Source organism: Lytechinus pictus, chromosome 15 (assembly GCF_037042905.1).
Source record: "Lytechinus pictus isolate F3 Inbred chromosome 15, Lp3.0, whole genome shotgun sequence".
In the NCBI taxonomy this organism is placed as follows: domain Eukaryota; kingdom Metazoa; phylum Echinodermata; class Echinoidea; order Temnopleuroida; family Toxopneustidae; genus Lytechinus; species Lytechinus pictus.
In genome coordinates this window covers 4,690,261-4,762,349 of record NC_087259.1, presented here as the reverse complement: position 1 = coordinate 4,762,349, position 72,089 = coordinate 4,690,261, and the positions used below count along the sequence as shown (strand labels likewise).

Sequence of the window (72,089 nt, the reverse complement as noted above, 5' to 3'; positions counted from 1 at the left end):
TTATGATTTCATTTAATAACATAAGAAAAAGAAAAGTGGGGATGTGACATCATCAGCCAACTTAATGAGTATTCATGATGATGTGCATATAACTGTTTTCACAAAATACTGCTGAATTTTAAAATGAATAACATTGTTATTTGTCATCGGATTTTGAGCATTTTTCTCTGTGAATTATACTCTATTTAGTTAGATATAATGATTTTCAGCTTGGAGTACCCTGTTAACGTAAGTCCTCTCGAAGTTTATTTTAACGACAAAATAGGGAAACCAAAAACACAACACCATAACCAGCATATAGGCAAACCAAGCTTCCTGTATACTTCCAGGCTTACATAGGTCACTTACAAGAGAAAATATGATTTTGCATTTATTTACTTTCAACTACCATACCCATGAATAGTCTGATAATTTATGCAGTCTGTGGTGCCAACTCATTCCAGGAAAATTTAAAAATGTCATGTTTGAATTTATTCAACCATTTCCATGTTTATTCATAATAAATAGAAAATAGAATATTTCAAATGATTTAACAGGACAAACATCTTTTTCATTTCATTGTTGTCCTGGAAATAGCAACCGCCATCACCATCATCAAATCACCATCACTATAGTAATCACCATTATCACAGACATCAATGTTATCATCACCAACCATCCTTACCATCCTCATTGTCATAATCATTGTCATAGCAACTACTATCATCAGGGGTGTGAGTGGTCACAAATAAAAAGATCTGAAAAAAGCTGAAGAGTGTTGAAAAGTCTGAAATAGAAAAAGCTCCCATACTTTTTGTACAGAGGAAGGCCAAAAATAAGCTGAAATTAAGCTGAAAATCAAAACAAAAGAATCTGAAATCAGATAAAAATCTGAACTCTCACACCCCTGTATCATCCCAACTTTCATTATCATCGTATCATTTCCACCATCATCACTATCAGAACGTTTCTCTCCGAAGTACAAGCCTCTTACACAATTTTCTTCTCACTTTTTCGGTATATAATACTTAAATTTATAAAATTCGTGATATTTGATCATAAATCATAAAGAGAAAATCAAAATCATAAACATAAGAAATTTGGTGTTATGGTAAATTGTATCGGATAAATGAGTAAAGTCCAATTGGAAGATGGAATGGTAACTGGGTTTCATGACATTTGCTCCGGGGACAAGTGCTCCGCTCTAAACTCCACACATTAATGGAAAGACCGACTTCGACCCGGGGCTTAGGGAGCTTGTCAAAAGTCCATGCACCGTTCTATACCGTCTTTACTGCATCCGGGTTTTCGCTTCGGCTTTCCTGCCCAACGTTCCCTTCTCTTCAAAGGAACGGCCGCCATCAAAGGCCCATTGATGCCACCGTTCTTTTGTTCGTCTTTCCTGCAAGTCTTAATTTCTGTCGAAAAACCGGAGAATCTATTCTAAATAGCTCCCTCTACGACCAAAACAAAGGCGTGCCTTCATATTTATTGTCGGATCGGAGAGTTCGGGTCACTGTTCTGAACTATGGTTCGCATCTATAATGGAAGTTCGGGTGCATTCATAAAGCCACAGTAGCTTAATCCAAAATCACGCACGTGTCATAAATCGTTACTGATCTTTCGAATTTGCTGCAATAACCATGAAAACCTCCTTTTTCGCATTGGAAGAGGGTCAATTCATGATGTTTTAGGTGGGAAAATAAGATTTCACACATTTTCGTTTCGTAGGCCCAAGCCATTCGTACAATTCACGTCAACTTGGAATATTTATTATTACTCGCATCTGAAACAAGTGTCGGGAGCCCCCCCCCCAAAAAAAAAAATAAAATAAAATAAAGCGAAGGAAATGGAAAGATGAAATGAATATGACCGGAACAGCTTGGCACTATAAAGCATAGATAGATCAAAGATTTATTAGAAACTGTTAAAAATAGTTTGTTCAATTTTTGGACGGGCAACCATTTCCCCAGGATAACATAATTATTGTCTCTTAATTTTCTTTATCTCCTTGTTTTAAAGAAGCGGGACCAAAAGAGAAGATGAAACGAGGAAGAAGAAAACTAAGGATAGGGAGAGAAAAGGAAGGGGAAACAGAGAGAAAATAAGAAAAAAACATTGGGATGGAGGAAGAGGAAGGGTGAAAAAAATATGGAGGAAAAACAGTTGAAAGAGAACAAAAATTGGAAATTTGAGAGGGGAAGAAATTTAGGATCGAATCAACGGGAGAGGGGGGGGCAAATTGGAATATGGAAATGGATAGAGACAGAAAATAAGGGGAAAGAAGAAGAGAGATCTGGTTGGCGATGGGGGGGGGGGAGAAATAAAGGGGGAAAAGGGAAAGAGTGAAAGGGGAACAGAGGGGAAGACATGCAGTGGCGGAGGCTGGATCCGCCCCTGATTTAGATTTACATTTTATTCACCCCATCGATCCCCTCTCGGGGTATGAGAGTACATATAAACAAATTATAACAGACTAAAGTATGTAACTTCATTTAATTGGTTTAACGTATTAAACGTAATGTTCGGAATTGAAGATGAATACCAAATGTGGTCACGATCTGAAAATTAGTTCGATCAGAATCCAATGAAATTTACCAACGGAGTGTTTGTTTGTATAAATGAAAAATATTTGCCAAATAGCCCTGTGAAAGAAAATCGTGCTGAGAAATGAGCGATATAAGCACGGAATTCCATCAAGTGTCAGGTATTTTTCGAGGAAATATTATAATACACTGTCCCACGTATGCTTTTATGTTTTAGTCATCATCAGAATTATCGATATTGAGCGGCGATTTCATTATTCTACAAAAATAAGTGTATATTAATGTACTAGATCTAGATTTATGATTAATATTTCGTATCGAAAACGTCATGTAATCATATTTGAAATTGCGTCTGATACTTTTTGCTGTACATGGTCTATGACCTCTCATAATTATCAATATCGTCATCACCGCTGTTACAATCGCAATCATCTTCATTTCTCTATTATAAGTATTATCTTCATAAACATTTCTATTATTTCATTATAATTTTATCTTCATAAATCGGTGAGGTGGGAGAAGGAGGAGGAGAAGAAGAATTACCAAGGAGAAGCAGACGTACATGTAGAATGGGGGAGCAGTAAAAAGGGATGAGAATAATAATGAGAGATGAGGAAGAATACGAAGAGGAAAAAGGAAGATAAAGAAAAAGCTTATCAGTATATTACATCATCTGATCAAGTTTTTATTCTCATCTCGATCGTTCTCTGCATGGGTAGTGTTTAATTTATTGTTCTAATTGTCATGTTAAAACTCTTCGATTAACTTTGGTAAATAATACGTAATTTTGTCTTTTGAATTTTGTCGAGTATTAACAAGCATTTTAAAATGTTTACAAAAGTGCAGTGGTCATCGGATTTTTTTCTTCAGATGTCATGAATCAAGCACCATTTCTCGATGATGTTCTATTTTAGAAATAACCTTTTGAGCACCAAACGAAGTATGTTGCAATGTTATTCAGACCTACATCTTGAAGTCTGTCCCGATAGATGGTTTCCAATTCAAAATACACAGACATTTTGATCGGTCGCCAAATCGCTGGAAAAAAAAGAATGTGTGAAAAGGGCTAAATTTTCCAATAAAACACATTTGATTTCATACCTATCACATCACAATCACTTTAGGGCTATGCTCATATAATCAAGGAGATATCATCTCCTTGATATTATATAGTACTCAGGAATGGAATGGTGACATGAACTTTTCTGACCGGGATTTACCAATATAATTATAAACTTAAAAGCTTTAAATTATCATCAAGAAGGAATATAAGCGGACACAATTCAGTTAAAAAAATTAGAATAAACTAAATGGGAGGCTTACAAGTTGCACAAATTGTGTGTGATTTTTATTTCATCTAAAAGTATGTTTCTAGGTATTATTCATTGAATGTGTGACTTTCGTAACTTTCAGTATTTTTATTTGTCATAATCACCAAGGCTACCACTACCACATTCACCATCACCGCCACCACCACCATCATCATCATCATCAGTTTTGATTATCATCACTATCATCAGCAGCATCATTATCGTCAACAGCAAATCATCTATGTCATTATCATAGTTATTGAAATTAGGATCATTTTTTGTAAGGAAATATTGAAAGGGAATGAAAGAAAGGTTGTAGCGGGAAGGGAAGGGGGGGTTGAATTTGTTCTAAAGTAAAATCAATGTGAGTAGAATTAACTCTATGTTTGTATCTATATTGCAGTGATGGTAAAAATCAGTACAATACTAGGATGCCATGATGTTCAATAATTTAAACTTCAAATTTCAATACTTCACGGGTGAAGATATGGGGCCGTAAGCTTCAGGGTGATTATGTAGAATTATATTAACATTAGATCATTACTCTAAAATAGATGAAAGATAATTATTATTTATCATCTATATCAGGTTGTACACAACTGGCCTACAGCAAAAGCAAATAGGGCCATGATATAGTCTTCTCCAGCAAGAGAATTTAACATTATTGACCTTTCAGGATTACTTGGCATTGATACTCATCGAACTGTTCTTAGTCATTGCCCAGGCCTATGATCATGAAAAAGCAAGATCACTCACCCGTGTAGAGAATCATTGACAATGGCACGCTCAACGGGTTCGCCACAGACAACAATGAATGGGAGAGGCGCTCAGAGAATAGTTCCCCATATCCGCTGTCGTGATTATTGTCATAATTTCAATAGATAAACCTATTTCAAAAGACCGTTGGCCCGTCCGATGGGGAATCTTTTGTACTATAGTGTAATAAAGTACGTGTATACAGTAACTACCGTCCCGACTTCTTTCTTTCACCATCATCGAGTAGCGATTAGCGTGTAAAATCGCATAAATTATCTCACAAAACGGATCTAATGTTCATGATTACCAGCATCACCATTATCATTACTATTACCTTTCATATATTCTTAATTATATAAAATATAAAATTGATATTGGAGAACGATTGGAAATAGATACTGAATGAATGATGATGATAACAGTGATGATGATATAATGATAATTATAACTTTGAAGTGATATTAACGGACATGATAATACGAATAATAATATCAGTGATAATGTTGATGATTAAATGATAACAAACGAAGATGATTGGTATATTTTGCGGCAATGAACCATGTATAACTTGACACGCGTTTTTCCTTTATCATGTTTGTTATAAAAGGTTTTCATATCATGATCCTGAAATACATAGATTATATTTAGATTAAAAAGAATGAGAATGGATGGCCTTCATCTAATTTTGGAAAAGATTTTGCGGGTTGTCAAGTCCGACGCAGTATCAAACATGCTTGCATATCGAGGTCGATGCGATTTTTATATCGACATCATCCCCCAGAGTCTATCAAGTTATGAATTTGTGTGCATTTTCGCAAAATTGACATTTGTAATACGAGATTATTCTAATGTTAGAGTACTGTAACATCCGAACTGCATGCCATCCCGGCTACGTACGTTTTGAATACATCGGCTATTTCGATTTCTGGATGCATGATACCATGCAGTTAAAGCGGTGTACGCCTGAATCATATTGATTGTATTAACTTTATTATAACGTCGACAAACAGAATTCATCAGATTCATCATCTTTATCATTACACCAATGACATGGACTTATGCACATATAGGCCTACGTCTTTTGCTTGATTGAACACTGACCCTCTCCCCCTCCCCTCCCCCATTAGAGCGAAAACAATGAAATTGCGCTCTCTCATTAAAGGGGAATCCAACCCAAATAAAAAATTGTTTTTATAAGGAAAAGAAAAATCAGACAAGTTGATAGGTGGAAGTTTCAACAATATTGGACAAACAACAAGAAAGTTATGAATTTTTAAAAGTTGTAAATATTGGTAATCACTATACCCATGGAGACTTCAAATTGGCCGCATATGGGATGTCATAGTGATGTAAGGCAAGGACTACTCTTCCATGTACTCCAATGCATATTATGGCTAAAATGTCATTTTTCCCAAAAGTTTTATTTTAAATTATATTTGTCTTTCATGAGGACATAAAACAATATACTACCTGGGTTATATTTAGATTTCTGCCCCAGGGGAATGGGTACTTAGGAGAAAACCACAAATCCCTGATAATAAAGTACATGGCCTATGGGAAAGTTGTCCTTGCCCCTTGTCATAATTTACTTACCCAATTGCCAATTTGAAATCTACATAGTATTAGTGATCTCAATTTTAAAACAGCTATAATTTTCTTATTGCTTGTCCGATTTCTTTCAAACTTTAACCATTCTCTTTAATTTATTTTTCTCCTTCCCAACACAACATTGTATGGCCAGGGCTGGATTCCCCTTTAATATTGATTTCGATACGGAGATCGGGAAACGCACGCCACTAATTTACATTATTTGTATACCACTTAGAACAAAACATTTATCTAAACGCTAAGGAAAAAATATAGAGAGAGAAGGAATTTCACCAAAAAATAAAGTAGTTGTACAGTTCACAGTAGGCTGTAAACGATTGAGGGGCTTCACATCCGGAGGGAAAGCTATATTTAACAAAAAAGGTTTTAACACGGATTTAAATTTCTCTCTTGAATCTGCTTGTTTAATACTTTTTGGTAGATTGTTCCAGAGTTGGATCCAGGGGTGGGGCAAGGGGTCCGCCCTCCCTCCTCCCCCTATTGGCGGAGCAAAAAAAGGGGGAAAGAAAGACCAAAAAAGGAAAAAGAGGGGAGAAAAAATGGTAAACATGAGAGGAGGAAAACGAGTGAATAAATAAGATGAGGGGAAGACTTCGAAAACAATAAAAAAAAATCTTTCATGTCATTATATAAAATTTTCGCTCGTGCTTTGCGCTCGCATTACCTTTTAGGTGATTTACATATATGAAACTTTAAATATCAAATTTTGAAGTCAATATACATAACATATTTCAGCTCGGAAATTGAACTTTCATTTTAAAAAAGTGTTCTGTAAAAATATCTTTTTTATTGTCTGAATATAAACATTTTCTGCTTGCGCTGCGCGCTCACTAAATTTGATTTCCAGGTACCTATTATTTTCCTGTATTCCATATACTTATAAAAATATCCCTATTCATGTCAGATTGTAAAAACGTATCAGCTAGCGCTGCATGCTTGCATTTTGATTGGTGAGTTATAAAAATTTAAATATTAATTCTATAACAAACTACTTAAAATCTCCATTTTATGACAGTTTATCAACAATTTTCGGCTGGCGATATGCGCGCACATTGATTGTTAAAAATATATTAACTCATGCATCTTATTCATTATTACAAAAGCGCTTTAAATTGTTCCTTTTTCAGAATGGAATATCGACAAGTTTCATCTAGCGCATTGATAGGAAGAGAAATAGGAAGACAGTCATAATTTTCATACGATAGAATAATGTTCTTAGAATGTCCCGGTCCTACGTGTATGTCAAACTCAAAGTAATAATAATGAAACATATCAGCTCCTTTTTAACTGTGATCCATATCCACTCACAATTTTCCTACAAATCTAGAATTTTCCGCTTCCGCTTCGCGCTCGCATCAATTGCTTTGTTATATATTCAACTTTTTCATGATTACAAAAATTGCTTAGAATTTCAATTCTTCGGGTAGAAAGGTCAAAATTTTCAGCTCGCGCTTCGCGCTCGCGTTATTTGACTGTTGAAATATGTAACGTCTTCATGGCTAACTGCAATCAGCCGCGAACATATCTTTTTTTATCAGAATGATCAAAGCGTATATTAAATTTACTCATCTCGTTTAGGATCACAAGCATTGCCAGAATGCCATTTTAGGACAAAATACATGGAATAATAATTTAAACAATAGCTCGAGCTTCGCGCTCGCACTATTTAAATAAGGCTTATGAGATTATTTTACATTCATTTAAACAAACAAAAATCATATTTGAGCGGCTGATCGGGGGTATGTGGTTAAAAAGACACCCCCCCCCCCCCTTTGGCGAAGGCTGGTTCCGCCCCTGCAAGTGTACTCACTTTTTGAGAGTCACAGCAAATATTTGTAATATGAATATGTTGTTCAAACACAAGTAAAGACCTTAATTTTTTAACGTCACGTTTTAAACAGGTCAAAATGCCCTATTTTAGTGACAACTTTTTTGTCTAAAAAGTTTTCAAGGGAAAATGTGCCCCCACCTGAAAATCTGCCACTGATTGAATACATATAAATCATTCAATTATAGACACGTGTAGTTCAGAATAATGCATACATCCGAATGATTAATACATATATATATAATAAGCTTAACGTTTTTACTTCTACTATTTTGATCCTGTTCAAAAACACAATTCGAATTAACTTCATCGCAGTGGTGCCAACCGGTGCCAACACTGAACACTTCAATGTTCTTGCTCGTAAATAAATACTGTTTTCCCGAAAGCACGAATCCAATTAATGCTTATTTAACCACATGTCTATCCCGGCTTTTGTATGAAAAAAAAAAGAGATCAGGCTCAGTGGGATTGAAAAGAAAAATCTTACCAGCGCCTGAACAAATCACGCTTGCATTATTTAGTCTGATACATACCCTCTCGATGACTTTGAAATATTATGGTTGTTATTAAATCGAGTATTATACATCTGTTCTATGAAACTCGATTTTGAAAACATTTATTATAAAGATACTTATGAACAAATCATATTTGGTTTACATATTATAAAGCGCCTTCTCATATTTCAAGTTTACCTTATAAACGTACACTGTAAGTATTTTCAAACGAAATCTATGAAAAGGATGGAAGTTAGACTTTCATTTTGATGCCAAATAGTCTCATTAATTGGGATTAGTTGCAAACACGGTGTTCGATTAAAAGACACATCGGGGACACATCAAAGTATTAAGACAGTCACCCGCGCTGACAAAGTGGTAATCTCCCATTGAAATACCCCCACCAATCAAGGGGTCTTCCTTCTATTGAAATCCGCCACCAGTCAGACCACCTCTATGTTCAACAATAGGGTAATCTCCCCAATCAAGAATGGGGTAATTTAAATCTACCTTGACAATGGGGTAAGCCGAGCTCTCCCATTAAATACAGCTAGCAATGCACTGGCCCAGGTCATTTTCAACGTCCGGCTTTCGGGGAATCAAAATGAGCATCAAATGGGTAGTTTTCTTGTTCTCGTTTTGTCCCCATACTAGAGCCTTGATTTTGGTTCTTTTCGTAATGTGTATTTTAATATGGTTTCCATTATACATCTCAGCATTTCGACATTTAATGTAGTTTAATACTTGTCTTTATAAAGAGCAATTTTACATAAAACCTGTTTGGCGCAGCAAATTATAACATAACGTTCCACTGATATTTTATCAACACATTTTTAATTAACCATGTAACTTCCCTCCTTATATGTCTACTCTTAATGTTAACATTCGAGTTATATTATTTGCCTATCATCTCTCCGTGCATTTTAATAATCAAATATATTTGGAAAAGGGGTGTTTACCAGGCGAAAGTGAAGGTCCTCACTTGTGCATGAACGACATATCCTCATTAAAATACATGCTGTGAGTTTCAAAGGGGGGCACACTTGTGTAAAAATGGCATATTTACATTAGCAATTGATAATGGCTCTCAAAGGGGGAGGGCGCAAGGGCCGGATGCCACCCCCCCCCCCCCCGGTATCACTACTGTACCCTCCAGGTGCAGAATATAGACCCACTGACTTCTTTTAGTATTATTATTATTATTATTATTACTTATTATTTGTACTGCGCTTTTCCCATTAGGCCCAAAGCGCTTACAATAGTAGAGGTCACAGAATAGACCACAACACTTTTGAGAGGCCAACTATTGTTCAAAATAAATACGGCGCCTATTAGATTGTATTGTGTTAATTCGGCAGGATCTGCGCCAGCATACACTCCATCCTTCTTGATCTAGTATGCCTAATACCTCGGTCACATTTGTTCTCCGGCGGCCGTACGGCGAGTCGAAAACAGTCGTTTCAACAGTTTTTGTACCATCTAAATATAGGTGGTTTGAATAAAAATGAATAAAACGGCTGTTTTCGACTCGCCGTACGGCCGCCGGAGAGCAAATGTGACCGAGGCATTACCATTTCCTGAACGTTTATTGATTTTTTTTTTTTGTAAAAGTATTTAAATTTGCAAGCTATACAGAATACAGCTATACGATTAAGAGGTGAAGTACAAAGTTGGAATGGAAACTAGGCCAAAGAGGCTTTCGTATTACAAACTTTACGTCGGTAAATTATGTTTACCTTAGACACTGGGAATCTAATTTGCAATAATTTGACACACACATATTGCAGTTAAATTCAGATATTTGATAGGAAGAAGAAATCAACGGCAATATGCGCTACTGTATAAGTCAAACGTGAAGGTTAAAAAAATAAGTATAGAAAAGGTTTAGAAAAATTCAAAGGAAGAAATGAAGTTGGATGAAAAAAAAGAAGCCATTAAAATTAAGTTGACAAAATTAAATATTGTGAGTAGAACTGAAAAATTGAAAGAAATAATTAAGCCTTCCCCAACCGCCGAACGGTTTTGAAGGGGATCACCATGCATAAAATCATGGTACTTTTTACGTTTTGTACGCTATTTGGAGGAAAAAGAGTGTGGAGGCTTCAGCCCAGACCCCCTTCGGTTCTGTGTCTGCTGGATGGTAATCAAGAACACTTGGTCACTTAGTACTCTAGATCACAGGGGAAATTGATAAGAGAATAAAGACGGATCCCAGGTAAAAAGATAATATAGGTTTTCATGTCCAATTTCATGTCAGAGTCACTTAAATGTGTTAATTTGCATTTTAATTCACGCGATATTTTTTCCCCGGAGACATCGGTCATTCAAAGTTTAGAATGGGATTCATTAAAATACGCTATAATTCCTTTATAAACATTCAACTCAATTCATGGTCAAGACTACCTCAAATTTGATAATTTTTATACTAAATTGTTAAGTGCTTTTGATTTCGTTTGAAAGTAAAGATGTTTGAAATGGTCTTACAAAGTAACGAAAATACTTTTTCTTTTTACTTGTTCTAAATTTCGGGCAATGAAATTCAAGAATTGTGCATTTAATCAACAATGACCGATATAACTGCTTGAGCATCCAATTTAATTTTTAAAAGTTCAAATTAATGATATTTTATTCGTTTGTTTTGCACGACATCTGTATTATGTGTGAATATATAAGTTTCTAGCATGTTAATGTTTAAACATAATGTATGATAAGAGTAAAATTGTTGTGCACTTTGGCTAAATAAGATATAGGCCTATGTTTAGCTCAAATATGAATTTCAACGATGCCCTTGTCCATTTTCCCACAAAAACGCTTGCATTTTATGAGTTTATTATTTTTTTGTCACAGTATAGCGTTTCAATGTAGATATTTAAATGCCATCATTTTGGGACCCAGGTATGATTTATATTGCATCTTTTGCAAAGGGTTTTGCATTTCGTTTACAAAGAAGTTAAGGACAATTCCATATTTTTTCCTTTTCACCCGACAATGCTGACTGTGTGGGCTCAGTGTGATGAAAAAAAATCTTACCCGCGCCTGAACATTTACTTTTAGAAAGTCGGTGTCTTAACGGTATATTCTTCAAAATAAAACAACTCGTTCTATTTAAAAAAATCAAATCTAAATCTAATTGAACTTTGTCACTACTGAAACCTGAAACGAAAAACTATAAAAAGAAATTGTGAAAGCGTAACTTTGGAAAATGTACCCCCAATGGACTAGGCACACCGATACAAGGACACAATGATATTCAGATCAGTGACTAGAGATCGGGCGTTCAATAGTTTGCCTAAAACGCCGATATCGTGAACATAGAGGGCGCTAATGCAAAAACATATTATCGGAGAGCCAACCGAAGCATGTCAGAAGAAAAGATAAAAGCGAACGCTTCCGTTTTCGCTGCAAAAGGGCACGCTGGCGTCTTGAATGGCAAGAGCACTGACCCGTAGGAAAGAAAAATGGACAATGGCACGCTCAGCGGGTTCGCCGTAGAATATAAAGGTAAAGACGCACGCACACTTATGACAACACGCCTTAAAGGGATGGTCCGGGCTGAAAATATTTATATATAAATAAACAGAGGAAAATTCACAGAGCAAAATGCTGAAAATATCATCAAAATCAGATAACAAATAACAAAGTTATTGAATTTTAAAGTTTATCAATATTTTGTGAAAACAGTTACATGCACATCGTCATAAATATTCATTAGGTGGGCTGATGATGTCACATCCCCACTTTCCTCTTTCGTATGTTATTACATGAAATGATAAATGTTTCATTTTTTCATACATGTGTAAATGATGTGTCTCCATTATGATGAAATAAGTTGCGGCAATAAATAGCTAATGCACTTAATCAGTTGTCAATCCAATTGTTTTAGTTCTTGATAGAACAAATTTGAATAAACCTAATTTCATATAATAAAATACAAAAGAACAAGTGGGGATATGACATCATCAGCCCACCTAATGAATATTCATAAAGACATGCCTAGAACTGTTTCACCGGAATAATGCAAAACTTTACCATTCAATAACTTCGTTATTTGTTATCCGATTTCGATCAAATTTTCAGCAATTTGCTTTGTGAATTTTACTCTATTTATTGAGAAATAAATATCTCCAGCCTGGATCATCCCTTTAACACTATACCCTACCCTAAACCTAACATAAAACCCTATTGCAACCCTTACCCTACATCTTTAGCACGGAGCAATCATCGCAGGAGCAAATATTGTGTCACTGGTAACTGGTCTAAATCGCGGAGGCGCGATAGCTCAGTCGGTAGAGCGGGGATTCGTATTCTGATGACCCGGGTTCGATTCCCACTTGGTGCGCTAGTGCCCTTTGGTAAGGCATTAATCCTCAGTACCAGGTCCTTCGGAGAGGACATTAAACCGTCGGTCCTCTGGTTGCTTGCTTACAAGCATTCATGCTTTAGCAATCAGGTAAAAAAAAAATCACCACTAAATCAGATGATTATCAGACAAAAGGGTCAAAGAAAAAAATGGGATTACACCATGACGCATTGGGAAATTCGGACTGTCCGCTACAAGCGATATCTGGCGTAAATTGTGAAACTACCGAACTCTTGGTGAATGAATGAGACGAGAAGAGAAAATATACAAATATCATTGTTTTAATTCATTTTCATCATAGCTAAGTATCTTCGTACAGTACTATAAAAAAAAAACAAGGATCAATTCAACAATTCAATAAAGTGACATCGCATTAACAAAATGATTGTATAAGTAAACATTCAATAAGTTGATAGATATTTTGCATTCACGATAAAACTTATTCATTTCAATAAATTTTATAAATTTGGCAAGCTGTAATGGAAAAAAATGCAGGAACTCATTCATGAATTCATAAAAAGCTCAGTTAAGATTAGACATGATTTTTAAGGCAAAGCAAAGAAGAGAGAAAACATTGAGAAAAAAAACTTTTGACTTACAAACAAATATCATCCATTTGATACCATGAGTTTACCTCTAAGAATAATTGTGAATCAATTCACAAATGTGATAAAAACAGTCTAATTATTTTATTACTTTTATGCAGATTTTAAGCACAAATTATGCTTAAATTTGCAAATACATTGAGGGGGGACAAAAAGTGAATTCCTGTGGCTGTGGTTTGAGAGTTAAATGAGCTCAGTACATTTGAATAAATGGTGGACTAAAACCATTGCAACAAAAATTGACAAAGGACAAAAGCGTCTGTTCACCACTGGAACTTCCAGCACTTGATGAACACAAGCGTCTGGAACCTGTTTCAATCTATATATATGCTATACATCGTCTCCAATATTCGGTCCAGTGATAAAAAAACAAAAAGGTACAGACTACAGGGGTGTGAGTGGTCACAAATAAAAAGCTGAAGAGTGTTGAAAAAGTCTGAAATAGAAAGAGCTCCCATACTTTTTGTACAGAGGAAGGCCAAAAATAAGCTGAAAAAAAGAAATCTGAAATCAGATAAAAAAATCTGAACCCTCACACCCCTGAGACTACCACAGGAGTAAACTTTGGAAATGATCAACTGGCTTGAGAAAGTCCACAGGAGTGGACGAAAGCTCGCCCCAAATAATCATTGTGGTTGGTTGAAGCTTAAAAATCATTTAATTTATCATCCCCAACTGATGAAAGTTTTCTGTATGCTACATAGGCAAAATTAAATTTACATAGACCATAAGACAATACTGCCAAACCATGGTTTCAAAACACCCTTTGTGACTTTATACCATTGTTTTGTCATTCAAGCCAGTACAATGATAAATTTAACACTGAAAGCGATAAACATCTCAAAAGTACAGTAGAGTCTGCATATATGTGTCTATCTTTGACAAGGTGAATAATCACTGAGGTTGTACCAAATTTTCAGAACAGATTATGCAAAGCAAGTGTTATTTACCAGAGCTATTTAACACTTCTTCCAAGTTGAATATTTATGTCTGAAAGAGATTCCTCTCCAGCGAATTGACCTCTAATCACTTCACTTCACTCTCTTCAGCAGTATACTCTATTTATACCATGGGGGTGTTTTCACAAAGAGTTGAAGGGTGCACATATCATTTAGCACACAATCTCATTGATTGATACACAGTAGTGAACGTTCCATACACGTAATCTGACAGTGTGGAGGTACGTTATTTACTGCACGAAACTGAAATTTAGGTGCAACTTGAATTTATGTTAGGAGTCCAATTGGTTTGCGCCAGTTAGCGCCCATGCAAAACGGCTGTGGCGCCTAGTGTCACCAATAAGGTGCCTAGTGGCGTGCAGTGGCTCAAACTTCCAAACTGGCTCTGGCCCAGTGGATTCCTAGCATTACATCTTTGTCTAGTGTAACAAAAAAACTCTTTGTTGAAAATAGCAATTTTTTTCTCTGTTTTCTCTTTACTTTGAACAAAATATGAAGTCTATATGAAGCTAAAGATAATAAGACATTTTATGAAGCCCCATGAAAGATTGTAAAAATAAAGGATTTATTTGCCATAGTACAGTGCAATGCAAAATTCTTTGCTAAATAATCACATAATATTTCTCATAATAATTGAATGATTAAATCCATCATAACAATTGCGAACCATCTGAGTAAATATAATATTAGAAAAAAATAGAGAAAGTCTAGGAGTTCATTTGAAAGACTTGAAGATTGTACGAACTAAGCAATCAAACATACTATTATTCAAACATAGCATGAATTATATGTTTGACAAATTTTCTCCTTTCGGGGGGGGGGGGGGGGGCTCGGGTATTAATATTTGACCATTTACGGGTCCATGGTAATTTATACGGTCAAATTTAAACTAAAAATAAATTATTTTTCATATGAAATTTATCAATTTTGATGCAAAATATGATCATGCAGTGCGAGCTTGGTCTGTTAACTGTCCCGTATACATACAACATACGCCCTGCAAACACGAGTGGTTTCACTTGTTTGGCGCGAGTGCCATGGACAAAGTCATATGGATCCAAATTGCACAATGAATGGATCCAAGACTGCACGGTTGATGGCGTCATTGTAAATGGGTTGAATGATCGATACCAAACAACCAATCAAATGACAAGGATCTATCTAGGGGTCAAATAACAATAATTATACCTCCCCCCAATTTATGTTCTTCCCTTTATCCAAAGACTGAGCACTTTACAATTATAATGCAGCATAATTCACATGGCATTAAGCATATCAGCTGTTTCTCACTCCAATTTGTATTTATTTTTTATTTCATTTTTTTTATAATTTTTTTATTTATTTATTTATTTTTTTTTTTTTTTTTTGGGGGGGGGGGGGGTGGAATCGGCTCCTGCCAGCTCCCCATTTCTCCCAGCTAGGAGCATGTTGCTGAGAGATTTAAGTTTAAGCACAACTTAAAAGATCAAATGCAAGTTAGAATTTCAGGGTGTGTTTGACTTTTGGAGATTGGTTAGATTGTAACTTTTCCTGCAACTGGCACTTGTGGGGTAAAGCATGAATTTCATTAATATTATTATTATTATCATTTGTTTGGCGTCACCTGTGCCTGGGAGGCGAAAAGCGAACTGAATCACTATGACCCGCAGGTCTCTCCTCCCGATATAACTGATTGGGGGAGTGCAGGTGGACCACTACACCGGGGTTTCCCCCTACTCTTATACGAATAGTGCAGTGGGTTCTTAACGTGCAAAGGTGATGACTCTCCTCTACACGGGGCCTCCATTTAACGTCCTATCCGAGGGACGGAGTGTTTTCCATTGTAACATAGCCTGCATCTATTAATATAAAGTATGTTCTACTTAGTGGACATGATCAAATTATCTTTGGTTACTTGATAGTACTTTGCCCAATTAGGCAATTAAAAAACAAATTTAGCATGAATGTCATCAAAGTATAACACGTTCTGTTTAGTGGACATGATCAAATTATCTTTGGTTACTTGATAATACTTTGCCCAATCAGGCAATTAAAAAACAAATTTAACATGAATGTCATCAAAGTATAGCACGTTCTACTTGGTCCTCATGATTGACTTATCTTTGGTCACATGACAGTACTTGTCCCAATCAGGCAATCACAAAACAAAATTTCTTCAATGATAAAAAAAAAATCTTAAGAAACATCTGCCTATAATTTCCACCAAATCAAAAGATAAAATCATAAAATGCATTAAGAAATACTGTATGACCAAGGAGGTTTCAAATGAGATGGAGTAACAGCAAATAAAATCTCTTTGAACAAGGTTAAAAGCCGCCAGCAGAAAGTATGTCAGGCATGCACTTTGCTCAACATCTCTTGCAATTGTGTAGACAAATGATTCCCGCATGACTCCGCAGCTATAGGTCATACATAAAGGGAAATATGCTTTTGTGATGATAATTACTTTTTCGCCGCATCTTGGTCTGGTTATATGTGTAGTACATAATTCGGGGGTATGCAAAAATAAACTATGCAATATGTCCTGAAATATGACTCAAATTTGCTCAACTGGGCATGTGCGGGCACTCATCTGGTATATACAGTAATGAACAACAATATTCTACAGACCACATTTGAAATTTTCATTCGCCGCAAACGATCGGAAAAGTGTTAAAATCTGGTTTCAGTAAAAGGTCAAAATCTTTCTTTTTTCACTAATTACAGGTTAATTGATATAATCTGGGCAAATATCTCGTCGTAATAGTGCTTGGTTATTGATGTTTTGTCATGCATTCAAATTTCAGTTTGTTTATTAATATGAAAGATGGAAAATTTATACAAATGGATATTCGTAAAATTTCACCCCTCTGCTTTCTTCACTGAAACTTGCGGCTTCGAAGGCGGACATCAAAAGGTCCTTATTGCCGTTCTTTAGAAATGAACAGCTGCTTGAATAAATTTGTTGCCTGTTGGAACTCCAGTCATAGAATCTTCTTGGTATGACATCAACTTTTAAAAAAGTAGACCCTGTATTCCAAAAAGCATTATACAATTTTTTTAAATTCTTGGCTTTGTCTCACATATCCTGTCATCGAGGACCAGATTATAAGCTACTGTTATAAGCTACTGAAGCCATGCCATTTGATTGGTTGGGAGTGGATCAGTCATCAATTTGGCATCTGTTATTGATAACACGTGTTTATGTGAGACCTGGGGCCCGTCTTACAAAGAGTTGCGATTGACAAAGAGTCGCTATTGATCCGATCAATCGCAACTATGGAAAGCCAGCAGAGTCAACATATTATTAAATGCATGTTTGTTCCCAAAAAAATTCTAGACATGAATGTTTATCCATAAATTCATTGATTTCTTGACAATTTGGTGTGTTCTCCTTTGTTTACAAAGGATATTTTGCAATTTTCCTGTACAAATTATGACACTGATGGATTTCCATAGAGTTACGATTGATTGGATCAATCGTAGCTCTTTGTAAGACGGGGCCCTGACCTTACTTAGTCCTGGGTATACAGCTGCGGAAAAGGCATCTCAGGTGTGGGTTGTAACCTGTGAGAAAAAAAGGGGAAGGGGCAAGGAAATTACGGGAAATTATCATATCCATGCATCAATAAGACAATATGAATTCTGTTTGCAAGTAATCAAAGAAATTTAATATGCTTTTTTTTTCAGATTAATCTATTTCTTTATTAAACATTGTACCAAATATTCATGCCAAAATAATGTGTTGTCCCATACACTTGTATTCATGTGCTGAGCAACTACATTTTAAGGGGGATTTAGTGAATTCTTATCTTACACACGACACCCCTATGTTCAACCAATGCACATTAGACAATCGTCTAAAACAGTATCTTTTACCTAAATATAACATGGTCAGAAAAAATATGTTTCCTTTATGTACTAAAAGGTTTAAAACCTTTTTACTTTACAAAAATTCACTTAAAAACATCAAATTTACTGTTTCCAAACTTGATGAATTGTACTGAAATTAAAAACAAAATCTTACCAGTTTTCTTTGCTCCATTCCGTCTTCTCCGACTCTGCAACATGGAATGTGTATATATGACGGGATCTATCGGACGTATTCTTGGAACTCTTGTGTACAACTTTGGCATCGATGATAATCAGGGAACCTGCACAAAAATAGAGAATATAAAGCAATGATTTCTGAAAGCTATTTAGAAATTACTCAAGGGTTTAGGCATGGCTGGGGACTCGCTCTTCTTGTGTTAAACTAAATTCCCCAATATGGTCCAGCCTTAGGAAAATGGATGTGAATTTCCTACAACCCTAATCCAATTTTGATAGATAAGAATCTCATTCAATCTGATTTGGCAATGTAGATAATAATAGCTGGATTTATAAAGCGCTTTTTGCCTGAGGATACAAAGCGCTGCTATTATTACCCCGGCTTTAGCTCGAGCTACCATCACCGGCACTCAGTGCATGCAAGGAATTACTCCTGCCGGGTACCCATTCACCTCACCTAGGTCGAGTGCAGCACAATGTGGATAAATTTCTTGCTGAAGGAAAACACGCCATGGCTGGGATTCGAACCCATGACCCTGTGTTTCAAAGGCGAGAGTCAGAACCACTAGACCACGACGCACCCACATAAATCAAAGCAAAGTTTCATCAACATTTGTTGTGTGACAAGACATCAGATCTGACGACATTCCTGAATTTTGATTGGCCGACATTTCATCCAAAGTTGCCATAGTAACTGTGCTACTCAGCCGATTAAAATCAATTCATACAAGAGTAATGCCTCTGGCAGTTTTGCCTGCATTACCCGATTCAATATAGCAACAGTGCAGACTTTAAAAACAAGCAAGATGAATAAATATTCACAAAAAACGACATTAACATGATAATAAAGTACTAGGTTCATTGAGCCAAAAGACCTTCACCATGATCATGTGACCTAAGACTCGTGCAAGATCAGTGATACTTGATTACCCCTATGCCTAAGTTTCATGAGCTAGATCCATAAACATTCCAAGTAATGATAATATTTCAACAAATACCCCCAACATGGTCAAAGTTCAGCGACCCTATGACCTTTGACCTTAATCACATGACCTGAAACTCATGCAAAACGATCAGTGATACTTGATTACTCTTATGTCCAAGTTTCATGAACTAGATCCAAAAACTTTTAAAGTTATTTACCTTGAAATTTACCTTAGAAGTAGGCATAAAGTTGTACACAACTTTTTTGCCCCTCTGTATCCAAACGTTGGTACCTAAAACTTATTTGGCGCTGAGTTAATGTTAATGTTAATGAGTTATGATGGCAACACAACAAATACCCCCAACATGGCCAAAGTTTGTTGACCCTATGTGACCTTCAACCACGTTCATGTGACCTAAGACTCGTGCAAGAAGATCAGTGATACTTGATTACCCTTATATTTCTAAGTTTCATGAACTAGATCCATATACTTTCAAAGTTATGATGACATTTCAAAAACTCAACCTTGGTTAAGATTTCCGTGTTGATTCCCCTAACATGGTCTATGTTCGTTGACCCTAAATGACCTTCGACCTTGGTCATTTAACCTGAAACTCAGGGAGGGATTCTCAGTGATACTTGATTAAACTTATGTCAAAAGCGTCATGAACTAGAACCATATACTTTCAAAGTTAGTTTCCCTTATGGGAAAGGGGTCACCTAAGAGAGAGGGAGCAGTGAAATCAGGAACCATGAACCATCTTTATCAATCTTGATAGGAATAGTGAATGGAATCTCTGTAAGTTACCCTTGTTATGGTAGGGATCACCTTAGACAGAGGGGGCAGCACCATAAGTAACCAAAAACCATCTCTACCTGCTTTGACAGGAACTGGAATGAAATCCTCATCGGGTACCCTCATGGGATAAGGTTCACCTTGGAAAACTGTGGCACCGCCATCTGCATCCATAACCATCCTTGTTTTTATGTCTCCTGTGGGGGGAAAAGAAAGAAGTCGTTTGTTTGAAAACTTTAATAAGTTTTGATTAATTTTGAATGAAAAGTCACAATATCTCTCAAAAGAGATAGGTGGAGTGATCATATAATATGTCATAGAAATTCTTGTGGAATCCCCCATATATATAAAAAAGTATATATAAATGCTCACATTACCTATCTTTTCTTTACAAATCCCAAAAGATAATAACTTGTTTCATTATTCCTGGCCCACTGAGACACAGCTTGTAAGAGGTTAAAAAATAATTATCATTATCATCGTCACCATCATCATCATTGTGACCTATTGTCATCGTAATCATCATCATCGTCATCTTCATTGTCATTATGAGCATCATCATCGTAATCATCATCTTCGTCGTCATCACCATCATCGTATTCGCCATCATCAGCATCATCATCACTCATCATCATCATCATCATCAACATCCTCATTATTATAAGGATTGCTTACGTGAATGGGAGCCCGGGATGAAGTAGAGGCAACCATTATCTATCTCCGCATTTTCTAACGCTATCCAGTAACCAATCAGTTTGAGGGGATCGGTGTGGAGGAATATACCATCCTGATGGGCCGTGACTGGAAGAAAGTAAAGAAGAGCAGTTTAGAAGAAAGACCATGATGCTAAATGCAGAACTGACAAAGAATTGATTGTTGCTGGTGTTCCTCAAGGTGCCAAAATAGGGCCAATATTGTTCCACATCATGACTGATGGGGCTTACTATATATACCTGCTCAAATATCTAATATGAACCCCACAAATATTAAAGAACTAAAAAAGGACCCATATCACCCACCAGTTACTTTCCTGAAATAAGTGGTAGGATAATGGAAAATCATCAGATTTTCTAAAGTATTCCAAATATAGAATATTACCATTAAATTGAACTCAAAATATAGAGATTACAAGGGCAAACATGATGTTGATGACCTTGATACGGATAAAGGTAAAGACCAAGGCAGAGTAGTGATGGAAAACCCTGGACTTCTGTCATACTTTGCTTGAGCTATTTTGCATAAATTCCCAAATCCCTAACACGGTCCTTGTACCAAAAAATGATGCAAATGCGGCCACAAACCCTGTCCGTGGACCGCACCTGAAGTGTGGAAATAGTATAAAGAGTTGTATTACCTTCTCCTCCAAAGTGTGGGGGTTTGAAGATATACATGCTCTGAACAATGACAGGCTTCTTGAAGTCAAGATTTCTTGCTATATCCTGTAGAGATGAGATGCATATATAATATTTGATAAGTAAAATTATATAATTATGTAAGTATCACACAAGCTTTAAATGATTATCATGCCTATGGTTTTCTGTCAGGATATTAAATTTACTTTATAAAAGTCACAAAATTATACCTGATGAGATTTATCATTCATGACATGGATGTGTTCACATAATTCTTTTCAATCAGAATCCAAAATGGTATCATTTAACACCCTCCACAACTGTCGGCACTCGGCAGATGAGCCTGTCATGGGGCAACTTCACACCTATCTTACCAAGAAAAATGCTTGGCACTTTTTTCACTACTGTTCTCCTTCACGGTACAATGCAAATGTGAACAGAAAAGTACAAGCGCTTGTAAAATTCCTATAGGAAAATTAGGAAGTAACTTCCTTAATTAGATACAAGAACATTTATCCAAGAGATATGAAAACATCTTTTTGCATGCTAATAAAGTATAAGAACTTCACATAGTTTGCGTAAATGTGAATGCAAAGTGTTTGTGGGGCCTGATAGAGTTCTCATAAACATCACAACAATTTTCTTGACGAGAGAGGTATGAAAGCATTTATATTACCTGTACTTTCTTGGAACAGGATACCCTCTTGAATGGAGGTGAGAGTTCATGAAGGGCATGACCTACTTTATTGAGGCTGCGATGTTTGTCAACAAGCAAATTTCCTTTGCAAATGAAAATAGCAAAAAAGGAAGTTATGTAAACGGAGGGAAAGGTTTTCATGGTGAATATACATGTAGGCCTACTACCCTTTGTATTGGCTAAATTTTGTAAAAATCTTTACATCTTTCTGATTTTTCCTTCATAATACCGTAGTTTAAAGTAAATGCAAATTTTCCTAAGACTAAATGATAGTGTGCATGACTTCTAACCATATCATATTCATTCCTATATGAAAAGATGACCCAAGTTTGTAGCTCATCTGCAGAATGATCCTGAAGTTATTGTGAGAAACATGGGCGGCAGAGCAGAGAAATTTCCTTTGTTCACGAGGGGGGTACATCTATTGTTGCGTCCCCCGAAACACAAAAGATAATCCTGTGCTCCACTGTCATGGTGAGAAAATTGAAATAAATATGTAATAATCAAATATGTGTATTTCTTCATTTCTAGCAGAGAACTAGAATTAAGAAGGGTATTTCCTTATTTGAGTCCCTTTCTGGGATTTTTTTTTGGCCATGAAAAACAAATGGAAAATTAAATTAAACCAGAATTGATTTTCCATCAAGACACGGGTGTGTATAAAAGTATATTTCAAATATAAATGTGCTTTTCATCTCAGACTAGAACTGGTTTAGTCTATAAATAATAACAAAATATTTACTTAAAAATTCAGCATCAATGACATCACAGTCCACAGTGCATATTTTTAAAAAGTAATTCGAATGTACAGGGCTAATACTCAGACATTTTTTAATATGAAATTCTAATTTACCAATCACAAAAGAGCAAATCCTTGGCTTTTCATCAAATGACACCTTACTTCCAACACACTACATGACTTGAGTATATAATCTAGAAGACAACAGGGACTCGTCTTACAAAGAGTTACGATTGATCTGATCAACCACAACCATGGGAGGCCAGCAACGTCAACATATAAAATGCATAGTGTGTTGTTCAAAACATTTTCAAGACATGCTGGAGATTCTTAACATTCATTGTTTTCTTAAAAATTTAGTGTGCTTCTCTTTGTTTACAAAGGACATTGTGCTAAGTTCCTGTAGAAAAAATTATGACATTGATGGATTTCCATACAGTTGACGTTGATCGGATCAATCGTAACTCTTTGTAAGACGGGCCCAGATGTAATTTTGTACGGTCTATTTTTTCACAAGTTTTGGCAAGACTGAGGAACTCTCACTGATACCTTAGCTGAGTGATTTAATTGTCAAGAAGCTTTCAATGGCCTTTCTGCTGGCTATGTTAATGAACTCAATTCTTATATGTCGTTTTTCCTGAAAGCTAGGGGCAGTGGCGGATTCGGGGGGGGGGGGGGGGGGGGTTCACGGGCCGGATGTGCCCTCCCTTGGGAGTCATAGTCAATAATTCTCAATGTAAATATGCCGTTCTTACACAAGTGTGCCCCCCTTTGGAAAGTTACAGCATCATTTTTAATGGGAATATTTCGTTCGTACACAAGTGAGTACTTTTTTCTTTTGCTTGTCAAATTTTCCTCGGCAAAATGTGCCCCCCCCCCCTTTGGGACTGAAAAATCCTGGATCCACCCCTGACTAGGGGGAAAGGAAATCTGTACCTGTTGTCTTCCATATTAATTTGATTCAGTCATGTGTGATGATAGATAGCAAGTTATCAATAAAAAGATGATATTGATAATTATTTTCCTATCTCTTAGAAAATATAAATTGGTAATGGTAATTCTTTTAATATAAGTTAGGCTAAGCCTTATAAATTCAACAAATCTAACCTTCATTGTCCAATGCCTCTTTCTCAAAGAAAAAGCGGATCTTGTCTCCACTGTTTATGAAATATTTATTCCGGGCCTAGAAAATAAACATTTCAATACTCATTCATTTTACACCAAAAGACAAGGAAAATGAAAGCAAATATATAAAATTGGAGCCAGGCCCCATTGCATAAAAGGAAAGACATGTATAATGATTTCTTTACCATCAAATGGTAGCTACCAAACAATTAGCTTGTCTACCTTAATATCTGAATACAAGGGGGGAAAAATTTGAAAGAACTTCCTTGAAAGAAAATGAATAATATAATGTTTTATTGTTATCTCAGGTATAACCATGGAAGTTTTAATAATTAACAAGTGGAGCGCCTCTGGCAGTCTCACCTGCATCACGCGATTCAATATAGCAGCAGTGCTGACTTTGAAAACTACTACATGTATAACATAATTATTCACAAAAAACAATTCATATTTGATACAATACTATGTTCATTGACAATAAATGACATTTGACCTTGATCATGTGACCTAAGACTTGTCAGTGATACTTGATTACCCCTATCCATATTTTATAAACTAGATCTATAAACTTAAAGTTATGATGGTAATTCAACAAATACCCCCTACATGGCCAAAGTTCATTGACCTTTGACCTTGGTCATGTGACCTTAAACTCGCACAGGATGTTCAGTGATACTTGATTACTCTTATGTCCAAGTTATATGAATCAGATCCATAAACATTCAGAGTTATGATGGTAATTCAACAAATACCCCCAACTTGGTCAAAGTTCATTGACCCTAAATGACCTTTGACCTAGGTCATGTGACTCGAAACTCCAACAGGATGTCCAGTAATACTTGATTACCCTTATGGCCAAGTTTCATCAACTAGGTCCATATACTTACGAAGTTATGACGAAATTTCAAAAAAACTTAACCTTGGGTTTTAAAAGATTTTGATGTTGATTCCCCCAACATGGTCTAAGTTCATTGACCCTAAATTACCTTTGACCTTGGTCATGTGACCTGAAACTCAGGCAGGATATTCAGTAATACTTGATTAAGCTTATGTCTAAGTTTCATGAACTAGGTCCATATACTTTCTAAGTTATGCTGTCATTTCAAAAACTTAACCTTCGGTTAAGATTTGTTGACGCCGCCGCCGCAGTCGGAAAAGCGGCGCCTATAGTCTCACTCTGCTATGCAGGTGAGACAAAAATAAATACAATACATTGTACATTTATAACATAAGGTAACTTATACAATTATAGTTCATAAAGTTTAACAATTATCAATACTGTACTAGAGTAGATATTTCTAAATTTATTCATTTAAAATGAAGAAAATGTCTACCTGAGTATTTTCAGATGTGTCAAATGTACACTTGGCATGTTGCTTTGGGTCCATTTTCTGGACGATGTCATGACATTCTGACTTGAGTGACTCTACCTCTTCCTTTGTAAGAAAATTCTCCACCACAAGAAAGCCATCTTTTTCAAACTGTATAACACAAAAGTGAGAAAACACAGAATATTCTTTGTTATTATTTGAAAATAGTAGCTCCATCATTGTGAGAAAAAAAAATATAACAGGGTGCTACATAACTTTTTAGAAGCAGTTGCCCGGTTGGGCAAGTAGATTTTTTAATAGTTGAAATATACTTGCCCAAAAATCTATTTCACTTGCCCGAAAAAATCATTGAAGTTTTACCTCTCCAAAAGAACAAAAGAAATTGTTTGCGTTTTTTAAACCATCGACCTTTTCTCTCTTTTGACATGAGCTGATCTACTTTGTTATTGCATTTCTTTTTCCAAAGTGATTTTATCTTGCCTGCCATGTCCAAAATTAGGGTCAATATATCATATCGACCATAATTTTGGTCATTCTACTGTGACAATTTTGCTTGCCCAATTCGGGCAAGTAGTTTTGGTCTTTACTTCAAAACACTTGTCGACTCTATTACTTGCTCCGGGCAATCGGGCAAGTGCTTATGTAGCACCCTGCATAACAAAAAAAAACCAAACACCTTATTTGTATAACTGGTGCCAGTGCAGTGACACAGAACAACCTTCTTGTCGCATATGCATGCCCAAATAAGATGGCATAAATTTCAAGAATTTTGCAAACATGCCAAAACAATTAGATTTTGCAAACATGCCAATAACACTGTTATGCCTACGGCATGTAGATTCTTCTATCTAACATCAAGTTAGATCAAGAAGTCAAAATTTTGGATGCAGTAACATAGTAATCTACTAAGACTAAGTTTTTGCTATCATGTGCGTTGTCAAAATTATAAGCTTGGTGTTTGAGAAATCCTACCGTACGAGACGAGGTCATATTTTTCAAAGGATGTAGAATACAGACATCGATAACCAATCCGTTCAACCTCGCCAGTCATCAATAAGCGCGGTATAGTGAGTGATTGCATTACCGACCGGCCTTGCACATGTATTACCGAACGCGCGCATCGTACGCGTCAGAAAATAATTTCATTCACTCAAAACTTTGCAACATCCTTCTAAATAACCCTGTAAGTAAGAGCTCTGATCGGATCGGATGATCGGGGACACATACTAATCCCTATGATCGGTATCGGTCGAAAATATCGGCAGTAAATATCGGATTTTGCTATTTGTTTATCAAGCACAATAAACAGACCCATATTGTCCTTAGCTGACCCCATGCATGCCAAGCACTACTCACATATCGTATTCATCCCCTGGGAGTCTGTGTCTCACTGTCAAGCGAGGCAGTGATTTACGATTGTTCTACGCCGACATGACCCAGCTGGTTGGTATCACTACCAGCGTTAGAATGGACCCCCGCCCTCACAGCGCGCCCATATAATGTTGTAAATTCTTCATCACAAGCCAAAGCCCGGCCGTCCACTAGAGAGAGGGAGAGGGAGGGGGAGAGGGAGCATCGGAGCTCATATAATAAATACGCCAACGCAGACACTCCCGATCCGATCCGCACAGAGAGTTAGAGAGAAGGTGTGAGAGAGAGAGAAGGGGAGAGGGGATGGAGGGAGTAATGGAAGAAAAAAAGAGAGCAGAGAGTAAACCTCATGGAATGATGCCAACTTTCATCTGTGGGTATTTAAAATTTGATTAGGCCTGACGGAAATGTAAGAAAGGTATGGTTTTTTTTGTATGAAGTCATTGTTTCTTGTTGTTTGTTTTGTTGTTGCTCTTTTTTTCAACAAGCGTTCATCATGAAAATAGGGATGATTAAATGATGAAGTAACAGCAAAATTGGGAAACAGAGTGTTGGAGCAGTTGTTTTGTTTAAAGCACCCTTTGCCCCCCCCCCCAAAAAAAAAGGGGGAAAGTTAATTTTAGGCCTGGGACGATTGTCATTTTACCATTCGATTATTTCCTGAAAAAATCAATTGAATGATTCGACTGTTCGTCGGGAATCACATCTTTTAAGTCACAATATTTATAGTGACCCCCCATGAAGAAATCTCCATCAAAGTCACATGTTTATCATAAATGAAAGTAGGCCCTTTTCCCCATTCTCCATGATTTTTATATCAAAAGAAACTACATGAAATGAGATTAAATCTTGCAGTTTATCATTCCAATGAAAATCTTTCCTAAATCAATGCTGGTACCCTGGTATTATGCATGCATCCCTCCAAGTGCCACACCGCTGCATATGAATGAATCAGCCCAGATTAGCCGAGTCCAAAGCCCAAAGACGGTGTTAGTATTTAACAACTCATTCATGAAGTATTCTTTGAGACTGACACACAGATGGAGCATTTCACTTGAAAAAAATTCATCCCTTGCCCACACCATGTCCCCACCCCCACTTGTGGCATTCCCCACGATGCTACACATGTATTTCAAAAAAAATATTTTGCAAAATATTTCATTTGAAATACCTTTCAAAATTACAAATTTTCAATCACTTGAAGAACCTACATGTATAACTGGGTCTATTTTTTAGACTAATCGAGAAAGTACTGATGAAGGCGGCGCGTGATGGAATGTCGTTTTGATTGTATGAGGGGGATATGAAAAAGGTTGCATTGTTTTGAAACATGAAAGGAATTCTCCGGCTCCCACCCCCTATCTTTCTCTCTCTCTCTCTCCCTCACACACAGATGGGGGAGGAGTCAATTTATTTTTGAAGTCACAACCTTTCCTGATAAGGGAACCACGTGGCTTCTTCTTTGTTTCCCCAAAAGTTTCATTGGCTATTGAAGCCGAAGGTCCAATCAGCTCAAGTGAGCTGGTTGTGTGTTTACTTTCTGTTTTGAGCACGCAGACAATGACTTATTTTGTGTATCGAGGGCCAGGTCGGGTGGGATTAACATTTTCGGAGCTCTTTCGTGTTGGTGTGTAACTGTGAATGTGATACAATCATTGATAATTTTTCAAAAATTACCTCGGTAACATCATTTTAAAACCTGTATCAAGTATTCAAAAACCGTTGTCATCATTGTTTTCTTGTCATTTTATTATTACTTGGGTATTCGAGTTAACCCAACGTCATAATCGGGATCTGCCAAACATTCGATTAGTGTAAATTTTGCTAATTGATTGGCGATTGGCGGCACGCCATTCGATCAATCGATGTTTACTCCCATGCAGGCCTAAAAGTTATATTAACACAAGCGAGAAAGAGAAGGTAAAATATCGAAATTGACATTGGAGTTTTCACGCTTTGCGAGGAGATTGGTTGCTTCTGTTCCCAACTTTGCTAACAGATCATGTGTGTTGATGTTTGTGTGTAAAAATGTGGGATGATGGAAAAAAATCAGGGGGAAAAACTCTTCATTCTGACCCTCTGACATGCGGGACCGTAAGTTGGAGCTAGCTCGTAAATTTTGGCGAAGCCCTGTCCTCCTTGCTTGGAATTGACCAATGAGAATCGTTCCCTCTAATTTCCATTCACGGCACTCGATGCTGATTGGATTTATCATCTGACTAGATCTCCTTCATATCATGAGCGTTGTTTACAAAACCACTGGAGCGTAATACACACCAGTCGATTAGGGGGATTTTCTCAAGTGGATGTTTCCAAAATATTAAACAAGTCTGGTCTCTGGGGTCAAAGTTGTCAATGAAGGAGATGTGGTCAGGAAAGGGTGTTCATATTTGTTAGGGGTGCACCATTAGATATCCAGGGGAGGGGGCTGGAAGTTTGAAAAAAAACTTGACTTGCTAAATGAGCAACATCAAAAAATTGACTCAACATCAGAGTTAAAAAAAAAATTGGTCCACTCAAAGGTGAAAAAAACCTTGTCTCAATGGGAAAAAAAAAGCTAAAAGAAAGGAAAATAATTGCATGAACTCAAACTTCCAGCTTCCCCCCCCCCCCCCCGGTATCTGGTAGTCCCTTACGAAAGATGATTATTCAGATTTACTTTTATATTTTTCATCGCCATTATCGTAACTAACGTAATGTTCATACCTACAGCAGTATTGTTTAACTCGAAAACTCATACTAGGTTTATGTATTAGTCGGGAAAAAAATCCCCTACTGACCTATGAGACTAAAAATTGCAATAAATAAGCCCACTTTTATATGTCGACTAATAGTCGCCCAGTTCAATCAAAATAATAACAGATCAACATTGATACTCTATTAAAAAGCATGTAATTTTCGTTTCTTATAAGACGCACAAAAATAATTCAATGCCAGCATGTTTTGTTCTACGCACATCACTACCCTGTCGGACTGTCCCCGGAACCCATATTGCTACGATCTGGCATTATTTCAAAGTAACATAAACCATTGCTCTCATTCCTTTCAGCCCCCCCCCCCCCATTCTCTCTCCCCCTCATACGGTACCGGTAGTCAGTCTCTCTCCCCCATCTCTCTCGAGCTCACTGACTGTCTTTGAATTCCCAGGTCATCATATCAGGACGGCCAGCATGGAGCTCCGCCTAGTACCTCGATGTGACGTTGCATGCGTACACGTGGTCTTTTTTTTTCAGTCTTGTGTTTCCTCCGATCCTTCAGCGCTGTATTCATATCACAGTATCACACCCATGGCATGCACAACAATGGAAAGACGAAAATGTAAAAAACATGCTTTTCATATTCTTAGACTGATTAAAAACATAAACATGCTTTCAAACAACATCAAGTTTCCTTCTATTTTTTGAAATCACATTACAGAAAGTGAAATAACAAATTTTGAGAACGTGAAACAAAACAGAGAACATGATGGGCTCAGACTTTGGAGGTCGCGATAACATTCTTGTGCACGGTGGTGGAAGTAATTTACGAGCGCAGCCTGCCAAATGGCGCTAGCTGGGCAGAAAAAAGTGAACTGTAAATCTTTTTCTTTAAGAGGAATGTGGAATGATTGTGGGGCACGCGACTCCAATTAATCCGCGGTTTTCTGCATGGCAACAGGTATTTTTTAATCTTTATTTGTGGTAACCCCGGAGGGCCGGAGCAATGATGACCTCAGTTAAGGACATCTAAGGACATCAAAACATCCATTTCACTGTTGCAGTCATATCGGCTTGCAGCACGGCAGCCGACCAAGAGCTAACACAGCGAGTGCACAGCAGCTACGGCCGGCTAGCGCAGCCAACTTTGGCCGGCTAGCGCAGCCAACTTTGGCCCGGCGCGGTGAGGGGAATTTCGCAACCGATCATAACGATACATTTGCTATGATCGGTGATCGGCATGAAACGATCGATCAGCATTGATTAGATCGAGATCGGCCGCCGATCCGAGAATCGGTTACAGGGTTACTTCTAAAGTAAAGGGAACTTGATTAGAGAAAGATTATGAAAAATGGTCAAAAACACATTTTCAAAGTCTTAATATTCTAAAAATAATAAAATATGGTCAAAATAGCTCATCAGTGATTTTGTTGTTTTCTCAACTTTTCCCATAGAAAACACACGTTCGTTAATATACGATACCTTTTCAAGTGACCAAAATATTTCACATTACATATTTATATTTTGTAGGTAATTTTGTATAAATGGTGAATTTTTTAGAATAATGTGTTTGATATGATTGAATTCATGAAAGTGTTCGGTAATAGTACGATCCACACTAGGCCTACTACTAGTCTACTAGTAGGATGGGGGATCGGGTGTCCGGACACTTTATATTTTTGAAGCCTTCTTTTTTGTCTTTGGATTACCCTAAAAATATGAATTCAATAGTTGTAATCATCTTCGATTTTGTTCTCTATAATATTTCCTACATTTTGTACTAAAAATTGATGAAACTTCGCCTGTAAATTTCTTCAAATGACTTCCTAAAATTGATCGTCCGGACACACAACAACTGGGTATACTACCTGTGGCAGTGCAGTGCAATGCATACTTTCGGTTGCGATCGGGCCGTTTCCCGTGCCTGTTAAGGTTGATTTCCGTAGGCGTAGCTTCCGGGACCGCACAAAAAGACCGAGCTCGACTCTAGTTATAAACATGAGACTGAGGATAAATCAAAAAGTGTTTTTTTACTTTTATAATACAGGAACATAGGCCATTTCATACACAAAAAATTTGTATTCAAAACAAGATTCTGTAAAGTTAGTGATTACCTGCTTTCGTTCTTCTTGTGATGCCATCCTAACGTTAGTCCTCTATCCAGCTCTTTCCCGATCCCCAATTCATTAAACTGAAGTTTTAGATCAAAATTATAGATCTACACACTCAGCGGTAGCTAGCTCAAATATGCTGTCGCGGTATCACCGACGAAGAAGGCCTTTGCAGAAATTGGGCGGAGTAAAAGTTTTATCATTTTGTAATCGTTTAAGTAGGCCAATTATTAAATTTCTGGATTAATAGCTCTGTGTTATTGGATTATAACTTCAATTCAATTCAATTCAATTCAATTCAATTCTTTTATTTCATTTCCATTCAAAAAACATAATACAAAGTAATATAAAGTAATACAAATCAAGTACAATTTTACAGAAGGGCATTCTTACTTCGTAAAAAAAACAAAACAGAAAAAACAGTATAATATAGAGCATAAATGGAAATGAGGGGGATCCACTAAAAAGCAAAGCTTGTAAAGTGTGGATCCCCCTTGGAAATGAAAAAAGTATAGTAGACTTATTCTGATATGCGTACATAATTATATGTATTACAGGAAAGAAAAAGAGAACAAAAGAAATCATACGGATGCAAATATAATTACTGAACTAATGCAAAGCTTTTCACACAAACTTAGGTTAGTGTATCACACATTCAGCTTACAAACAGCCTTTTTCGTAGCGTGTTATCGTCTGATTTTTTTTTTCTTGTTTTGTTTTTGTGTTAGATCAGTAATGTTCACATAAATCGTTTAAAGTGCTTATAATTAGGTCCTAAAAGATGTAATGGGATTAATTTGATCAGTATTTTACTATTACAGGATCGTATGTCATTCCGTATTAATGTGACTGCAAATATCATCATGAAACAGAGGGGACACAGGCATGGGCGGAAATCCCAGGGGGGACGTGTCCCCCCTACTCAAAATAGTAGGGGGGACACAAATCAAATGCCCCCCTACTATTTGTGTTCTTTTAAATAAAACATGTATTTTAGGACGAGATGACCTTACTTTTGGGATGATAACCTTTTTTTTTTTTTTGCTTGTCAAATTTATTTTCGTCGAAATGACCTTAAATTTTGGGTGATAATTAACCTTTTTTTTTTGGGGGGGGGGGGGGAGGAGGGTTCCGAATTTTCCAGCCCCTTAATTTTCCCCCTATCTTTTGTGAGAGATTTCTGCCCCTGGACACAGGAACGATTGGGGCACCTATAGTGTGGCAAAAGTTTCTTAATAAAAGTCCAAAGCGAGCGATAAAAAAATTTCCCTATTTTCATTACAATCTTACTTAGTGATACATATTTTGACATCATATTCAGAAAATATGATATCTTACACTTTACCGGTAATTTCGGTTTTTTTCTCCTTTTCTTTCTTGTTCTTGGTCGTAAAATTTTTGGGCAATGGCCCCAAACTCTTCCATTTGTACGCAATGCCATGTGGATGGGTCCGGGGGCGTAGCCCCAGAACCTCTCGAGATTCAGCAAACCTTGTGTGGCCGCTATTTCCATCAAATGACATAGTTAGATATCTCCTTGGTTTTACAAAACACATTACTTCAACGCCAGTGGCGTACTAAACCAAACATTATGAGGGGGCACAACATGCATGGGAAATGTAGGACAATTTTTAAAACTTCACGAGTGAGCGAAGCGAGCAAGAAATTATGGTCGTAATTAAAGGGACATGTCTACTAGCCCTTGTCAGTATAGGGACATAGTTAGATCCATACCTTCAGTATTTTTTTGTCTTGATTTCGATTCCGACCGCCTTTTAATACATGAAATTTAGCAAACTATAGGCCTATATGCTTCATTATATGCCATCGCATTCTTTCTTCCCTTTCTTTAAAATCCTCGGCAGCCCGGTCGTGTTCTTATTTTTAGTCTTTTTTCTTATTTTTCAATTCAGCTTTCCCCCATCATTAATTCAGCTCATGTTCTTTTTTTCATTATTTTTTCTTTTTCTTTCCCACCATAAATTCCAGCTTTAATTGGCCATTTCTTAATCTATTCCACCTAAATTTCTCTCATTCGATATGATTTGTTCATTTTCACATTTAATCTCCTTTTTATCATTCCTTCCGGTTTGCTTTTCTTATCCAATTCTTTCCCTTAATTTTCTTAATTTGATTAATCTTCCCTCTTTTTCTTCATCTTTTTCATTTCCTTTTCTTTTTCCCCCTTTCCCTTTTTTTAATTATCATTTTTACCGGTGAGCTCCACCTGTTAATTACACTGAAGGCCAGCTGGACACTATTCGTCGCTTTACTTTATTTCTATATGCAAATGAATCCTGCTTTCTCACATGGACCTGTCCACGGAGGATTATTCAATTGTTACTGGGGCCCCCAGTCTGTGGGTGCTGAGCATTGTCACAGCACCCCCTGCAGTAACAATAGATAATCCTCCGTGGCCAGGTCCATGCTTTCTCATCTTAATATTTATGGTCATTCGGTCATTCCAAAATAGAAGTGTGGCAGTCAGGAGGAAGCAGGACAAGCCTTAAAAAATTGTATTTTTGATGGTTGTTTAAATGTTTAACATAAAATGCACAATAAGACAAACACTCGTTCCAAAAGTATTGCCAGACATATAAAGGGGTCAAGGGGAGGTTCCGCTTAGTAAGTTGGTTTTGATAAAGGCATAAAAATAAAGGTGAAGGTTTGATGAAAACCCGTCATAGAATAGCCTAACGGAATGATTATGATTTTTTTTTCTTCAAATCTGATTTTACGATGCACTGGCGAATCCGGGGGGGGGGGGGGGGGTGGGGGCGGGGGCAAAGCCGGCCCGTGCCCCCCTTTTGAGAGACACAATTTAAATTTGTAGTGTAAAAACGCCAATAAAACAGAAGTGTGCCCCTCCCTTTTGAAAGTGAAGACCTTTTTTTGGTTGTGACATTTTTTCGTGGACGAAACTATGTCTTTATTTTGGGTTGAAAACTTATTTTTATTTTGGGTTGAAACTTTGTTTTCATGTCAAATTTTTCCTCGGGAAAATGTGCCCCCCCCCCCCCTCAGTGGAAAATCCTGGAACCGCCTCTGTTATGATGTCATAGGGACGAGCGGTTGATGTCGTGAAGACAATTTTCGAAAAAAAAAGATTGAGAGCTATATGTGCGCTGGATAGGCCTATATCATCACACACATGATTTCATACCAGGTTTTATAAAGGGAACAAAATATTTGTATTCATCATATTCCATTTGAAAGAAACCAAAATATGGACTTTACATTGCAGTTATTACGTCACAAATAAAAAACATAAATCTCTTATTCTTTGTTGGGCTCTTCACCAATATTTTTATCAAATTTTCTGCTTTTATCATCAAGGTTCTCCTTTATTCTAGTTCAAATTTATCTTTTATCATAGTCTAGCTATATTACTCTTGAACTCATTCCGTAAATTGCTCGGGAAAAGGGATGAGTTACTTCGAGGGAAACAAATGTGAACCTGCCCTGGCCCCGGCCGCCGCCCCGGCCCCCGCCTGGCCATATCATTTTGAAGCTATAATATAATAGGCCTATAACATTTACAGACATTAATTTGACCCTTGGTCATATTTTGGCTTACCCTTAGAATACAACGTAACTCCTCCCACATTTTAGCTTCCAACTTCAGTTGTGTCTAGATCCTACACGGCGGATTTTACGAACCTTCCGTGTTATGTCGTGTGAGGTGGTGAAGAAGTGTTTTCAGAACTAATAGTATCGTCTACAGAAGTGCTTACAAAATGGTGACCCCGCACAAAATATCACTTTTGATATTGATTTATGAATACTCAAATTATGGGAAATCAGCTAAACTCTCTGGAAGGAAAAAGTGGAATCCTCGAGTCTCGCGAAACTTTGCGAGGTCTGTGCTGGAATGGATTCAGGTAGGCGAAGCACGGCAAGCCCTCCACCCCGTTGTGTCCGACTGGCAGGACAGGCATGACAGGCGTGGTGTCGCTCGCCTTCAGCGTATAGCCCGGCCGTGCTACGCAGTTCCCTCCCGGGTTAAAATTAATAAAGAATTTACGAAATCATTTTGTATTTTCGTGATGATTGTGATGATTAAAGGATAAGTCCACCCCAACAGAAAGTTGATTTGAATAAAAGGAGAAAAATCAAACAAGCATTACAGTAATAACACTGAAAATTTCATCAAAATCAGATGTAAACATGGTCATGATTGGTAGCCCTATTTAAAGAAAGTTTTGGTAATTTGATATTTTAAAGTTTTGCATAGTTTTTCAAACGGTTATCGAAATGCTAATGAGCAAACTGATGACATCGCCTACTCACTATTTCTTCTGTATTTTATTATTTGTAATATGAAAAATTCTTATTTCCTCATTGTCATGTGAAACAAAATCTTATTCAGTTATTCCTCCCTGAACATTGGAATTAGATCTAGAGTCTACCATAATTTCAACAGTTTATGCCATGGTGCTGTTTGTCCTTACTACCAAATCTGTAAACAATGAAATATTGTATGATTAAAACAAAAGAAATAGTGAGGGACATCATCGTAACTCGTTTGCATATTACCCTGAGTTGTGCATTAACTGTTTTGTGAAAAATAAGCAAAACTTTAAAATGTCAACTTTGAATTAAATCAACAATTTTCTGGGTGGACTTGACCTTTACATAACATTCCCAACTTTGTCAAACTTTCAGGAGAGTAACCTGCCCGAAATTTGACATGCTAATCTTTTCTGAAAGAGATCTAGATCGGATCTTACTTGGATTTAAATTTTTAAAATGTCTGGACTTTTCACAAAAAGAAATTTGCATCAATTTTTGTTAGATATATTTGTCTATTTTTATTAAATGCTATGTTTATTTTCAACTTCAGTCTTGATATTTCATAAAATCTTGAAATGTATCGCCATGCTTTGCGGCCGCAATTCAATAGAGTTGAGATTTTTTTTTTTTCAAACTGTATGAAGTGGGGACCCATTCGTGTTGCCATGACATGTGTGCGCACCTAAGATCAGATTTAGACTAATCTCGATTTTTTTTTTTTAACTTCGCAAAAATGTCACTTGTTTGTGAGGAAGTGTACCAAAGGCCAAAATCTCATCAAAATTAAAGAGAAATATGATTTTCTTATATAGAAAATGAAATGTGAATTATTTTTCCAATAGAACCTACTTATAACAAATCTTTGTCCAGTTGGTTGCAGCATTTGCTGAGGTTTCAACTCTATCTTGTTTTTTTCAGGGATCTGACATGGAATATGACGAGTTTGTTACCAAGGTGAAGGTGATTCATCCAGAATTAGATTTGGCATTCAAAGAATGGTAAGAATTGTAATGTATGTTTGCGCACCTTGAAATAAAAATTCAGATGAAACAAACTTCTTTTTCAAAAATTTTCAGTTGATAATGTTCCTTGTATTCTTTTGAGTAACTTCTGTTTTCACTTTTCACGCAACTTCTCGAGTCATAGTCTCTATGGTATGAACAGAAATTGCAAATATTTTCTGTTTCAAAATTTGGAAATGAACTAAAATTATAAATATGGAGGATAATTAATTAATTGTATTATTGATAGTCTGGTAGAGTCCTTTAACTCTGTTTCCATAATTCACTTTTTTAAAAAATGATATAAAGTTTTTCATTCATATTTTGATGTTTCTCGATATATTTTCAAAGGTGTTTTCGGCTACACTCCACAAGCCTCACTTTTAGCAGCCCTACCCCCATCATCAAAATGGTACAATTTTGCTGTATGCTATATTGTGTGCAGCACAAAACGGTGTGTTTTACTTGTTAATATTATTAATCAATGACTTTCTCTTTTCATAGATAGATGAATTACATTTTTATTGATTGTGTTTAACTTTTATTTTATATTTAATTCTTGAATTTTGTTGCGGCTAGTTTGCGAGAAATTACAACCAGTAGTCTTTCATCGATGGATGAATTCTTCTCTTCGCTCAACAAACTTCTGGACAGCTCCAACGGGGAAGCACCAGTCCATAGACAGAGTATCATAGGTAAATACATCTTGGAAAAGCATGATTAGTAGTATATCTCAGCTTTGAAACTGGCTCCGAACAAGAAGGTAAAAATTTCTTGTGATATTGATCATGCACCCCTGTTCATGAAAAAAAAAATGGATGCAATATTGAAGCAAAAGCAATCTGGGGCCCAGTTTCATAAAGAGTTACAACTGTTGTAACTTTGCCATTGTGGCAACTACCATGGTAACAGGGATCAGCAGCCAATCAAAATCAAAGTTTCCATGGTAGTTACAATAATGGCAAAGTTTAGTCGTCTTTATGAAACAGAATGCTGTTGTGTGAGTCATACACATTGCTGTTCAGTATATTCCTGACATGACATTAGAATGGTCTGAACATATTTTTGTCACACACCCATTTTGATGCTTCAATGCTTTCTGTAATAAGCTAATATTACAGAAACGGTGAAGCATAACCGAATTATGAAAAACTAGTAGTCTTGTTTTATAATGAGGGCAAGAAAATAAGTTCATACACTTTGAACTTCTCTTACATCAATTGGTAAATATTCTACTTAGGCTTATCCAGTAGTGCACATAGCTGAATCTTCAATTATGACCCGATAAGGACTTGATTCCTTGAAATGTGTGTGCACTGTCATTTTCAGCTATTTATTATGTGACCATATTTTGTTTGTACTGTGAATTCCTGTTTTGAGTACATTCAGTCATATGCTTTTCACAATACTATTTACCGTGTTAGCCCACTTTGGTAAACGTAGTGTGAAAGTGAGGCTGGCTAAGCTTAATCCCCCCCCCCCCTAGCCCTACCAATTTCCTGGGTTTAAGGAAAATTTCTGTAATGTGAAAAGCATATCAGTTCAACTGTAAATGGCTGCCAGGCTTCAAATGTATCATGAGGTGCTCCACCAATTACCAGAACTGTTAGTCTTAGATTCTACCTCTATATTGTGTGTTGATTTCTTAATGTAAGTGTTGTACGTGTTTATTTGTGTATGGTAAATTAAAAAGTGTCAATATCTCCATTGTTTCATTTATTATCAGGCATGTTCCTGCGCCGTATGGTGCTGACATACGACAAACTATCCTTCAGCCAGACCATGCGACTCTACTCCTCTCTCCAGAAGTACATCAATTGCAGCTCCTCGTCAGGAGAGTCTATGACCACCACCATGGCACGTGAGGACCACAGCATCGCAGACCGATCGGATGATGATATTAGTGAGGTCGATATGGATGTGAGTATGGAGACGGACGGGACGCAGATGACAAGAGGTGAACTGGAAGGAATCAGTATCGGCAATGTCCAAGAATCGTAAGTCATGGTCCTTCTAAAAGGGGAACCTCACCCTGACAAAAAGTTTATTGTAAAAATAATAGAAAAAAGTCATCAAAAAATATTGGTGAAGGTTTGAAGAAAGTCCATCAAAGATCAAAAGTTATTAGCATTTTAATTTGTTTTTATTTGTGATGTCATATGCAAGCAGCTTCCCTATATATCATGTTGTAAATGTCATTAAAATGTCATTTTCTGAAGAAAAACAACTGAAAATGTTTTTTATTGTATCTTCAGTATATCAACAAATTATTTCACACCGCTCCTGAAAGAAAAACATTTTAGTCATGAACCGTAAAAAAATTGCAATTTAAGCATTATTTATTACATACATAACCTTTTATGGTAGGTGCTTGTATAGGACGTCACAAATCAAAAATTGAAAATTGTAACATTAGCAGCAGTGATTTCATGAGAAATTCTTTGAATTCATCCTAACATCACAGATGTAGTTCCGTACATATACATGAAGGTAACTTAGAAACATGAAATCTAATCTGAAAAATGAGACACACACTAAAGATCACCAACGCAGTTAACCACATGTGGGACAGTGTGTTATTACAAAACTGTTTTATGAAAATAAAGTACAATCTCAAAGTGTTGTATTTTTCTAATTTAATTCCAATTTCGATTAGATTTTCAGAATTTTGCTTGTTCGATTTTCTGTCATTTCATTCAAATTGCCTATATATTTTGGTGGAGTAGACCTTTGAAAATTGCTTGTTGCTATAGTATCTGATGAGGCTGTAACTTATCATTCCTCCCTCTTCAGACATATTGGTCTACCGTCTGAGAAGACATACACCCACCGCCAAGCAGAGCACTTCATCGCCCAACAAGCCAACTTCCTACAGAACGACGAGTCAAAGGCGCTACCTCCAGATGTTCTCCAGAAACAAATCAATGAACTTGCTCTAAAAAACCCAGACCTAGCAGAAACGGTAATGAGCATTTTCGTCTCTCGTATTTCCAGCGTTACATTTTGTTTTATTTATTGTTCAGTCAATTGCAATTGTAAGACTGGTATTGTATATCCCGGCTGGTGTTGCAGATAGCTATTTGTAAGTTATGTTCAACTTTATGGATGACTGGTGGCCCTTTCTTGCATATTAAAGGGGAAGTTCACCCTGACAAAACGTGTATTGTAAAAAATTGCAGAAAAATTAATAAAGAATATTGCAGAAGGACTGAGATAAATCCATCAAAGAATTAAAAAGTTATTAGAATCTTAATTATTTGATTTGTGACGTCATTTGCAAGCAGCATTTATACGTAGCGAATGGTGAAACATCAATGAAATATCATTTTCTCTGAAAATTGAGAATGGTTTTCACTATACCTTTTTTGTATCAATAGACAAATCATTTCTCACCTGATCATGAAAAGAAAACAAAAATAAGGAACCATTGAAAAATGAAATCCATGCATTTTATATTACATTACATATGGGGTGCCTGCTTGTCTATAACATCACAAATCCAAAACTTAAAATTCTAATAACTCTTTTAATCGTTAATGCATTTTCCTTTTCCTCAAACCTTCAATATTTTTTTTATTTTTTTCTGCTATTTTTACAACAACATTTTTTTTAGGGTGAAAATTCACCTTTGAATTAGGTCCTCAATCATTTTGATTCCTAATTGCTCTAGTCAAAACCTGATTCCAATCTCCTGAATGGAGAACTCAATGTTTTTCAAAGTATACTGCATACCAAGAATGATTCACCAGTGGAACACACTTCCTGCCAACACATATCCCTTAACCCTAAAAAGACTGGGGGGGGGGGGGTGATTCAGCCCCCCCTCGACATTTTTCGCGATAAATCTGTAACGCGAAAAGCTGGCGCCGCGCCGTTCCATGACTTTTTTCTTTCAAGTCTTGCGCAACTTTTGAGACCAAATTTGCGACGCCCGGGTACGTGGTTCCGAAATTACGCAACATTTGTAAGTGCATGTCGACCCGAAATTGCTCAAAAACGTGAATTTGTGTACAAATCCAATGCAAATTGTGTTTTTAGCCAAAATTCATAAATGTATCATTATTTTCAATTTTACTGATCAAACTTAATTAATTTCATCTTGTTTATGGTCAAAATAAAGTAGTGGACGATTTCCATTGAAAAAACAATAAAAAACAAAAAGGCGAAAAACAAAGAAATACATAAGAAATTTTAAAAACAATAAAATACATAAGAAAATAATTGTGATATTGAAATTTTTTTAAAGTTCATTTGATCAGAATCCTTCTAAGAGTGTGAATCGCGAGATCATAGGGGGGGGGGGGCTGAATCAGCCCCCCCAGTCTTCTTAGGCATCAAAATAGCCCAGTCTATTTAGGGTTAAATCTCAACATGGAAAGATTTAAGAATTGTGTTATTCATAAGAAATCAGTTTTTAATGAACTTCTATTCATTTTGATTATGGTTTATAATTTGGTGAATATGGGCCACTTTTCATCATATTATGATGTTAAATCAGGACCAAAAGATCAAATTAAAAAACAAAAATTCAATTAAGATTATCTTATCAATGCGCCCATAATGTTCAAACAGCAAATTTGGTATTTAGCAAAAAAAAAGAGAAACTAGTCGTATGTAACTTGCAGACAGCTTTATGCTTGGCCATAATGTGTTGATGATATTGGATGATCAAATATTATTTAACATAGGCCAAAGAAATAGATTTTTCTTTATTCATTATTTCTTTTTATTATTTCATTATTATGATTCTTTTTATTTAGGGGGGGGGGGCAGCTATGTAACTTCCATGGTGGTTTTGAAATTAGAAAAATGTCAAAAAGTAGATGTAAAATCAAACCATGTTTGATATATTTTTAAAAATGAACCTGTGTTATAAATATTAATGAAGAGATTAGGTTGTTGGTGAAAAGTTTAAAATTTCCATCTCTGTATTTTTCTTTCTTTCTGTATTTTCTTTTTCTTTCTGTTATACTTGTATGGAAAACCTCAAGGAAAAGTCCCTCTGCCATTGGATTATTCCAATAATGTAAACTTTTATTTCTGTTGCATGCACACAACGCAGTATTACCTGTCATACCTGAACTGCCTCCGCATCAAAGAGTTCTGTGGCGCTGTTCACAACCTCCACTGCTACTTTGATCACATGATGCCGCAGGTCAAAGGTGACTCGAACGGCAACAACAACGACCAGGAGCAGGTTCGGCAGAACTTCCGTTATGCTGCCCTCAATCTGGCTGGCTTGCACTGCCGACTGGGTCACAAGTGAGTTCAAAATTCTTACCCGACATGTTTATTTTGATGAAAGTAGTTCTAATACAGGTTTTACTGCGAGTTCCTACTGTAATAATAATTTGTATAAAATGTAAGTAGTATTTCTGGAAGTTGCAACAGTTTAGTCCCCTAAACCCCAGAATTAGCTACATTTCTTTCCATGGTTTTATGTTTCAGAGATGAAGCCATGTTGGTTCTCAAGGAGGCTATACGCGTTGCTCACCAAGCGAATGATAATGTATGTCTCCAGCATGCATTGGTATGTTCAACTTCTATTTCTATTATTTGGTCGCACTCCTCATCTTATTTGAAAGAAGATTGGAAATTAATTAATGTTTTGATTGAATGACTGGATGGAGGAAAGATGGATGGATGGATGAATCAAAAGATGGATGAATGGATGGATGGAGGAAAGATGGATGGATGGATGAATCAAAAGATGGATGGAGGTAGGATGAATGGATGGATGGATGGACAGAAGGATGGAGGGAGGGAGTGATGGATGGGTGGATGATTGAATTGATGGATGGTTGAATGGATGGAATAAATGTCAAATTTGATCATATCTGTAAAAGAAATGCTTTGAAAATAATTTTGTGAGGCCTCGAGTGGGAGGTATAGGCATTATTAAATTTATGATATGAAATTGACATACTTTTATGAATATGACTTTCTAAAACTATTTTAAGTATATGGGACCATGTGCCTTTCCAAACTTTTTATCTCTCGGGTTAACCAGCACAAGCATGTATATGCTGATTTTCCAATGGTGACAGCAGCAGTGTTGCCAAAATCAAAATATGAACTTTGGTTTAATTTTGGTTAAATTTCAAAATACTATTGAATGGGTGATGACAATTCCAGGTCAATATATTGTAATAGTACTGTCACATTGCTTTATTAGCAGATATGTATATATGATCTTAGCATTCTTTTGACTCTGTCAGGTCACCGCACATCTCAGACAGGTCTGCGACCTGATTTTAGAATAAACTGTATTAGATTTGATGCAAATATAGAGACATGGAACCTTAATCATTGTACAAATCCTTAGTACAAATCTGTGACTATGCTACCATCCTTATTTGAATGAAAGTAAATCCAATGTCTGGTCGTAATTACATTATAGCAACAGCATGATTGGCTTTGATTTGAAACCAGTTTGGCATTTACTCTAAAATACAGGCCTGCAGTCATCCAAATTTATTATATTAGTATTCTTGCAGTTAATTTGAACCTCAAATGAAAGTATACTTTTCATTCACATTTTCAGAAAATGTTATTTGTCCTACAATGGGATCATGTACCAGTCGTAGGGTGGGTGTAGGCCTTAAGCCTAGCTCACACTATGCGATCCGATGCGATGCAATTTTTTAATAAATCGCATTTTGCATTTAAATTTGAAAGTTACAAGAAGTACAATTATTTAATTTGAAGTTCGGCATAATGTTAGGAATAAGAAAATAATTTTGCTTTGCGGTAAGCCCTGTGATAGGAGTAAAGTCCAAATTGACTTCAAGTCGCGGCCGATGATGATGTCATTACGATTTGGATTTGAATTTGCTTTCATTCCTACAGGGAGGCTCAAACTAAAATGAATTTCGATTTTCATCGTCCTATCACTATTCTGAACTCTGATCGCTAAGATTTTATCGTTTGGAATGTTCAAATGTTCAAATCAAATGTTATTACAATTTCATTGAAATTCGGATCGCAACGAATCGCATAGTGTCTGCCGGGCTTTAATGCTCTCTTTATTATTTCAGGGGTGGTTATATCGGCTAGAGCAGAAGCAAGGTCTGGATATCTCAGAAACCCTGGATCACTCTATCGCCAAATCAGTTGAACTTCATCTTCCTGTAAGTGTCATTAAAACACCCTCTGGGTTTTTTTTTTTAATGAAACCAAAACCCAAGGCTAGAATCAATCTCACTGAAGAGAGTATTAAAGAGCATTTAAAAAAAAAGTTTCATCAAAATCAGGTAGTTACGGAAGATTGAAATGTCTTTGAAATACAAAAAAAATCGAGAGTTGTCCGCAAAATCAATCATCCTGAAGCTTGTTTGCCAATTTGAGAATCCCTATGTAAAGTGTTACAAGACTGACCATACTTCCAGAACTCTTATATTATAACCGATTTTGATGAAACCTGTTTTCAATAACCTCTCTCATTTTATACTCTATTCAATAAGATCGGTTCTCTGCATGGATTGGTTTTAATTTCTTTTAGTAGGGAGGGGAGGGCTCAATTTCTACACTCAATGCTTACCCTTACACAGCAGGACATGGGCTTCAAGATATTGGGCCCAAGGTACACTTACGTCGAAAGGTGGACTGAAGCCCGCCCGAAGGCTGCTTGACGTATGTGTATATGCTCATTATATTTGATGCCGGACCAGACTTAGTACACCTAAAAGATGGCTTGACCGATGAACTAGAAAAAGGTGTAATAACGAACAACAGTTATTGCTAACGAACAACAGAAAATGTTGACGTGAAAAGACAGGCACACGTGTCACTTGAATAGTCGTCATGGATAAAGAATCTCAAAGCGGTTTCAGTCTACTTCTGGTGTATGTGTATACGCACCAAATTGCAGGCTTTAGGCCGGCGTCGGAGGTGGCGTTGGAGGCGGCTTCAAACCCGATGCATGTGTATCTTGGTTCTAAGATATATTTCAGGCTAGCATTTATACGCTTTTTGCCATTTCATTCGCTCTTATAAATGAAAGGTTGGTATACATTTGATTTGTCCTAAATTAATGAATTGACTTGGCAATTTTTTGGGGGTATCGAAGTTGGTCATTTTGGTCTGTTTTCTGTTACCAACTAGAAATGGATCATTCTTGTACAAAGCCTATGGTAATTGTAGATATTTTTCCCCCATTTGATGGTTACTTAAATGAAATGTCAATCCTTCTTTTAACATGGAATTCTTTTGGCAAGTGATAACATTTCTTGTGTCCGTTTCTGTATCACAAACTATTTAGAATTCCTGTATAATATCTTATGGTTTTGATGCAACAAAATATTGTTAGTTATTGTTATTATGTCATTTGTTATCTATTATCATTTATTCTTCTCTTTTCTTTGAAATCAACTCATTTTCCCCTCATTATTGGATTAAGACGCACCTTTTCAAGATGCAGCACACATATTCATGTTTTCTTTGTCATTCTGTTAATTATTTATTTTTTGTACTTTACAGTGTATGTTTCTATTTGAATGAATGATCGCAAATAATGTATTATTTTATTATTATACATAATAATACATGTATTAGTAGATGTAATTTTTTTATTTTTTTTGTATAAAAGGCTTTGAAATATTTGTGTAAAGCACTATATAAATATCAATTATTATTATTATGATTATTATTATTGTTATGATTATTGTTATAATTATTTTCTCTTTTAGTACTTGACCTGTCTAGACATGCAGAACCACACAAGGAATCTAGCATTACGTGGTGTTGAGCCATCAAGGTATGTTTAAGGACAAGTCCACCCCAACAAAAGTTTATTTGAATAAAAAGAGAAAAATCAAGCAAGCATAACACTGAAAATTTCATCAAAATCGGATGTAAAATAAGATAGCTATGACATTTTAAAGTTTCACTTAATTTCACCAAACAGGTATATGTACATCCTGGTCGGTATGCAAATGAAGGAACTGATGACATCACTAACTCACTATTTATTTTGTATTTTATCATATTAGATATGAAATACAATTTTCTCCTCATCCTGTGAAACAAAGTTTTGTTCCTCCCTGAACATTTAAATTACTATTGTTCAACATTTTATGGTTCAGTCAAGTTGGTCCTTATTGTCACATCGTTAAAATTTGAAATATTATATAATTCAAACAATAAAAAACAAAAGAAATAGTGAGTGATGGACATCATCGACTGACTCATTTGCATGTCTCTCTGAATTGTGCATACACTTGTTCTGTGAAAAATAAGCAAAACTTTAAAATGCCGTAAATTTTTTTTATTTTACATCCAATTTTGATTTTTGAATTTTCAGTGTTGTGCTTGTTTGATTTTGCTCTACTAATTCAAATCAGTATTTTTGCGGGGTGGACTTGACCTTTAATAACAGATTCTTACTTATTGTACAATGCGTCCCACAAACAAAAAATCATGCACTATATATATCCACGTATTAAGCAGTCTTTACATGTGATCTTATACAGGAGCAATGGTGCAAGAACATTCTCACCAAAACAAATTTGAGCTATTGTGCATTAACAATTAACATGGTTTGATTTTTTTTTTAATTGCCTCCCGACACTATAGATGATTACTTGTATGCCAAATAGTATGCAGTATTTTTGGCTGAATGATTCAGGCAGCACTTATCCAATCCTTCTGTATCTGTGAAAACCATCCCATCCAACATCTATTTCATAACTCTTTGCCCTCAGTGTGTTCTACTTTCTGGCCCGGACGGATGCAGTCAACTGCCAGCACAACCAGCCTCAACTGGTTTCATCCAGTTTAGCCCAGCAGTCGGCTCTCTGGTTTATGTACGGACACAGGTAGGTTAGTGAAGTCGGGTTTAATTTAAACCCTGGTTTAAAGTTGTGGTTTAACTATGGATAGCCAATTGTGGCATAAATATTTAACAGTAGAATTTCAGTGTATCAGCTAATTTTTCTCTCAAATCGTTCTTAACTGTTTCCGGAAGGATAGATAAGATAGCTTTCTACACCATTCACAAGCTAGTAAAGAGCACAGTCAACATAAGAAACGCACAATATATGAAAAATTCTGACTTTGTTGGCTTTCCATAATTTTTGCACAGAGATAGACCATGGTCTAAGTTAAACCTGACTTCAGAATACGGGCCATACCTTCTACAGCTTTCATGGAAAATAGATTTACTGACCTCGGAAGCTTTGGAAATGTATAAATTAAATTAACATCGATGGAGCACAAATAACTCACTGCCCAATCATAGACATTCATCAACCTAAAGCTTTGAGCATTATAGGCCAAGGACCAGAATGACTTCAGTGTGTGATGTTTGGTGCATTGTGTAATATTTGTATGACGAATAACTCTTGCCACCCTTGGTGATGAATGACAACACCACCAAATTATAATTATAAATAAATAAATGAATAGATAGATAGATAGATTAGATAGATTAGATAGATTAGATTAGATAGATAGATAGATAGATAGGGAGGGAGGGAGGGAAAGATAAATATATATATATATATATAAATGATATTTTTTTAACTAATAATAAATAAGTAAAAATTAAAAATATGTAACTAAAATGGAATGAAATGAAGTTAATAATAACAAAATAAACAAAAATTTATATGAGAGCGGTCTATTCCACTCATGAACTTTTCATTGCTTTAAATAGTCAAATATTTTAGAAAAGGTGTATGACATTGAGACCTGGCTGGAGTGTTCCTTGAATTGCTTGTGCACCAGGATGGGGGTCAAGCTAATTCCAGGGTGACAATAATAATGAGTGCCTTTAGCATTCTGCAGAATTGGTAATAAGTATTAATGACATGTATTATTGTTATTATTTTATTATTACGATCATCTTTCTCGTCTTTTGCAGAAATATGTCGTCTCTCAGCGATCAGCTCCTCCTCAACATGTTCTCCACCCAAAGCCCAAGCACGGGTGCCGCCGTGGACAGCGAGTCCTTCTGTCTCGTCATCTGCAACCAGGCTAGGCATCAGGCCGATAGAGGGCAGTATTCAATAGCTGCGGATATCCTCAAGTTTGCAAAGACCAGGTTTCCTCCGTCGACGTCTCATGCCAAGGTAAATTTAGAGCAGTTTTTAGCTCTTCCGGTCCGAAGGGCAAGATGAGCTTATGCCGTGGTGTGGCGTCTGTTGTTCGTCCACAATTTCAAAATGCTTCTCCTTCGCAATTTCAAGTCCGATTTCAATTCTGTTTGCTTTATATCGTCGCGGGTTTTACGAACCGACGTAATGGTGCGCGCGGAGGTAGAATTGAATATCGAAGAAAATCGCATTTGAAGATTTCATAACTTTTCTCCTTCGTTTTCCGTGTCTTTTTTCCATCAAATGGAGAAAAAAAATTTAAGAGAGTAATGAAAGTAGAAGTTTGATGTACATTCTTAATATACATGCAATTTCTGACTCTAAACATACTCCGTCGGTTCGGAAAACCCATCACTTTCTGCCTTTCCATACGCTATGCACTTAAGCGCGGGTATTACGAACCGTACGTAGTACACAATGCGCCGGTTTGGAAGACCCAACGTTTTATCATTGCACGCGCACGGCGCTGTATTCCGAACTGACGTAATCTTCACTGCGTCTGTTCGTAAAACCCATGCGTATGTCGAACTTTCGAAGGCGAGGAATTTCCGAACTGACGAAATCTTCACTGAAGACCCAAGCTAATTACTAATGCTTACTCTTCGTGTACGTGTTTTTCTTTTAAATTATTCTGTCAAAATACAGACCTTAAATTGAATAATTATGCTGAATTGAAATACATCGACATTGCAATAGATGATTTTAAAAACTACAAACGCAATATGCAATGAAATTAATTGTTATGGAATGAATATGTCGGCAGGCTTATGACTACCCCCCCCCCAAAATACGTATGTGCCTGTATGTACATGCAAACTATGAAACCGGCAAAAACAAACTAACATAAAATTTATATATAGAGGGTCTTCTGAACTAAAGTACATTTCAAGTTTGCTTCTTCATAAATTTGTTCACAGCCCTATATTTATTACTGGCGTAGGATTGTACATGCCTAGTTGATTACTTGAAAAGATAAATTAGTTTGTAGAAGAACTAAAATGTATTGGTATTATGAGGGCAATTCACTATGAATTACCCGAGGCCCCTTGTGGTCCAATTCATTGTTGTAAGACTGGTTTAAAACCTGGGGATCTGGGGGAGGGGGGGGGGCACTAACTACCAAAATGAGGCAATTATAAGTGAGATATATAATGAATTTTAAAGAGATTGGCTGTTCTACAGTTTTAAGAATTGATTTCAGCTGTTAGTGAATCACCCCCAGGCTTACAATTATTTTCCAGGCACCCCCTTACTTTTATCTCTTATCCCCCCCCCCCCATTATTATTCTACTGGTCCAAATCATCTGCAGGTGACTTTCATGAATTATTGTCCAGCTTGAGGCACTCTCCCTGAAACGATGAATTAAGGTCATAAAGTCCTACATCTTTAAATTAATTATCCTCCATTTCTTTTTTCTCTTTCCTTCCTTTCTTTCTCTTATACTTTCTTCATACCGCATGCACATACCACTGATATTTCTTCGTACTCTCCGCGTTATTGCCAATGCCCCATCTATCTCAGTCCATCTCCCTTGTCTGCATGGCATTCTCTCTCCTATTTTCAAATGGCTATTGATATTTTGCTGACGAAAACACAAAATAGATTGTAAGTTCCTGAAAACATCTGGAAAGGGATAGCATTTAATGCAAACATCTCAAACAATCTTAATAAAACAAAACTTTTGAGTTTCATATGTTTCAAAAAGATTTGAGATCTCAGATACTTACTTGTATTGCATTCTCTATCTTGAAAATATGAATTATATCTTCAAAATTCCAATACAATATAACAAAGGAAACAGTAAAATGATTGCATATATGAAAAGTTCATACATAACTATTGAAATCCATTATTCAAATTCAGAACTATGAAATTCCTCATACCAGCAGAGGCGTAATGAGCCTATGGGGGGGGGGGGGCTGCAGGCTGCACTTTAATTTTTTTTTAAATGGGAGGAATCCAGGCCAGCTGCTGATAGAAAAAAAAAATCAAGGAAGATGAAGATAATCCCCCTCCAAAGAAGATTTAGACAAATAGAAAATTCGCTGCAAGGACAATCTTTAAGAGAATTTTTTTTAAGCAACCAACCCTCCACTCAACACCAATGTGCATCATTGAACTTAATCTTCTGAACACTAAATTACATTGCATCTGCATACACTGTACAACTCACAATCCCTGCTTAAAAATGCAGGAGAGTGACATAAGGTTCATATCTTGATATTCTCCTTTATAGCCAAATCAACATTTTCAAGAATGGACATTTGGTTTTAACATTTCCTTGCACAATCCAATGCTCAGTTCATTTTATTACAGGACAGTCTTTGTACAAATTATGGTTTGTCATTCAACATTACATTACTGTATACACATGTTTAATTCAACATCTAACACATAAATTCTAAATGGAATATAATTTTCAAATGTATTTCTTTTGTAATAATATTTCAGCATATTTAGGTTGCAGATTTTGATGAATAGATTACATTTTTATTTTCCTGTTGTTGTTTTTTCAATAAATACCAATCAAAATTCAAATGCAATATCACAATGTAAATATCAAACACCTTGACAAATATTTCATTCATTTGTAATAATATATCAGCATGTTTAGACTGCAGATTTGGATAAATAGATTACATTTAATTTCAGTCATTTTTTTAAATAAATCAATCATAAATTAAAAATTCAAATATGACACAGCGTTACACTTCATGTGTACAAGGGTACCAATCTTTACAGGTTTCCTTCTGATGAAAAGGTAGCTGATCGCAACTGTGTTTGTTAGGCCTGTTCTTAACCACTTGACTTCAACATCATAGTCATCTTGTCTATCTGCTGAGGCTATTGAATTTTCCCTTGTATTTTGGCAAGTTTCATTTAGGACTAACAGTGTTCCTGCGTTCCTGGCAGTGGTACAGGTTTCTCTATCCTCCACTCGTATTTCAGCATCCCTGGTTGTTGTGGAATTAGCATTCTCTAATACTAAGTCATCTCTTGTTTGTATGGTGGTTTCTCCATCACCTAAGAGTATTCCAGTTATGATAGATGGGATGGTTTCTTCATCATTCAATGGCAATTCAGCACTTGTCGTAGCTGAACAGGTTCCTCCCTTGTCTAATGCCGTTTGATCATCCCTGGTGTTATCTTGTGCTTTCCTTGAGTTTGGGTCAATGATTTTTAATACCTTTCCTTTCCACCATACAGAATTACATTTCATGTGTACAATGGTACCTATCTTTACAGGTTTCTTTCGGATGTAAAGTTCGCTAATCGCAACTGTGTTTGTTAGGCCTGTTCTTACCCACTTGACTTCAACATCATAGTCATCTTGTCTATTTGTTGGGGAGATTTCTCTATTCTTGGATGACACTTTGTCAGCATCCCTGATAGTTGTCATGGTTTCATCCTCCTTAGATACCATTTCCTTGTCCCAGGAAGTTGGGGAGATTTCTGTATTCTTTGATGACACTTTGTCAGCATACCTGATAGTTGTCATGGTTTCATCCTCCTCAGATACCATTTTCTTGTCCTTGGAAGTTGGGGAAATTTCTGTATTCTTTGATGACACTTTGTCAGCATACCTAATAGTTGTCATGGTTTCATCCTCCTCAGATACCATTTTCTTGTCCCTGGAAGTTGGGGAGATTTCTCCATTCTTGGATGACACTTTGTCAGCATACCTAATAGTTGTCATGGTTTCATCCTCAGATACCATTTCCTTGTCCCTGGAAGTTGGGGAGATTTCTCCATTCTTGGATGACACTTCGTCAGCATCCGTGATAGTTGTCATGGTTTCATCCTCCTCAGATACCATTTCCTTGTCCCTGGAAGTTGGGGAGAATAAAAGAAGAAGAAAGGTTGGCTGATCTGTATGAAAATATGTTCATGGGGGTGGCATGTGGCCTCAAAATAAATGTGCCTGAGCTAAATAAGGATATTCATTCCCATTCATTATTACTAGTCTAACAGACTTCAGACCAGTATATTTATGATATCCACCAATTTAGTTTACATGTATTTCCTGAAACAGCAAATCCAATTTGTAAAAGCTGGTAACCTCTCCTGAGAGAAATAACAACATCTTTGCGCCATACTGCCAAATACAAACAATTCAAATGCAGAACCAACCTCTTTCAAAATAGCCCCTGTGCCATATTTGACAGATCTACTTAATGTAATAAATGTATAATGCCAACGGGGGAAAAAATCCATATTTGACACTTTATGCTTCTTCAATCATGTTCACAGATACTAAGGTTTGATTATTTTTCTCCAATAAAAGAAGCCCAATCTCAATCATTTTTTTTAAATTACCACTTGTAGCTTTATTTACAGAGAAGTAATTGAAAATATTTTAAACAGACAACTTAAAATTAACTTCAACATGATTTTCTTTAGTCATATTAATTATGAAGATAATTTTTTTTTAATGAGAAATGCTGAAATTTTACATTCTCAATTTTACATTTGTATATTGCATTCACAATTATAATTGACACTTTTTATTTTTAAATGTTTCTGCTACTTTATATTTTATATTACCGTACATAGATTACCTCATCTGCTTCTCCCTTTTTTTTAGTCGCAAATTCGAATATCCTCATTTTGTTGCACTTTATACTTGGTTTATTAAATGTACATATGTCTTTTCATGCAAATAAATTGTATTGTTATGTTTTTTATACTAAGTCTTTTATTGTACACATGCAGGCCCGGAATCGGAGGGGGGTTCAGGGGGTTCAAACGAACCCCCCACTAGTGAGCAGGGTCCGCTTGAAAAGCTTTTTCTTTATTTTTTTATTTTTTTGCTGGTCAGAATTGAAAAAGGAGAGAAAACCTTTGTTGTTGTTTTGCTTGTCAGAATTGAAAAAAGGACAGTAGAGCTTTTTTTTTTTTTTGCTTGTCAGGAAATGTTCCCAGTTTCCCTCCATGAAATCCTGGATCCGCGGCTGCCTATCCCACTTGGTGGTTTAAGTAACTCAGAAAGGTCCACTTTTTTCAATTTTGACCCCCCCCCCCATAAAAATCCTCGTTCCGGGCCTGCACATGAATAATTCAGCCAAGGATTTGGCTGCGACTCGTGTTTTTAATAAACGCCGAATTGAATTGAATGTGGACAACTAAGCTAAAACAGTGAGTTAGATCTAACTTTAGTCTTAATTAATAAAAGTAAAACAAAGTTAGTAATTTGGACTAGGCCTAGATCTTAACTCAACTGTTTTGGGAGCCTAAACTTTAGGGTCAATGAAGTTAAACAGTAGACTAGACCTATAGCAATCAAGATTCACACAGGCATAAATTAGATCTAGGACTAGGTCTTTGTCATAAAACCCTTTTTTGTCGTAGATGTGGACCACTATGTTACTCCAAATTACTAACATTACTAACTGTTGTCTTGTATCAAGACAACAGTAAGTACTGTTAGTAATTTGGACTAACATTACTGTTGTCTTGATACTAGACCTAGATCTAAACCAAACTTTGTTTAAGTTGAATTAGTTTGGACTGGGCCTAGATCTAATTGTTTAGGCGAAGGAGTAAGGGAGGCTTAACATTTCTAGTTCTGATCTAGTCCTGCCATTCCAAATTACTTAATTCAACTTGGTCTGTTAGGTCTCGATCTATGTTACTAACGGCAAAAAGGTTCTTATGAATATGAGTGGCATAGACCTAGTTAGATCTAAAATCTACTATGCCTGTGACTGTGTGATTCTTGTTTGCTTAATTAGACTTAGTTATATAGGGTCTAACTTAATTTGCTAAAGTAACTTTACAAATCTAACGCTACATTACTTGATCTACTATATATTGATCTTCATTAGATGTAAATTAGCAGATTAAGACTAACCCTCATTTTTGTTAGTAAAATAGTAATGGTATCCATAATTTGTAACCTGACATATGACATTGTCATTAGGTGGGGTTATCTTCATTTTTTTTTCTTCAGTTAACTTAAGTTTAAGTTAGATGGTAAATCAGAATTGGTAGGCCTAGATCTAGACTAGATCTAGTTCCACTCCATATCGTTTGGTCGGATAAAATGCACACAACCAATATAGGACACATTATTTCTTCTAATATTTTGGAATGGAGCTAGAGCCGAACCAGACACAGTAACATTAGACCAAGTCCAAGACCAACTTGGACTTGGTCTTGTCTTGACTCGAGTCTGACAAGCAGCATGGATTGGGCTTGTAACTTGGAACGTCAACGGTTGAGATTCTTGTTGTTATTGTTTTTTATATAAAGCTTGAAGTACCCAAGACCGAATCGTTAGCCTCTATTTTGGGTAGGGTCAGCTCTCTCCTCAAGGCTCAAGCATGTCAAGTGAGGAGTACATGAGCCGACCCTACCCAAATTAAGACGGAGGCTAACGATGAAACTAATTAAGAGAATGAAAATTCGTTCTATCTTGACCCTAGAACAACTCCAAAAACTTACAAGGCCAATGGGCTCATACTTCAAATTAGACTTACATAATAACCTAGATTGTTGTGAATCTGACGTTACATCTTTCTTCAAGAGATTACGTTGTAATTGATGAATCAACGAGCAAAGCCAATAGGTGGGACTACAGTAACGTACTCCAGCAAATTCATGACAACAAACATAGATTTTGCTGTCGATTTCATATGTATGAATTCATTTTAGGGCCTGTTTAATCACAGACGACACATATAAATAAAACTTTACAGCTTACCGTGTCATTTTGGCCGGGATCACAAAAATAACCTGGAGAAATCAAGCACCTAGAAATATCATCATCCCTGCTGCAGCTGCTACGTCACTTTGACGGGCACCTAAATTCCTTTTCAGTGCGTGTTGGGTATTACAAACTGACGTTTAACGTCTGCATCGATTCGTAAAACCCCAAAATGATACTATCCACTGTTTCGGGTATTGTCGAAGCATAGTTCTTATAATTTCTTTTTAAATATTGGGTTTTTTAGTCTAAAATTTTGCCATTTGGTAGAGTTCTCATAGTACTTTAATTTCGTACTAAAAAGTCGATATTGAAAAATTGGGCCAAAATTACATATTACATCGGTTCGTAAAACCCGCAACGATATGATAGCACTAGGTGGGGGATTCAAAACTTCTACACAGAATTTTGAAACTCATTAGATATGCTAAATTATGCGCATTTTTCAAAATTCACAAAAAAATGCTTCACTATTTGTTGACCAATTTTGAATTTTTTTCTTCCATCTGGTAGAGCTTCATTCTAATTTTTATGCTAATTTATGCATATTTTTAAAAATTCACATAAAATGCTTCTTCTTTGTTGACCAATTTTGATTTTTTTTCTTCCATCTGGTAGAACTTCATGAGGTTCACCAAACTTCTACACAGAATTTTAAAATTTTCAGTAGAAAATTATTTATGCTAATTTATGCAAATTTTATTCATAAATCACAAAAAATTATTTTTCTCCTTTATTTGTTGATCAGTTTCAATTTTGTTTGCTTTATATGATAGCTCTAGGTGGTGATACAAAATTTCAACACAGAATTTTGAAACTCATTAATATGCTAATTTAATATTTTCAAAACTCACAAACTTATTTATTTGTTGATTGATTTTGATTATTTTTGTTCCATCTGAGAGCTACATGAGGTTTGCCAAGGTTCTACACAAGAGTTTAGACATTTTGACTAGAAAATTATTTATGCTAATTTATATGAAATTTATTCATAGATGACAAAAAATGCTTCTATGTCATTTCTTCATCAATTTCAATTCTATATCCTCAATTAATGTCTCCAATATCATACACTACAGTGTCAACTGGGCTGAAATTAAAATTGTGTAAAATTTCGTTGCGAGATGCCGGATGATTTTTTGTGGAGCAATCCATTGTTCTTGTGACCAGCTATGCACCTTCTAAGTGGGAGCAAACTGACCGAAACTGTGGGGTTTCTTTGCCTCCACAATGCAGTTGATTAGATAGTAAACAAAAATCATCAAAGCAAATACTTATGGAAAGTGGACAGTAATGAGAATAAATAATCTCTATGATCAATCACTAAAGTTTATCTTACGGAACCCTTGGGGGTGTTCCACAAAGAGATAAGTGTGACTTAGAGTCATCCTTGAATATGTAACATGCAATCTCATCGGCCTTTTAATCAATCACTAAACCAATTGGCCCGTATTCTGAAGTTGGGTTTAACTTAAACTTAGGTTTAAAGTTGTGGTTTAAGTATGGATAGCCAATTGTTACATAAATCACTAACAGTAGAGATATCATATTTCAGCTCCTTTGGCTCTCAAATCATTCCTTATTGTCTAGGAAGAATAAATAGATGATTGCCTTCACCATCATTGAATCAGGAAAGAGCACAGTAAACATAAGAAACATACAACTTAATAAAAATTTTGACACTTTTGGCTTCCCATAATTTTAGCACAGAGTAAGACCGTGGTCTAAGTTAACCTAACAGAATACAGGCCATTGTGTTCCTGGCACCCCGACTCTGTGGATGAGATGAAAGCAGCATTTATAGACAAAGTGGGTTTTAATAGACCAAGTGGGTTTTTGTTTTCCTCGCAATACAGATATGGCAGGAATGCGAGCATGAGATAGCGTTCCAGAGGGCGCTCTTTCACATGGACTGGGTGGCGGCACAGGAGGCTATCAACAATCTAGCAGCAATTGATAACATCGCTTTGGATCTGAAGTAAGTAAACCTCGGCAATTGATATTGGGAAATTTGATTTGCTGTGAGCACCGGAATCGGTAGACTACCTTAGCCGGGGTAATATAGGAGCGCCTTGATCACCTAGTAAGGTAGTCCAGATTGGACCTTGTTGTTTGGAAGTGCCCTTTCCCAAAGCTAATATAGAGGGCACATGTCTCCCAATCTCTAATCAGCGCCAATCCACTCATCTTCCCTCCCCACCAAGATGAGTGGATTGGCGCTGATTAGAGATTGGGAGACATGTGCCCTCTATGTTAGCTTTGGGAAAGGGCACTTCCAAACAACAAGGTCCAATCTGGACTACTAGTAAGGTGGATATGTGCGCTATACAAATCCTATATTATCATTATTTACAGCCAACACTAAAGAGAGTACCGAAGTGATGACGTCACAAAAAACTATTTTTTGCATCTCAGCGATTTTGATACCATATATTTTGGTAGGGCGTGATGAAAGACCCCCACTACCAAAATTTGGTGGGAATCGGTCCATGGGGGCCTGAGAAATGACCTCATGAATACATTGACTTCAATGGGGCTAATTATGTATTCATGAAGTCATTTCTCAGACCCCCTGTGGACCGATTCCCACTAAATTTTGGTAGTGGGGGTTTTTATGCGCTACCAAATTTGGTATAAAAAATGCTGAAATGCAAAAAGTGAAAATCGATGACATCCCAATTCGGCATAGCTGCAGTGAGATTTGTGTGTAAAATTGGGTGATTTGAAAGCACTATGTGATGCTAAGCCCAATCTCACGTTTTCAACAATCATTCAATAATAATCAAATTCTGAAGGAATAAACAAGAAACTATGTGTTTATCAACTCCAACTTTCCTTAGAAATTTTATTTTTTCATTTTGCTAGATTACATGAAGGTTTATGCTTATATTTGATGTGGGGGATATGAAATAAAAATGTGTTTTACAGGATGAATTTTGTCATTTTACATGAAAATTTATTTTGATCGGAGAGCCAATCAAAAGATATCTTATCTTTTATTTTGATATAAAATCTATTTCAAACCTGGAAATAGATTGAAAATTTCAGATATGATCTTTTTCTGTAGCTTTCTGGTATCCAATCACTCAAGAGAGAGAGCTATTAATCTTTGAATATTTGGAATTTTCACTTAGAATTGGCAGCTTAAAAAAAATCCAACAGCTACATCACTTCTGTAAAATTGGTGTGTTCGAAGATACTTGATTATTATCCACATTATTGACACATAAAAAACGAGAGATAAAAACTCTTTATTTCTTTCTCATACTTATAATTTGCATAATATACTTGTATATAATTTTGTAATTATTATTATTATTTATTCGGCATTTTAAACAAACAAAAACCGTAGAATGATGACATTACAAAGTATGACAGAATTTTAAAAAGGACTCCCCCGCTGCAGTCCTGGAGTTGCCTGGAAGAAAAAAAGAAATATAAAATTCCTGTAACCCACAAGTCATTCCTTCCAACACCAGGTAAGGCAGCGAGGGATGTCTCTTACAAACATATACATATCATATACAAACATATAGTTCAATAGAAAAAAGTAAATTGCAAGTTCTAAGTTCATAGTCAATGATCTGCAAAATAAATATAGATATCCATCCATATGTCACTGATGTATATATGTCAACAATATACCAATATGTAAGTGAAATTGTGAATTCACTTTAAAAATCAGTTAAAGCAAGAGGTTGTATCAATAAAAGGTGATTTATATATAAAAACAAACAACAAAGCTTTAGCCAGGCTGTATATGAATTTGAATAGATATTTTTTTAGGTCCTCCTCAAGCTGGACTGATTTTACTTCTTGATCCCTATTTTACACCATAGGAGAGCAATTCTTCAGGTGTGTAAAGGTGAACGCACTCAAGCCTTGGAAAAGCTCCGCCGCCTCATCAATAAATACAAGGAGAACAAGGATGGGTTTACACCAGAAACCCATGCTAGGTGAGTACTGGTATCTGAATTTAATGCGAACACTTCTCTTCCATAAACCTGCCTTGCTTTTTACAATGTAAGTCAATGCTAGTTTAGTCACCAAATTCAAACTGAACATCATCCTCACATTAGAAATTAATGTATGCAGTCACCGGTTCCATGACATTAAGTCTGGCGATAATTGCTCCACTGCAAATTCCGCATACTAATGGAATTACCAACTTTAACCCTGAATTTAACGCTATACCCTGTCCTAAACCTTACCATAAAACCAACATAAAACACTATTGCAACCCTATTTTTTCTTTTTGCTTTCAATAATTTTTTCTTCATTTTTCAGAGATTAACGCAGGGCTAACTTTCGAGGAATTGTACAACACAAAAAGCGAACGCTATTATTCGTGAGATGGTATGACATTTTGTATTTGGTGAAAGAGACACTCTATTCAACTCGGCTACGCCTCATTGAATAGATCATCTTTCTTTCACCTCATGTGAAATCTTGCACCATCACACTCATGCCTATTCGCTATTTGTATAATATGAGGGCGTGGGGGCGTCATGGTCTAGTGGTTATGACTCTCGTATTTCAATCTGAGGAACGTGGGTTCGATTCCCAGCCATGGCGCATTTTCAATCAGCAAGAAATTTGCCCACATTGTGCTGCACTCAACCCAGGTGAGGTTAATGGGTACCCGGCAGGAAGAAATTCCTCGAATGCCAGAGTGCCTGTAGGCAGCATGGTTATAGCCGGGGTAATAATAATAACATTGTAATGCGCAGGTGAGTATATACATATAGAAATTGTGCAATATAAATGTACAATTATTATCATTAATATAAAATGCAGTTGGAATCTTCTTTACCTACGTCCAAGTCCCCGAGTTATGAACAAATTACATTTTTTTTATTGTTCCCATGAATGTCTGAACATCCGAGATGTTAAATATATTTTCATTATGTGTTATTTTTTGTTTGTTTGTTTAATTTTACATTAAGGTCCCTAATGGTCCTGGCTCAAATCCACATTCTCTCAGATGAAGTCATTAAGAGTATCAGCTACCTCCAAGAAGCATGGTATATTTGCCATTACGGTCATCTCACATACCTTGCTGCCATGGCAACAGCTCATCTTGCCCAAACACAGGTACGATTCAAATGCAAAAATTGCCTTTTGCTTGATGTTCAGGAATTTAGGAATATTTGATCTTCTTTTAGTAGGATGGCTCCATCAGTAATTGGTATACTGTCGTCCTTTTCATCCTCTAGATGTAACAGAGGTACCATTGACCTTTTGGGAGAAAATCATTAGTCTCAGTCATTTTTGTATAAACATTAAACACAGTCTGTCCTCTATTATTTTGTATACATTGTTCTGGTGTGGTGGCCACTGACAAACCATGCCTAATTCCTCAGGAATACTATCCTTTTGACTATCTTTAACTTTTGGTCTTACTATGTCAGAAAGTGTGTGCAGTTCTTGCTAGCCAGATGTCTGCTATAGTATTATTATTTTTATGAATATGATTATCACCAATTTATCACATGCTTCATCCAGATTTTGTTGTCGATGCCAAACCATGCCAAGGTCCTATTGAACAGTATTCTCCTGACCATCTAAAGCAATGACTCTGTCAATTACCAATGATGTGATCAGAACTTAAATCTACTTTCCAAATTTCTGCTGTATTATTATGATGAGGATTATTGATATTACTGTTATGAATATTATGATCATATCGCATATTTCATTCAGATTTTGTTGTCGATGCCGAACCATGCCATGGTCCTCCTGAACAGTATCCTCCCGACCATCTTGACCAATGGCTCTCTCTATGACCGATGGTGTGTCCAGTTCTTGCTAGCCAGGTGTCAGTGCCACTTAGCCTGTGACGGAGATCAGGAATCTAGCCAGAGAAAAACTTGTAAGTCACATACAAAAACTAAATGTCCCACATGTCCTTGTCTGTGTAAGTGATCTTCAGTGTGATAATTTTCAGCTAAGAGTTCATGAATCACTGAGTTAGGTTCATGATGCAAATGAACTACGTCGATGATGATATGGTGATAATTAACCTATGTTGCAAACCTTCTCATGAAATTATTCTTTGCTGCAACTAATTGTACTTGACTGTAATATTTAATTGTCCCAAATGCTTCACATTTTTAATATTTGATTTTGTAAATATAGTTTAGATGTATTAGGATAGTCAACTATAGTTTTTACCATACGTATTGTTTCCTTGAGGGAATCTAAAGCCTAATGTTGTATTTAATTCTATTTTCATTAGTATCATCAGCAGTCCAACTTTTCAGTCAAGTCTCTGAGGGCTTCAAACATCTGCAAATCTAAAGCCAGCTTTTGTGTTTGATTTTATTTTCAGTATTGTTATCAGCAGTCCAACTTTTGAATCAAGTCTCTGAGGGCTTCAGGACTCTAGGAGTGGAGTATAAGATCAAGGACGTTGCCTATCTACAGGTTAGTTAATGTTCTAAGTGCTCATTTAGACGGTAAATTATCATTGTTTGGCACAACCTGAGCCTGGGAGGCAAAAAGTGAGCTCCCTATATAACTGAGTGCAGGTTGAAGACACCAAGGTTTCCCCAAACTAATAACTACTTGGTCTGTAACCACTTTGTCTTCCTCCATTTGGTCTCATCCCATATGGTTTAATTCTAACCAATCTGCAACTAGTTCATCTTGTAACCATTTAGTCTATTTGACATGTAGGCATTTTACTATTCTTGTGCGATTTCAGATTTGCTTTTTCATCTAATTTCAAGTTTAGGTGATACACATTTCATATAATATTGACTTGGTTTAATATCACTTAATCTCTATGATTAGGCGAAACTGTATATGAAACAAAGTGCAACATAAGTATTAAAATGAAGTGGAAATTTGACCATCTATGCATTAGATGAAATATCAAGGTGATTGGCCCGAATTCACAAAGGTGGTTATTAAACCCTCGGTTGAACCCATGGTTTATGCAGATTTCCTATATTACCTTGTATAAATGTCCAATGCCGATGCTTGCTTTTGTCTCAGTTCACCAAATTGACACCTGTTGCTGTGGTTGTCCACGCTATTTTATTCACGAATCCACTGTCATGAATTAATGAGTTGACTCTTCAAACAGTGGACTCATAAAATAGCGTACTTAACCATGGCAACATGCATCAATTTGGCGCACTGTGACAAAAGCGCGTATCAGCATTGGACATTGTTTAATATATGCGGTAAATAGGTGTCATTTGTACTGGGAATCTGCATAAAACATGGGTTTAACCGATGGTTTAAAAAAACCCACCTTTGTGATTCGGGCCATTGAATGTGACCAAACAGTAATTTGATCATATTGATGGTACACCCAGTGGTCCGTATTCTTAACTCTGGGCCCTGTCTTACAAAGAGTTATGATTGATCCAATCAATCGTAACTCTAAGGAAATCCATCAGTGTCATAATTTTTTCTACAGGAGATGTGCACAATGTCCTTGGTAAACAAAGAGAAGCACAGTGATTTTTTAAAGAAAACAATGAATGCATGAATATAAATCATAATTAGAATATATTTTGAACAAACATGCATAATAGGATCTATGTAAACATAGAACAGTGACAAGGGTCCATGTTTATTGTAAGTTAGTAAGTCTGAGAGAAAGAGAGAGATTGACAGAAGGAGATATACGTGGATTCACACTGTCCCCTGTTTACCGGGGATGATTAATTTTTTTTTACGACGTAGTGTCCACACGTCCCCCGATCTCCAAGGAGACAAGACGTGGCTGACTGCTGTGCATGACGAAGCAGTTGAAGGTCTCTGCATTTCGTGCACTAATGACAAAAACAGCTATGCCCCATTGGAATGTTGCACTGAATAGGTGGTTTCAGACCACCTCGAAGTTCGTCAGTTCCAGGTATTATCCAATCGGGAAATTTACCCCGATCAGAAAATACCAGGTAATTTTGGCAGTTTGAAAGCAAATTACACGTAATCTCCCCAAAAGAAAATACCCACTAAATAGTAGGTACTTGTCAAATTTACAAGAGTTTTCGCTTGGATTTTTCCAAGGTCACAGGTATTTTGGCAGTGTGAAAGCAAATTACGGGAACTTAAGCCCAGCGTGTAGTTGGGCACGGGCGCCGTTGGTGGCTGCTGAGCGAGCGATTTTGAATCTCGCGGCTTGCTTGCTAATTAGACAATACTGCGCATGTCCGTAACTTCAGGAACTTATCCCGAACGGTATGTTTCGGGGCAGTGTGAATGTGAAAATAATCAACGTGTATGTTTTAGCATGAAACAGTTCTCGTCATTTACAGGGGATTCTTGTATTTTTTGGTAGAATGTTGCTTATCCTTACAATAACCCAGGGAAGAAAATAGGAGACGGGGAATTTTTCTCTCTAGCGTTCAGATTATGAGTTTTCCAGGGGGTGTCCCGGTAAGCGGGGGGGGGGGGGGGATAATCTTAACACAATGATAGAGAGAGAAAGAGAGAAGGGATAGAGGGGATGATGCCATGTTTAGAGTTGTTGCAGCAAACAATTATTTCATGAGAAAGTCTTTTAAATTATAAAGGTTAATTGTCAAAATATTAACATATATCTAGGTCTGGTACATTAATGTAAACTTATCTTTGTGAAATCATGAAATCGTAGCTCAAAACCGATTATTCTGATGATCACTAACACCGAAAAGCATATGTGGGACAAGTTATTAATATTGCTTGGAAAAATTGAATTGATTGAATTCCGTGCTTATTCAGTTCATTTCTCAGCAATTACGCATTTTCTTTCAGAGCCATTTAGCACATATTTTTGGTAGTTATCGTATACAACACCTGGGTGGTAATTTTATTGGATTCTGTTCAAAATCATTTTGAGATCGTTATGGCATTTATCTTTAAAATATGTAAAGTATATGGATGATAGCTCATGAAGAGGGAATTAATAATAATAATAGGTATTTATATAGCGCCATCTATCTAGAAATATTCTATTCCGAGGCGCGTTGTTATTATTATTATTACCCCGGCTTTAGCTCAAGCTGCCTTTCAGCGCTCATGCATTCAAGGAATTAATCCTGCCAGGTACCCATTCACCTCACCTGGGTCGAGTGCAGCACAATGTGGATAAATTTCTTGCTGTAGGAAATTACGCCATGGCTGGGATTCATTGCTTCATGCTTGGATCGCTCAAAGTTACTGATTAGATGGGGGGGATTGACCAAAATCGTATACTTGATTCCACAGATGAACAAGAATGATGTTAGTTCTTTTGGAACATATATGAGAACATATTATTGGTAAGGTCTGTTATTCTGACAAGATAAAATTGATTTTGAGTCAATATGCTTTGTGGTATAGCGCCATCTTGTGCCAAGTTATATGTAGTGTATGTCCCTTATTTCATCATCTTTTAGATCCTGTTCAATCTTGCATCATGATTATCATTTCTAAATATTTATTTTGTTATTAAGTGATTGATAAAAATATCCAACCAGATTAGGGTGGGTATGCTCATTTCAATAATGACATGTTTTAGTTTACAAATACATTTTAGCCATGTGAGTCCTCATCTTATAAATGAAAGAAAAAATGAAAACTATTCACTTATTTCTTGAAATTATGTTTAAATCCTTGCTCGGTTGCACATTTATTTTTGCAAATACATTTAAATGCATTATTTAAAGTACTGTCTATGTTTAAAAGAGTCTAGGTAACAAGACTATCTGGAGAAAAAAAACCCAGACATAAATCAAGTGGTCTTTGAAGGAGACTACATTGGAGGGTGTGTTGTTTGTTTACTCACCCAATGCAAATGATTAATGAGGGTATTGTATTAGGACATGATAAGGGTGTAACCTTGACAGATTACATGGTGAAGGGTGTACCTAAGAATGTGACAATGAGTACATGGTCATGTGATTCAATCCTAGTCTGCTGGCACAGACCCCGATTGAAACATTGATTGACAAGTGGGTCTTCACACAAGACTAGCACAAGTACAACCTGCTGTTTGATCTTCTCTATGCAAGTCATTGGCAGGGACCTTAGGCTGCATATTCAGACCACTTATCTCGTGTGAAGGGGTTTGCTCAGCAGACTAGATATGTGACTCTCAGTCAAAAGGTCGAAAGCATAGCTGTTCTCTGAGGGAAGATGCAGGGGTGACAAAATCTTGTCACTTGAAAAGTTCATTGTCTCTGAGATTGAAAACAAATGGCTGCCATACTGTCCCTCTGAAAAGGCATAGGTATTTCATTATTTCAAGATAGAGGGCTCGAAAGCATCACTTAATAGATAAAAAATTCACTTATCCTCAAATTTGAGCTTTTGCACTTCACCAAATTGTTAACCCAAATCCGCTTGTATCCAGGTGGTATGTATTGACTCTCCCCACCTAGGTGTTAATTGTCTGTTCAGTGCTTGTTGCAGCACTTTATTTCAAGTTGACTCTCTCTACCCAGGTGTTAAATCTCTGTTCAGTGCTTGTAACAGCACTTTATTTCAAGTTGACTCTCTCTATCTACCCAGGTGTTAATTCTCTGTTCATTGCTTGTAACAGCACTTTATTTCAAGTTGACTCTCTTTACCCGGGTTTCAATTCTCTGTTCAGTGCTTGTTGTACATGTAGCACTTTATTTCAAGTTGACTCTCTCTACCCAAGTGTTAATTCTCTGTCTAGTGCTTGTCATAGCACTTGCAGACATAGGTTACATACATGTAACAAAGCTTTTTATGTGTTGAATATAATATATATTGTTGTTCATTAATAAAAAAAAACACCCTGGCAGTAAATTGATGCTATCCATCCATGGTTCATGTCTTGAAATCACCACTCCCCCTTGGAATTGTCATGTCTGTCAAATCTGGAAAATCATGACGTCAACTAGCTCAGTTCAGTTAATGTCGTGTATCCGCGTGGTGACTGAATTTGTGCCAAACTTTCTTTGATAAGTTTTCTTGGCACAAATTGACATGGTTTCCCCCCGAAACCAGGATGTTGTCATTCATGTCTCTTGAATTTGATCCAGATTCAAAGGCGGGGATAGACTACAGTATTAAAAAATATCAGATGGGTTGTTTTTTTGGCCACTGTAGTAATATTTCAGTTATAATGAAAATTAAAACAGTATACATTACATGGATAGCAGAGAAGCTACTACCAGCTATATTTTTCAGCGGTCGGAAGATGCTATATATGCAGTGGTGATCAAAGTGAACCCTGCCAGAAAATTATTAAAGGGTTCATTCAAGTTCTGCCATGTTTTAGATGTTTAATTGTAAAGTCAGGTGATAAAATATTACATTAAATGCATTTTGTTGAGGGGTTCACTAATTTTTTAGCACAACTGACACTGTTAATGCTTTGACCATTTTTTTTTTTTTGAGTTATGCATTTTTAAATATATCTTTAATCTTTAAGAGCAGGACTTTAACTCATGTAAAAAGGAGTCTTTGATTTAATTTTCGATTTGAAGCAGCTGTGTGCCATCGAAAAAAAGGCCTCTAATTATATTACAGTACTGCTTTCAAAACAACATATGTTTGAAATGCAGCTTTTTCACATAGCATGTTTGAGTGGTTTAATCAATTTTTTGCTTGCTTACATGTACTTTTTGGATGTATGCCAGATTATTTGACGTAATGAAATGATGGTTTTCCAGGGTGTAGTAGTCAATTTGCAATAGACCTGTTAGGCTATTGAGAATATTGCATCCTTTTAGACAATTTTTCATTTCAACCTTGAATGATTTTCAGAGGCTTGTCTGGCATAGCAACAAGTAATGTATGCAAACTGGATTCCAGGACTTGTGGTTCATTCATTATAGATGCTGGACCAAGAAAAAAGGAAATCTGTTTTAAATCCTTTAGTCCTAAATAGATGTACAAATGACTCATGCAAAGGCTTACATTTGTGCCTTTGCATGTGCATTTATACAAAATTCTATCAATCCATTACAAATGATTGTATTTGAAATGCAAATTGCATGTTATCTTTTTAAGTACACAAGCCGATAAAAGCCTTGAAGTCCTTCAATCAGTAAATGCTTTAAAGATATTCTGAATATCAAGGTACACTTATTGAATACAGGTGAACGACCTTATCAATTTTGATACAAAAGCTTTTCTGCAAAAAGCCAGAGAGCTACAGATGAATTAAAAAAAAGAAAAAGAAAAGAGTTGTGAGACCAAAAGAAAGTCCTGCTGTTTTGTGATTCAATTTCATATTCATATATATTCATCTTTTTTAAACTACTAATAAGATTTTCTTATAGTTTATAAAGTTATACAATTAGAACCCAGATTATCTACATTGTTGCTATGTCTTGCAAGCATGGCAAGTTTATCCATCTGTTTAAAAGAATATGTATACAATAGCAGTGAACAGGCCTGACTTACATTTATTGCAAGTCAGTGACCTGCAATGGAAATTCAGCTATTTCAGGTATTTTCATTGAATTTGCAGCATAAATATAAAGATAAAGGAATTCTATGAATTAGGCAAACAATACACTCACCAGCTTTTCATTATAGGCTTGCTATTATCATTAATTTTGAAGGATGATACACCTATATTAATACCTTTCAACTTTAAAAATGGGTTTTAAGAAAAAAGTTTGTGGAAAATATGATGAGGAGAACGAGATAAATGTAGAAAAAACTTATTTTTTTATTATTCTTGAGAATGTAGTTATTCATCTAATCTTCTTAACATTTAACTCTGCATTATCAGCTGTCTTCAAAATGAAATGTATATTCATGAGCCATGACTAGGAGTTGATATCTCCATGTTATTACCTAAATTTTGAGAGCAAACAATGAAAATCCCTTTTCCTTTAATAAATACATAGCCTACATGTACAAAAGCCCTTCAGTGATTATGACAATTACATTTTGATAAAAATGCAATAATTCAGCTCATGATTAGAAGAAGGTCATTCGTATTAAAGTGATATAGTGATTTGATATTTAAAAGATAAGCACCAATTTTTTATGTCTTGATTATTCGTATATTCTTTTGAATTGTGTTTTTCATTAGATCTACAAAAAACAACAATGCGTCCCCACTAGGGACTGGTATTTCACAGTTGGCCAAGTACATTGTTGTGACAACATGCTATAATATGCATTCAAAGTAGAAATGCAACAAATACCTTCCAGGAGTGTTCATTGATGTGCTATTCTAGTCATCTTGTCTATACATTTCATGCATCCTGCTATGTAAGGCATGCTTACATAATATCTTGATTTGAAATCTGCCTATCATGTGAAAGAAATGAAAGGTCATTTGACCAAAATTGCCCATGAGTATGATGTGACTCCAAACTGGTTTTTTTTCATTATTTAGAGATGTATTTGATCAGCTTCTATCTTCCAGTTGACAACAGACGTATTTTTATCCCTAAATTTGTCTATCAAAGGTCAAGTCTACCCCAGAAAAATATTGATTTGAAGCAATACAGAAAAAAACCAACAAGCATGATGTTTGAAATTTCATCAAAATTGGATGTAAAAGAAGAAAGTTATGACATTTTAAAGTTTTGCTTATCTTTCAAAAATAGTTATAGGCCTAACTCAGTGATATGCAAATGAGAGAGTTGATGATGTCCCTCACTATTTCTTTTGTTTTTTATTGTTCGAATTATACAATATTTCACTTTTTACAATTTTGACAAGAAGGACCAACTTGACTGAACCATGAAATGTTAAGACAATCGTAATTCAACATACTCAGTGAAAAATAAAATCTCTTTCTTATTACCATGAGAAAAAATTAGAATGTTTCATATTTCATATAATAATAAAATACAAAAGAAATAGCGAGTGGGTGACGTCATCAGTTTCCTCATTTGCATACCAACCAGGATGTGCATATAACTGTTTTGTGAAATTAAGCAAAAATTTAAAATGTCATAACTTTCTTGTTTTAGGTTTGAGAAAAATCCATCAAAGAATAAAGAAGTTATTAGAATTTCAATTATATGATATGTGACGTCATTATGCGAGTAGCTTTCCTACATGTTCATATCATGTGATAAAAAAATCAATGAAATGTCATTTTCTCAGAGAATTTAAAATGGTTTTTACTGGGCCTTCACCTATCAATAGCCAAATCATTTCACACCTGTTTCTAAAAAGAAAACAAAAATAAGTCATCACGAACCATTAACGAATTGAAATTTATGCATTTTATAGTACATAACATATGGGGCAGCTTACGTGTCACAAATCAAAAACTTAATATTCTGATAATTTTCTTAATCTTTAATGGATTTTCCTCAAAACTTCACCAATATTTTTTATTATTTTTTCTGCTATTTTTACAACAAACTTTTCTTCAGGGTGAACTTCCCCTTTGAAATACGAAAATATGCTTGTTTTGTGGAAGATTAAAAAAATATTATTTCTCCTCGTGAACATTTTTCATGATTATTATTAAGGTTTTTCATCTGCTATAATCTTCAAAGGGCACTGCAGCCTATCTCGAAGATTATTGGGCAATATCATAAAATGTAGTCACTAGCACTCGTAAGTCAATGGAAAGAGCGTTTATTTTACCCTTGGTTTGGCACACAGGTTAAGGTACCGGGTATGTACACTGCATGTGTTCATTCTTATGACTCAAAGCCAAGTACAATGTACGCCTTATCTTCATGCAGCCTAGCCACATTAAATAACCTTCAAGTGACCTTTCATCCATTCACTGCAGCATGAAGAACATGCAGCGAATCATTCGTTAATGCTGAACAGACGATGTTCAGAAGGCCCTGTCTATATTAGCCCAATGTTTGAAATCATCCCCCTATTTACTGATCTGAATCAGGAATTTGTTTCAACATTTCAATCCTCTTTCAAATTTGATTTTTTTTCTTTCCTGTGAAATAGCCTACTTTATAGTGAATTATCCAATTGATATGCAACTTGCACTAAGTAGTAAAGGGTAACTCAACATTTTCTCCTGCAACAATTGCTCCTTCACCAATTTCTCTGGTGATTTTTGATGCACTGTATGGTTTTGGGTTCAGAATGATGTGTGAGGTTTAGGATAAGGGATGGGGTAAGATTTGAGGTGAGGGTACATGTTTGCCTTTATGTCTGAATTTTTACCCAGAAGCAACCAACGACACGGGCGAATCAGGGGCTACGCCCCCCCCCCCTAGTCCCACACTTTCAAAATAGTTTCCACAGCCCCTGCAATTGATGGAACCAAGTAGACCTACCACCATGGTTCAAGTGGAATGATCGCTAAAGGTATTTTATTCCTGAAACTGCATCACCACAAAGTATATTCAGATATGGAGCCAAAAGAGCTGTCCACCCTCAGCTGCCCAAGTTTCATCCCTAGTTCAAGGGAACCCCTCCCCCTTGATTCTCTTCACCCCTCCTCCTCCCCTCCCCCTCCTCCCCTCCCCCCCTCCCCCTCCCCTCCCACTTTGGGTAGCTAGTCAAAAAATGTTTGTGTGTGTTGGACCATGGACCTTCTTGGTCCATGGTTGAACTCATCTTTCCTTTTTTCAAACTTGGGCTGATAGGAAACTGACTGTTTCGGTCATTATGAATGCAGACAGATGTTCAAGATGTTCAATGTCTCTTTGTACTTGGGTTTATGGTACTTCATTATAAGGTCATGATGTAGAACGAATGTCTGCGAAGTTGTGTAAATTAACTACATGTGCACTATTTTATTTTTATTTTATTTCATTGCATTTCCAGGAATACAATATCAATATTTAATATCAATAATGGGGAAAACAATCATCAATACAATATGTCGAATACAATATCAGAAGACAGACAATACACACAAAAATTTCAAAAGAGAAAAGAACACTATTATTATCCAATAGCTGAGTATTTTTCTGTGGGGTCTTGTCCAGGTACTGTAGTCTGCAACTATTGGCTATCCATAGTTAAGCCACAACTTCAGACCAGACCTTCATTTTTGAGGAGCGCGATCGCGCCGGCGCTCCTACCGCGCTCCTAAAAAAAATAAGGAGAACCAAAAAATCGCGCTCCTAACAAAAAAAAAATTGCTAAAATTTCACATTTTACATCTTTAAATCCATGAAATGGCCATCTATTTTCCATAATTCCTTGAAATTATTTTGTTTTAGTTGAAAACTATCAGAGAAATGAAGAATATTCACCTCTTTCCTGACTCTAATTTGAATTTAAACTCGGTAAATATTGTAGTCCCATATGTAGATTTTCATGGCAACTCCATGGAAGTCTACATGTGGGACTACAATATTTACCGAGTGTAAGTTCAAATTTATTTTTTTTGAGCAGGAGCGTGATATTTTGTAAATGTATTGACCCAGGCCTAGTTTCACCACAGATTATATAATAGCTACACAGCTATTGCATATACGATGTTAAGAAAAATCTACAATTTATCATACATGTATTGTATTGAATTGATCTGAGCTCCTCAAGGAGAGCGACTCTGAGGAGCTCAATTGAGCTCCTCAAAAAATAAGGAGAGCGATTGATTGAGCTCCACGAAATTATAAACGTGAAGGACTGTCAGACCAGAGATAAAATTAAACACGACTTCAGAATATGGGCCCTCGAGTTCTGAATCTCGTCTTCACTCTATACATCATTATACATGGTATAATTTGTAAAAGTGTCAAATTTGTGTCTGTGCTGGCAGACTACTTGTCATTGTGATGTCACAGCAGGTAGTGTTTATTTTAATACCAAAACAATGGGAAATCTCAAGCCCCTGGATTGCATGCACCTCCCTCATGACAGTGCTGTGTAGATATCTTTATGTTTTTAATGACCAGATGGTTTTTGATGCGGAAACATTAATACAAAATTTTTAAGGGTATTTGGTTTGGATGGCAATAAGAAAAAGGAAAGAAAACAAATTGATGGAGGTTTGGCAGTACCTATCAAAGAATAACCAAATTATAATTTTCTGGTTTTAATTTTTTATGCAAATGCAAGCAGCTCCTCTATACATGCCTTTTTAAAATAATTTCTATGATGAATTTGAAAAGATCTTTACCTTTGCATTCACCATATTATCAGGTGCATTAGAACTTTGAAAAAAAAATGTATTCTGTCAAATTTAACTATTAAAATATATGGCAATTTTCAGAATTTGTCATGTGATGGATTTCCTCAAGCCTTCATTTTATTTCTCAAATTTCTCTTTTGTTGAAACCAAATTGACATCAAAGTTGACTTTCCCGTTACCCTATGTCCATTGTACTTTTTTAACTCATTGTTATTTTGAATACAGGTAGTTCATACTAGTGGTTATCATATCATGCAATGGTTGTATTTGCTTTCGGTAAATATAGTAGCTCAATGGTTTGATCATTGTTGACCACTTTGGGTCACTCCCCTCATCCTCCCCCTATCAGCCTATCCTTTAAAGAAGTTTCTGTCCCCCCCCCCCCCCCCCC

General features: G+C 36.1%; 2 protein-coding genes across 3 annotated transcripts; one reads left to right on the top strand and one right to left on the bottom strand.

Annotated features, from left to right (window-relative positions):
• Window positions 1–15,819: 15,819 nt before the first annotated feature.
• LOC129278258 (phytanoyl-CoA dioxygenase domain-containing protein 1-like) lies at window positions 15,820–31,722 on the bottom strand. Of its 2 annotated transcripts, none has more exons than XM_064110240.1 (9): window positions 31,621–31,722; window positions 25,443–25,589; window positions 24,091–24,166; window positions 22,224–22,327; window positions 21,550–21,634; window positions 20,871–20,996; window positions 20,276–20,392; window positions 18,452–18,578; window positions 15,820–17,991 (listed from the first exon to the last, which is right to left on the bottom strand). In XM_064110240.1, exons 1-9 carry the CDS (start codon window positions 31,645–31,647, stop codon window positions 17,940–17,942), a joined length of 861 nt encoding a protein of 286 aa, XP_063966310.1. In that variant the 5' UTR covers window positions 31,648–31,722; the 3' UTR covers window positions 15,820–17,939. The 2 variants fall into 2 exon arrangements, with proteins under 2 accessions (XP_063966310.1, XP_063966309.1); XM_064110239.1 differs by lacking the exon at window positions 31,621–31,722 and adding an exon at window positions 31,375–31,498.
• A 3,512-nt stretch (window positions 31,723–35,234) lies between these two features.
• On the top strand, window positions 35,235–64,243 carry LOC129278192 (anaphase-promoting complex subunit 5-like). Its single transcript, XM_064110446.1, has 17 exons — window positions 35,235–35,498; window positions 36,829–36,908; window positions 37,491–37,606; window positions 38,638–38,908; window positions 39,705–39,873; window positions 41,974–42,173; window positions 42,360–42,441; window positions 43,949–44,041; window positions 45,599–45,666; window positions 46,613–46,726; window positions 47,773–47,980; window positions 56,568–56,689; window positions 58,551–58,667; window positions 59,658–59,805; window positions 60,415–60,583; window positions 61,043–61,901; window positions 63,008–64,243. The coding sequence occupies exons 1-16, from the start codon at window positions 35,355–35,357 to the stop codon at window positions 61,144–61,146; spliced, it is 2,205 nt and encodes a 734-aa protein (XP_063966516.1). The 5' UTR covers window positions 35,235–35,354; the 3' UTR covers window positions 61,147–61,901; window positions 63,008–64,243.
• Window positions 64,244–72,089: the final 7,846 nt, after the last annotated feature.

Coding starts and splice junctions, on each gene's coding strand:
- LOC129278258 (XM_064110240.1), bottom strand. CDS start 31,647: ATGGCATCACAAGAAGAACGAAAGCAG. Junction 21,635..22,223: donor CCTGTTCCAAGAAAGTACAG/GTAATATAAATG, acceptor TCATCTCTACAG/GATATAGCAAGAAATCTTGA. Junction 17,992..18,451: donor GAATGGAGCAAAGAAAACTG/GTAAGATTTTGT, acceptor TTTTTCTCACAG/GTTACAACCCACACCTGAGA.
- LOC129278192 (XM_064110446.1), top strand. CDS start 35,355: ATGGTGACCCCGCACAAAATATCACTTTTGATATTGATTTATGAATAC. Junction 39,874..41,973: donor ACCCAGACCTAGCAGAAACG/GTAATGAGCATT, acceptor CACACAACGCAG/TATTACCTGTCATACCTGAA. Junction 44,042..45,598: donor CAGTTGAACTTCATCTTCCT/GTAAGTGTCATT, acceptor TTTCTCTTTTAG/TACTTGACCTGTCTAGACAT.